The sequence below is a fragment of the Salmo salar genome, chromosome 01 (genome assembly GCF_965601325.2).
Source record: "Salmo salar chromosome 01, fSalSal1, whole genome shotgun sequence".
NCBI classification, from domain to species: Eukaryota; Metazoa; Chordata; class Actinopteri; order Salmoniformes; family Salmonidae; genus Salmo; species Salmo salar.
In genome coordinates this window covers 154,578,335-154,650,423 of record NC_138291.1, presented here as the reverse complement: position 1 = coordinate 154,650,423, position 72,089 = coordinate 154,578,335, and the positions used below count along the sequence as shown (strand labels likewise).

The 72,089-nt window shown below is 42.9% G+C and overlaps 3 protein-coding genes across 3 annotated transcripts; 2 read left to right on the top strand and 1 right to left on the bottom strand.

Moving 5' to 3' along the window:
* Positions 1-4,754: 4,754 nt before the first annotated feature.
* On the bottom strand, positions 4,755-10,101 carry LOC106598524 (uncharacterized). The gene is made up of 3 exons (XM_082955384.1): positions 8,940-10,101; positions 7,830-7,954; positions 4,755-7,652 (listed from the first exon to the last, which is right to left on the bottom strand). Exons 1-3 carry the CDS (start codon positions 9,981-9,983, stop codon positions 5,633-5,635), a joined length of 3,189 nt encoding a protein of 1,062 aa, XP_082811510.1. The 5' UTR covers positions 9,984-10,101; the 3' UTR covers positions 4,755-5,632.
* A 33,757-nt stretch (positions 10,102-43,858) lies between these two features.
* On the top strand, positions 43,859-54,158 carry LOC106566467 (tRNA (cytidine(32)/guanosine(34)-2'-O)-methyltransferase). The gene is made up of 11 exons (XM_082955383.1): positions 43,859-44,066; positions 44,395-44,521; positions 44,724-44,793; positions 45,117-45,219; positions 46,679-46,757; positions 46,928-46,980; positions 47,085-47,138; positions 48,926-49,028; positions 49,178-49,261; positions 49,362-49,465; positions 53,466-54,158. Exons 1-11 carry the CDS (start codon positions 44,007-44,009, stop codon positions 53,643-53,645), a joined length of 1,017 nt encoding a protein of 338 aa, XP_082811509.1. The 5' UTR covers positions 43,859-44,006; the 3' UTR covers positions 53,646-54,158.
* A 5,342-nt stretch (positions 54,159-59,500) lies between these two features.
* On the top strand, positions 59,501-61,977 carry LOC106567175 (uncharacterized). The gene is made up of 9 exons (XM_045692523.2): positions 59,501-59,681; positions 59,813-59,848; positions 59,961-60,248; positions 60,326-60,622; positions 60,715-60,789; positions 60,943-61,044; positions 61,174-61,201; positions 61,305-61,336; positions 61,433-61,977. The coding sequence occupies exons 1-9, from the start codon at positions 59,654-59,656 to the stop codon at positions 61,480-61,482; spliced, it is 936 nt and encodes a 311-aa protein (XP_045548479.1). The 5' UTR covers positions 59,501-59,653; the 3' UTR covers positions 61,483-61,977.
* Positions 61,978-72,089: the final 10,112 nt, after the last annotated feature.

Below are 72,089 nucleotides of genomic sequence, written 5' to 3'. Positions count from 1 at the left end.
ACAGAATGATTGATCATTAAATTAATTGAATTAATAATGTATATTTGCCAATGAACATGTGCAAAGCCGAACCAATTTCCTATATTGATGTTTTGCTTGTGCTAAGTCTTCAATAATAGGTGATTGATTACTTCTTGACAGGAAACCTCCCAAGATCAAAGGGATTACCATCAGTGACCTACCGATGACGTATAAAGTGAGACTACCATGAGGGGGTTGGTTCAATCAATATCATGCATTTATGTGACCACTTATAACTTTCAGGAAATGTTGAAGCATTAATCATAGTTGTAGTTATTGACAGCTATTGGAATAGATTACAGTTATGATCAGCCTGTGCTTATATGCAAGCAATTTACCCCATTCAATAGTATATATTACCTTCATAATGCATATCATAATATGTTATGGACAAATTTGCCCTTTTATTTTGAGCCACTTCAAACCAAAGCATTTCAGTAGTGATGAATAGGCATCCAAACTGCAACACTGTTTTTTTCTATAATTACATTCCTCAGAATGACTTTGTAACTCTATCTGTCCAACTCTAACAATGATGGGAAACACTTTGATTAATATGGTTTCACAAACAGATACAGAATACAATGCATAAGTTACAGTCTTTGGGTTGCGGATGAGAGCACATTGGATAGAGAGGCTGCTATCTCCTCCCTGCATTGAGATGATTTCTCTAAGGAGTGAAGCTGCAGTGTTGGTTGACAGATCTGATTGGCTGCAGTGTGTTGTCAGTCTTATTGATTCCCATTCAGTCCTGCTCTACCCATTTCAGAGGTAACTAAGGTCATTGCAAACCCTGAAACTGAAGCAGGTAATGCAACAAAATGGCTGCCTCTGGTTTTGGCCAATTGACTGCCTTTAATGACAATATTTCATCCTATGAAAACCAGTGATTAAAAATTCAAAAGGCACTTGCACATCTGAGCTATCTTTGTTGCAGGCACATGGTAAGAATTGAATAACATGAGAAAAAATAAGAAACCTGCACACTGCTCTTGCTAGTATCCCTTAATAAAGAGCAGTGAAACTAGCAAGAGCAGTGTGCGAGTTTCTTCTTTATTCTCATACTATGAAAACCAGCAAGACTATTTTTGACAAACGGCAAGGCTATTTTTGCCTCCCAGAACATTATTACCCACAATAAGATTTATATTGTTTGTCAGGATTGATTCAGATTCTCCAGTCGCCTTTAAAAACCCTTGTTTTATACCACAGTTAAGAGGGAAGAATAAGTTATTCCCATCTCTGAGACTTAATTAGACACTTGTCACTTATCACCCATTTGTATTCTGTTATCTCACTCATTGTTTTTCCATTGCAACAGTTAGCTCTGTGGAGTGAGCCCTAACGCATTTGAGAGCTCAGACAATTTCAGATTGTGTTTGTCCCAGAGAGAGAGAGAGGGAGAGAGAGAGGGAGAGATAGTTACCATGCCTCACTACATAAAAGTGATTCTCTCATCCTTACTGAATGTGTGTGAATGTGTGTTGTTGTGGCTGAGTTAACATGAGCGATGTATATGGCCCTATACTCACTTTCTCCTGGCTGATCCTTGTGACCTAGAGGTAGACACCTGGCCTCTGTTGCCTCTTTCTCTCTCTGCTCTCCTGCTGGCCTCAGCCTTTTAAACATGTACATCACCACCAGTGGCGATTTTAGCATGTAAATCTTGGTGGAGTAAAACACAACACAACACTAAACAATACATTAATTGCACTATAACGGTGACAAACGGTGCCCACAAACTGTTAGGGCCTATATAAAGCTGTCCCAACAGCAGAGTCCCAACAGCAGTCCCAACATCTTACCACTGCTACACCTGGCTATCAGCGGAGCCTTGTCTGGCAGCAAAACAGTTCATTCAGCCTCATTTACAGCTTTAAAAAAAAAACATAGTTGATATGGCTGACTTGCTTAAAACAAATATGGTTTCTAATGACAATTTAGATGTATAAACTATGGCTTACGGGGATGACAAGCGGATAAGAAGCAATCTGTAATTTCGATTAAGACATGAGCGAGCTAGGACGGACGTGGTCGATATACCTATTTGTTTCGCACTTTGAAATGTACAACGACACAATTCAGAACATGTGCCGTTCTTACAGTGTTCTCCCTGTACACCAAGTCAGAACAATAGGCTAAATAAAGGGGCCATATAAGCAGACAATGAAAGCTCTTACAATATTCAATGATTACATTTCTCTAAAACAGGTTATAGGCTACATGTGCACCACCAAGTCAGATCAGTAGGCGAAATTAAGAGAGGAAAATAGACCAAATTATTAGGGTGAGGCATGTTGACTACTAACAGCTTACTACACAACATACACTTAGTATTACTTTCTTAGATACAGTATGCATATCTCCCTGGCATATTACATCATTTATGCAGCAGCATACAAGACATTTTTGTACTCGCCTTGTTGTGCTGTGATCACTTGAACAGGAAGGTGGCGGGGCGGTCCTTCGTGGGCAAATTTTGTTATCAAAGTCTGGCATTCTCTGGATTTATGGGGCTTTCAAGACAACTGGGAACTCAGAAAAACAAGGTTGAATCATGATCTTCAGATCGTAGCTCTAGAAAGACACCCGAGTTCCAGATTTACAATTCCGAGTTGGATGACCGTTCAAAACATATTTTCACAGTCAGGGCTCATGCTTCATTGACAGCATGACCAATGCTGAATGTTTATAATTTTAGACTTGGAAAAGAGACCCTTAATCCCAGATTTGGGACCACACAGCCACTCCACTGAATAGCAGGCTAGTGATTGCTTTTCAATGCTTGCAGTTAGCCACTGGTTCCTTCCAAACTGTAACGTCTGCGTCCAACTCATACTTCTAAACACATAGATCCCCGGAACACAGCCCACTTTCCAGCTCACTCTCCAGATCCCAATCACCGGAATTCTAATCACCTGTTCACACACCTGCATGTCATCATCCCACACTATTTAGTTCAGTTCCTTGCACCCAATCACTGTGAGGTATTGTTTGTTTTGAGACACACTTCTTTCGGAGCTCTGTTTTTTCTTGTCCTTCATGCCTCCCATGTATGATCGTTTTTGCCTGCCTCCCTCACGACACCTTTTGCCTATTACCTGCCTGTACTGTTGCCATTTTGGACCTACCGTGTAGGACCTTCTGCCTGCCCCTGGACCCAGCTACCTGCCTCCTCCTATGGTCCTTTCCAATAAACACCTGCTGCGCTCTGCGCTTGAAACCAGCTCTCTGTCTCATATCGTGTTCATTACAGAATACCTCACCAAACACGACAGATGGATTCAGCGGAGCTGCAGCTACATCTAGCCCGACAGGAGGAATGGCTCGATGAACTCTGCGACCTCTTCACCAGTCCATTCCTTCTTCACCCATATCAGGTGCCACAGCCTCCTCTCGTTTATCCTCCTCTATATCCATGCCTAATAAATATGATGCTCCCCAGGGAAATGTCAAGGATTTTTCATGCAGTGTAACCTGTACATAGACCATCACCCCGCTGACTTCACCTCTGACAAAGAAAGGGTGGACTTTGTCATCTCCCTACTCACAGGCAAAGCTCTGGATTGGGTCACAGCCCTGTGGGCCGCTCAAAGATCTGATCTGTCCTCTAATTTATTTAATATTGTTTTACTTTCCTAATTTATTTAATATTGTTTAACTATCCTATTTTTTTCATATTGTTTTACTATCCTAATTTATTTAATATGGTTTTACTATCCTAATTTATCTATCTTAATTTTACATTTGTCTATCTTAATTTTATATTTGTCTAGAAATGTATTGTTGTCACGCCCTGGCCAGTATAAGGGTTAATTGTCATTGTAGTTTGGTCAGGACGTGGCAGAGGGTATTCGTTTTATGTGGTTCGGGGTGGTGTGTTTGTTGAAGGGGCATTTGATTTAAGTATTCCGGGGTGTTTGGGCACTGTTTGATATTCATGTTTTTCTATGTTTAGTCTAGTGAGTCTGTTTCTATGTTTGGTTAATTGGGGTTGGGACTCTCAGTTGAAGGCAGGTGTTGTCTATTTGCCTTTGATTGAGAGTCCCATGTATTAGGGTGTGTTTGTCATTTGTGGGAGATTGTTCTGTGTTTAGCCTTGTGCCTTGCCAGACTGTTTTGTTGATCGTTCGTTCTTTTGTTATTTTGGTGTTCATTTTGAATTTATTAAACGTCAAGATGAGCATACACATACATACCTGCTGCATTTTGGTCCTCCTTTACCAACGACAACCGTGACAATTGTTTTTATCTTTCTCACTTTTTTATTATTTTATTTATGTAAGTGAAGTACTTTGAATTGCACTGTTTTTGGTAAGAAATGTGCTATGTAAATTAAGTTTGATTTGATAAATCAAGTGCTATAATAAAATGCTATTTGCATGAAAATGCCATGGGGTGCATCGTTTATGTTATGGTTGGTGGCTCATTCTTTGATGGTATGCACATATTACAGTGTAGCTTTAAATATCTGTAGAGGACAGCCTCTGTAGAGGACAGCCTCTGTAGAGGACAGCCTCTGTAGAGGACAGCCTCTGTAGAGGACAGCCTCTGGATGGTGATGTGGTTTTGTATCATTTCTAGGCTACAAAAGATCATGAGGCATGCAATCCCACCCCCAGGAAAGCAGATGAAGAAATAGAATAGTGTGCATGTTGAGGTGAGACAGCTACTGTAAATGAACAAGTGAAAGGACATGACAGGACAATTGCATAAAGGAACGAGAGACCATATTTGTATTTCAGTATGACATTTATTGAGCAAATGCTGCTGGGAAATAGTTCATGATGAGTAAAGACATGGGATTGCAAACTGTAGCACCTCATTTATGTTCGCTATTTAAAGTCAAGTCCATCCTATGCATACAAGAATGGATGTGTGTGCATTTACATATTTATTTTCAATTGCACTCATTAGGTAAACATAATAGATACTGATAAAAAGCATGTTTAAGGCTCAGAGTTTCTTCAAGGTTCTTTATGCATTAGTTGCTTCGGGTACTGTATGTTTATGATCATCAGTACATCGCACCATCGTCTTTCTCATTCTTCACTATATTGTGTTGTCGACGATTGTATTTTTGGCTCAGTTGGTATCTTCACATAAAAAGGCTAGTCCTTTTGAACATGTGTCTCTAAAGTGGATCCTCCAACCCAGGCACCACTTCTTGAATTAACATTTGAATTAACATACATTTCTATCACTCTCCCACCCACATACAGTATGCATCTAAACTGTAACCCTTCCATCCATACATACAGGTTAGAGCGGAGGGGACTCCCTCCCTGAGCTAGCATGCAGACGCCCCCACCCGTGAGCCCTCCCGTGAACTGCAGGGAAAAATAAAGACAATTAATAATCTGTCCCACTACCACATTTCCCTGATATAATCCGCAGCAAAACCCTTTTAAAGCTTTCTCTCAACATGCATTTTTTAAACTTTAGCTTTGTCACATCATATGGCTTCTCTCGTTGCTTTTCTGTATGTTTGAGAGTGGTTATCTTTATTACATCGCTCTAGCTCTATGATTTCTTTGTTATGTTAGTTCTGGGTTGATTGCTTGTCGTCGTGTCATCTTTGTTCCTCCTGAGTGGGTTGGATGGAGCGCAGTTACTCAGTTTCAGTCACCACCTTGACGGACTGGGAAGAGTGTTTCTCCATCTTCTTGCTGGAGACTGTCTTCTCCTGCATCAAATCCTCAGACTCCTTCACAGTCTCGGTGACAGTGACTGATTTGGTGACATGCTTGGCCCCGTCCTCTCCAGTGGTGATGGTCTCCACTGTTTGGGTGATGACCACCTTCTGGTCCTTTGGATCATCTTTCTGGTCGGGGTCATCTTTAGTGGGGCTCTCGTCCACTCCATTTGAGATAACATCCTTCTCCTCTGCCTCTTTCCCACCCTCATCCTTCTTGTCCTTGTCCTCTGGGGAAGTCTTCTCCACATCTCCGTTCATGGCTGCGTCTTTCTTTTCTACCTTCTTCTCTTCCTCTGAATCACTCTTTTTGTCTACTTTCTCTTCTGCAGCCTTGGGGGCCTCTGACTTTGGAGCTTCTGGTTTGGGGGCCTCACCCTTAGGGGACTCTGCCTTGGGGGATCCTAATTTGGGAGATTCAGATTTGGGGGATCCTGTAGGTTTTGGGGATTCAGATTTTGGGGATCCTGTAAGTTTTGGGGATTCAGATTTGGGGGAGCCAGCAGGTTTGGGGGATTCAGATTTGGGGGAGCCAGCAGGTTTTGGGGATTCAGATTTAGGGGATCCAGCAGGTTTTGGGGATTCAGAAGTAGGGGATCCAGCAGGTTTTGGGGATTCAGATTTAGGGGATCCAGAAGGTTTTGGGGATTCAGAAGTAGGGGATCCAGCAGGTTTTGGGGATTCAGATTTAGGGGATCCAGCAGGTTTTGGGGATTCAGAAGTAGGGGATCCAGCAGGTTTTGGGGATTCAGATTTAGGGGATCCAGCAGGTTTTGGGGATTCAGAAGTAGGGGATCCAGCAGGTTTTGGGGATTCAGATTTAGGGGATCCAGCAGGTTTTGGGGATTCAGATTTAGGGGATCCAGCAGGTTTTGGGGATTCAGTTTTAGGGGATCCAGAAGGTTTTGGGGATTCAGATTTGGGGGATCCAGCAGGTTTTGGGGATTCAGATTTGGGGGATCCAGCAGGTTTTGGGGATTCAGATTTGGGGGAGCCAGGTTTTGGAGATTCAGATTTGGGGGTTACAGCTTTGGGGGATTCATGTTTGGGGGATCCAGCTTTTGGTGACTCAGACTTGGGGGACCCAGCCTTTGGGGATTCAGCTTTTAGGGAGTCTGGCTTGGAGGGCTTTGGGGCCTCAGATTTCTGGACCTCAACTTTTGGGGCCTCACTCTTGGGGGCTTCTGTTTTGGGAGCCTCTGTCTTGGCTACAGCTGCCTTCTCATCTGTTTTGTCTTCTTTCTCATCCTTTCCTTTCTTCTCATCTTCCTCATCCTTATCATCTCCATCTTTGGATCCTTTGTCACTACCTGCATCTTCATCTTGATCATCTCCCTCCTCTTCTCCCTCTCCTGTCTCCTCTTCTCCTCCGCTTCCCTTCTCTTTGTCAGGAGAGGCCTTTGATTCTGGGGCTTTAGAGCACAGGACTGTCTCCTCTAATTCCCCCTCTCCTTCTCCCTCATCACCACCTTCTGTATCATCTTCCTTGTCACCCTCACCCTCTTCTCCTTTCTCATCCTCTTCTTCTTTTTTGCCCTCTTCCTCTTCATCACCACCTTCTTTGACCTCCTCTTCCTCCTCAGCAGGTGTGCTGGAGCTAACTTGGGCATCAGTGGAGGCTACAACCTCTTCTGATTCACCCTCTCCCCCTTCTCCCTCTTCTCCCTCTGCTTCTTCTCCTCCCTCTTCTCCCTCATCCTCTCCTTCATCTGTGGCCTCTGTCTCCAGAGCGGCAGAAAGCTCCTGGGCGATCTCAGCCAGGTCTTGGTCCATCTCATCCTTCTCATCCTCTACCCTGGTCTCCTCGATGATCTCCTCGACAAACTTATGCTGGACTTTCAGTTTGGGAGGCTCATACTTGGACTTCTTAGAGGAGGTAACGGTGTGGCGGTAAGGGAAAGTGCTAAAGTGGGTCTCTTCACCTTCTAGGAGTTTCCTGCAAGAACAGTAGAACATGAGATATAGTTTAGTGTAGGCCTAATATAAAAATGTAGTTTCTATATATAAATGAGATCTTTATACACTATTTTGTTTTGTAAATTAGTAAACATATATTTAAAAAAAAAGTTTTTTCAATGTTAGGCCTAATTAGCGCTCTGTCGTCGCATTGTACCTGTATGCAGCTATCTCAATGTCCAGGGCCATCTTGACATTGAGCAGGTCCTGGTACTCGCGCAGATGACGCGCCATCTCCCACTTCGTGCCCTTGAGCTCATTATCCAGCTGGTGGATGGTCTCCTGCAGAGAACAAGACCGAGAGACACAAGCTGGTTAAGAGCTATTATTTCTTATGCCTATATGGAACCCTGAAATAATACTTGGTTATTTCTTTTTGGTGTAGGGATGACACATTTCTCCATAAGGACACTGCTTTCTAAACATCATAAGAAAACTATCAAAAATACAATGTCATATTTTGTGATCCTGGTAATTACTTCACAAGCACATTTAAACTTGTATAGGCCTACATTTGAAACAGCACTTTGAGATTCCAATAAAATATTGCAATAACAATTGAAATTGTGAACTCCTCCTGTCTCATTTATGAAAAGTGAAAGTGCAAATAATTGGATAGGTTGGACTGTTGTTGTGTTAAATAATGTATTCTGACGCAGTGAACAGCACTGTGTTTCAAGGGCCCCGAGTCTCTGGCTCAGCAACGAAAAAATAACAAAAAAAAACAGTCTGCTGCATTATGTCTTCCCAACCCTATAATGTCCTGACGTGCACCAAGTGTCGCAGCTTATGCGTAGCCTAATGCTCCAACATTTGGAGATGTTACATCTGTGTCCATAAGATGTCAGCATTGTGCCATTTAGGCTGTCTAAAGCAAAAGCGCAGACACCACCATTGCGCAGAGTTTATAGCCTAGTTAAAACGCATGCATTTAGGGCCCACATAATAAAACAATTTAGTTCGTTCAAAATCAAACTAATACAATATGTGGGGACACAATGCAAGTGTGTGTCTTTCTCTCTATAAATGTAGGGGACTCTCCTTATAAGTAGACCTACATTTAAAATAAGAATAAAAACCTCAAAGGTGTCGTGATAATATTCTCAATTTGAAATCAACGAAAAACATATCTTATTATATAATTTATTCTCTCCACTACATTGCTTCTCTTTACACAAAGAACACAACTTTATAGAATACTTCACCATTAAGCCTGTGGCTGGGGGTTTATGTATGAAAATAATGCCTACAGCGGGTCTCATCATACCTGCAGGCTGGACAGGTCGCTGTTGTGTCGGTCCTCGATGTCATTCAACTGCCTCTCCAGTGACTCCCTGGTTCCACGGACGGACTCTAACTCCACGGTCTTGGACTGGAGCTGGCGGCGGTAGTCTGCTATCTCATCACGGGCGGACTTGATTGCATCTTTGTTTTGTTCCGCAGCATCAGTGAGCTTGGAATAGCGGCACATGAACCAGTCCTCCACCTGCTGCAGGTTCTGGTTGGAGTGGCCCTCGAGCTGGGTGCGGATCTCCCGGAGCGCCTCGGTGATGTCCGTCTTCTGGATGTCTTTCCTCTCCATGGTCACCTGCGACGCCTGCACCTGGGCGAACAGGTCGCTCACCTCTTCCTCGTGGTTGTTGCGGATAAAGGCAATCTCGTCATGCAGTGACTGAACTTTCTTCTCCAACTCTGACTTCACCAAATCAGAGTCGGTCATATCTTTTTTCAACGCCCGGATGATGCCTTCCGTCTCATCCCTGATGCGGGCTTCCTCGTCGAAACGGTCCCTAATTCTCTGGATGTCATCCTCGACGTGGTCCGTGTCGAGCTGGATCTGCGCTTTATCGTGGTGAATCTGCTCCAGCATGGAGCGCAGCTCCTGGAGTTCCTGGTCGTATAAATCGCCTAGCTGGGATTGCGACACCTGCTTCTGCCGCAGCGTCTGGATCTCCTCTTCGATTTGGCTGTTCTGCTGCTCCAGGTAGTGCACCTTGTCGATGTAACCGGCGAAGCGGTCGTTGAGCCCCTGGAGCTGCTCTTTCTCGTTGGAGCGCTTGTAGTCTCCGTTCGTTTGATTGAAATCAACGCTGTCGGCGGAGCTGAGGAGTGTGGAGCTGTACGCTCGGGCTACCGGCATATTGACGCTCCTCTTGTAGGAGGAGGTCATCGTGGAGCCTGGGCTTGCCCGGGACCAGGACTGAGAACGGAACCCGCTGGAGGGGGTGCCAGTGGAGCGGCCGTAGGTGGTCCTACTATCCATACTTCTCCTGAATGGACTCCCTATCGTGTCCACCGGGTGGTAACTCATCCGGCCAGACCAGGGGTTGCGTGTGCAGATGGAAGGGAAGGTGTGCGAGGTGGAGGAGTGGTGTGTGTGTGTGTGTTTGCAGGTGCGGGGTGGATGGCGCTCACAGCATTCTTAGTCTCACCGGCTGTCCTTTATATAGGAGAAGCTTTATCGCTAACAAGGCAGCGACTGTTTTTACTGGCCCATTGACCGAACGGAGGGGGAGGGCCATGTCTCAACCCTTCATACTCTATGTAAGTGAAACACTACTTGCTTGTGTGAGGGTTCGTGGGTGGCCGTTTGAAAAACAGAGGAATGATCACACATAGGGAGAAAAAAGGAAATGGGGTGATTATCATTAGGATTTTTTGGATAGCTCATGTGTCCTTGACGTACATGTGTTTATCATTTGTCTCTTGTCACAGAGGGAATATAGAGTTTCCTCCAAACATTGAACATTAGAATAAGAGAGAAAATTATACATGCATCTCTGCATTTGCTAATTCAACCAGCCAACGTGCAGCATTACTATGCATGGAAATATAACTTATGGAGCAGTTCAATGACCCATGTTAATTATTATTTCCCCTATTATTAGTTAGCAAAAAAGGTTATACCAGAAATGATCAATTTACCGATGCAATTTAGAGCGATAACAATATCGACACCATGGACAGCGACTTAATGCAGCAAAACACCATTACCGTCCTTTACAAGTGTTTGAAAAGTGTTGAAAATGTTTCTCTCAAATTGAACAGAATGATTGATCATTAAATTAATTGAATTAATAATGTATATTTGCCAATGAACATGTGCAAAGCCGAACCAATTTCCTATATTGATGTTTTGCTTGTGCTAAGTCTTCAATAATAGGTGATTGATTACTTCTTGACAGGAAACCTCCCAAGATCAAAGGGATTACCATCAGTGACCTACCGATGACGTATAAAGTGAGACTACCATGAGGGGGTTGGTTCAATCAATATCATGCATTTATGTGACCACTTATAACTTTCAGGAAATGTTGAAGCATTAATCATAGTTGTAGTTATTGACAGCTATTGGAATAGATTACAGTTATGATCAGCCTGTGCTTATATGCAAGCAATTTACCCCATTCAATAGTATATATTACCTTCATAATGCATATCATAATATGTTATGGACAAATTTGCCCTTTTATTTTGAGCCACTTCAAACCAAAGCATTTCATGTAGTGATGAATAGGCATCCAAACTGCAACACTGTTTTTTTCTATAATTACATTCCTCAGAATGACTTTGTAACTCTATCTGTCCAACTCTAACAATGATGGGAAACACTTTGATTAATATGGTTTCACAAACAGATACAGAATACAATGCATAAGTTACAGTCTTTGGGTTGCGGATGAGAGCACATGGGATAGAGAGGCTGCTATCTCCTCCCTGCATTGAGATGATTTCTCTAAGGAGTGAAGCTGCAGTGTTGGTTGACAGATCTGATTGGCTGCAGTGTGTTGTCAGTCTTATTGATTCCCATTCAGTCCTGCTCTACCCATTTCAGAGGTAACTAAGGTCATTGCAAACCCTGCAACTGAAGCAGGTAATGCAACAAAATGGCTGCCTCTGGTTTTGGCCAATTGACTGCCTTTAATGACAATATTTCATCCTATGAAAACCAGTGATTAAAAATTCAAAAGGCACTTGCACATCTGAGCTATCTTTGTTGCAGGCACATGGTAAGAATTGAATAACATGAGAAAAAATAAGAAACCTGCACACTGCTCTTGCTAGTATCCCTTAATAAAGAGCAGTGAAACTAGCAAGAGCAGTGTGCGGGTTTCTTCTTTATTCTCATCCTATGAAAACCAGCAAGACTATTTTTGACAAACGGCAAGGCTATTTTTGCCTCCCAGAACATTATTACCCACAATAAGATTTAAATAGTTTGTCAGGTTGATTCAGATTCTCCAGTCGCCTTTAAAAACCCTTGTTTTATACCACAGTTAAGAGGGAAGAATAAGTTATTCCCATCTCTGAGACTTAATTAGACACTTGTCACTTATCACCCATTTGTATTCTGTTATCTCACTCATTGTTTTTCCATTGCAACAGTTAGCTCTGTGGAGTGAGCCCTAACGCATTTGAGAGCTCAGACAATTTCAGATTGTGTTTGTCCCAGAGAGAGAGAGAGAGAGGGAGAGAGAAAGAGAGGGAGAGATAGTTACCATGCCTCACTACATAAAAGTGATTCTCTCATCCTAACTGAATGTGTGTGAATGTGTGTTGTTGTGGCTGAGTTAACTTGAGCGATGTATATGGCCCTATACTCACTTTCTCCTGGCTGATCCTTGTGACCTAGAGCTAGACACCTGGCCTCTGTTGCCTCTTTCTCTCTCTGCTCTCCTGCTGGCCTCAGCCTTTTAAACATGTACATCACCACCAGTGGCGATTTTAGCATGTAAATCTTGGTGGAGTAAAACACAACACTAAACAATACATTAATTGCACTATAACGGTGACAAACGGTGCCCACAAACTGTTAGGGCCTATATAAAGCTGTCCCAACAGCAGAGTCCCAACAGCAGTCCCAACATCTTACCACTGCTACACCTGGCTATCAGCGGAGCCTTGTCTGGCAGCAAAACAGTTCATTCAGCCTCATTTACTGCTTAAAAAAAAAAAACATAGTTGATATGGCTGACTTGCTTAAACAAATATGGTTTCTAATGACAATTTAGATGTATAAACTATGGCTTACGGGGATGACAAGCGGATAAGAAGCAATCTGTAATTTCGATTAAGACATGAGCGAGCTAGGACGGACGTGGTCGATATACCTATTTGTTTCGCACTTTGAAATGTACAACGATACAATTCAGAACATGGGCCATTCTTACAGTGTTCTCCCTGCACACCAAGTCAGAACAATAGGCTAAATAAAGGGGCCATATAAGCAGACAATGAAAGCTCTTACAATATTCAATGATTACATTTCTCTAAAACAGGTTATAGGCTACATGTGCACCACCAAGTCAGATCAGTAGGCGAAATTAAGAGAGGAAAATAGACCAAATTATTAGGGTGAGGCATGTTGACTACTAACAGCTTACTACACAACATACACTTAGTATTACTTTCTTAGATACAGTATGCATATCTCCCTGGCATATTACATCATTTATGCAGCAGCATACAAGACATTTTTGTACTCGCCTTGTTGTGCTGTGATCACTTGAACAGGAAGGTGGCGGGGCGGTCCTTCGTGGGCAAATTTTGTTATCAAAGTCTGGCATTCTCTGGATTTATGGTGCTTTCAAGACAACTGGGAACTCAGAAAAACAAGGTTGAATCATGATCTTCAGATCGTAGCTCTAGAAAGACACCCGAGTTCCAGATTTACAATTCCGAGTTGGATGACCGTTCAAAACATATTTTCACAGTCAGGGCTCATGCTTCATTGACAGCATGACCAATGCTGAATGTTTATAATTTTAGACTTGGAAAAGAGACCCTTAATCCCAGATTTGGGACCACACCGCCACTCCACTGAATAGCAGGCTAGTGATTGCTTTTCAATGCTTGCAGTTAGCCACTGGTTCCTTCCAAACTGTAACGTCTGCGTCCAACTCATACTTCTAAACACATAGATCCCCGGAACACAGCCCACTTTCCAGCTCACTCTCCAGATCCCAATCACCGGAATTCTAATCACCTGTTCACACACCTGCATGTCATCATCCCACACTATTTAGTTCAGTTCCTTGCACCCAATCACTGTGAGGTATTGTTTGTTTTGAGACACACTTCTTTCGGATCTCTGTTTTTTCTTGTCCTTCATGCCTCCCATGTATGATCGTTTTTGCCTGCCTCCCTCACGACACCTTTTGCCTATTCCCTGCCTGTACTGTTGCCATTTTGGACCTACCGTGTAGGACCTTCTGCCTGCCCCTGGACCCAGCTACCTGCCTCCTCCTATGGTCCTTTCCAATAAACACCTGCTGCGCTCTGCGCTTGAAACCAGCTCTCTGTCTCATATCGTGTTCATTACAGAATACCTCACCAAACACGACAGATGGATTCAGCGGAGCTGCAGCTACATCTAGCCCGACAGGAGGAATGGCTCGATGAACTCTGCGACCTCTTCACCAGTCCATTCCTTCTTCACCCATATCAGGTGCCACAGCCTCCTCTCGTTTATCCTCCTCTATATCCATGCCTAATAAATATGACGCTCCCCAGGGAAATGTCAAGGATTTTTCATGCAGCGTAACCTGTACATAGACCATCACCCCGCTGACTTCACCTCTGACAAAGACAGGGTGGACTTCGTCATCTCCCTACTCACAGGCAAAGCTCTGGATTGGGTCACAGCCCTGTGGGCCACTCAAAGATCTGATCTGTCCTCTGAATCATGTTTCCACACCCTCTTCAAGGAGGTGTTTGACCATTCAGTTTCAGGTTGTCACACCGGGGACCTGTTATGTGAGCTGCGACAGGGCCATCGCGCCACCACAGAGTATGCTCTTGAGTTCAGCACCATGGCTGCCGGCAGTGGATGGAGTGAACCAGCTCTCCTTACAGTCTACAGGAGGGGTCTTAATCGGGAGTTATAGACCAAACTGGCCTGCAGAGGAGATTTAACTGACGTAAACCAATACATCCGGATGTTCATATCCATTGGCAACCTACTGGTGGACCGCAGATCTACACAGTCGCCAATGGCCTGCGAGTCTTCCACGCCTTTCTGTCGTCCACCACTGTCCAATAGCCCCGAACCCATGCAACCCGGCCGCGTCCCTCTCCTGCCAAGAGACAACGGAAGGTACGTGAAAACCTGTGCCTCTATTGTGGCGAGAGTAACCCCGTACTCACTAGCTGTCCGATTCGCCCTCCACAAAGGGGTGACCACAACCCCTCCACTTCCACCCGGGTAAGCACCTCTACGTTTTTGAATATTACCAAAAGGCAGTTTGGTATCCCAGCTCTTCTTTCTGCTAATGGGTCACTCAGTTTGTGGAGGGACTAGTGGACTCGGGGGGCCGCAGGAAATTTCATTGACGAACAATTGGCACAACAGTTAAGAGTCAAACTAATCCCTGTTAATCCTCCCCTGAGGATTAATGCGCTGGACGGACAACCTCTCGGAACTGGTCTTGTGACTCGCATGACCGAAAGTATCAACCTTCTGATTGGCCTCTTTCACGCTGAGGTCATTCAGTTAATGGTGTTGTCTTCACCTAAAGAACCCCTCATCATCGGTCACCCCTGGCTAAGCCTTCACAACCCTGCCATCTCCTGGCGACAAGGGGAACTGCTGTCATGGTCTCCCACCTGTTTTAAGAACTGCTTCAGTCTACCCTGTCGAGCCACCTCTATAGAAGGATTGGAGTCTGCCATTCCAACCCACATCCCACCTGTATATGCCCAGTTTCTGAGTGTCTTCAGCAAGAAAAAGGCATCCATTCTGCCCCCTCATCGCCCGGAGCACTGTGCGATGGACCTCCTTCCTGGCGCTTCCCTCTTCCCCTGATTCTGGCCGCACTAGAACAAGTTGGACAGGCTACCATCTACTCCAAACTGGACCTACGTAGTGCTTACAACCTTGTCCGTATCCGAAGTGGGGATGAGTGGAAGATGGTGTTCATCACTGCTAGGGGTCACTACAAATACCTGGTTATGCCCTACGGTCTCACCAATGCTCCCGCAGTCTTCCAGTCCTTCATGAATGAAGTTTTCCAGGACATGATCAACCAGTTCATCATCGTGTACATTGACGATATCTTGATCTACTCTCAATCCCTTGCAGAACACGTACAGCATGTGCAACAGGTCCTCAAATGACTACAGGACCACCATCTTTATGTCAAGGCTGAGAAGAGTGCCTTTCACGTTACTGCGGTAACCTTCCTAGGGTTCGTGCTGACACCAGGAGGGGTCAACATGGACAAAGGGAAAGTTACGGCCGGGCTCAACTGGCCCAAACCTACCACCATAAAGGAGCTACAACGGTTCCTAGGGTTCTCCAACTACTTCCGCCGGTTCATCCAAAACTGCAGCAGCACAATCGCTCCTCTCTCAGCTCTCACAAACCGGTACCCTCCAATGGACCGACACTGCCCTTACTGCATTTGAGACCTTGAAATGCCTCTTCACCTCTGCACCCATCCTTAGGCAGCCAGATCCTACCCTTCCTTTTGTTCTGGAGGTGGATGCTGCCGAGGTCCGCATAGGAGCGGTTCTCTCTCAGCGGGTCGAGACACCTCCCAAATTACATACATGTGGCTTTTTTCCAAAGAAACTGTCACCCGTTGAGAGGAACTATGATGTCAGGAACCGAGAGCTTCTCGCCATGAAACTGGGAGCTCATCACCCATTACTTGTCCTTACCTACCACCGCAATTTGGAGTACTTAAGAAGTGCTAAGAGGCTCAACCCCAGATACGCTCGCTGGGCACTCTTCTTCACCTGCTTCAACTTCACCGTCACCTATCTGCCCGGCAAGAAAAATGTGAGGCTGATTCCTTATCCCGTCTATTTGACTCCCCTTCCTCTAACCCAGCTCCCGAGCCCATCCTGCCTCCGTCTTGCGTCATGTGAACTATACAGTGGGAAATCCAATCAGCCGTCCAAGAGGCCCTACGCCACGACCCAGCACCTCCCAACACCCCTGCAGGCAAGACCTACGTTCTGGCGTCCATCAGACCAAAACTAATGCAGTGGTGCCATACCTCACTGAGTTCTGGCCATCCCGGAATGTGGCGCACCTTGGCACACCCCCTCGTTTGACATCGACAGTGCACCGCCTTATTCCATCCAAGCCCTCCTTAATTCCAAGTGCCTGGGTGGTCGCATCCACTACTACAACTCCAAATTGTTGTGCAATGTTTATGTCCAATGGCCGATGATCACCGATATGTTTTATTTATCATTTCTATTCATTATTTCTCTTCATATGACAAGGATTAAAAAGGATTTGCCAGTAGATTGACGACTTGATTCATGATGATGACTGCTAGCTAAGATTTTGAAAGTATGATCAGTCCAATCAAAGCTACTGTAGATATAACGTGATTTGACATAATTTTATCTGTGGCCAATGACCTTGAGCCTTCTTGGATGGACACTAATGTAACTCTATGGCAGCAACCAAGGGGCTTGAATTTTCGAGTTTTACCCTTAGACTCAGCAGTGACATAGTGTCCTCATGAGTGACAGAACACTGAGCCAATCACAGCGCAACTAGAGAATATTACCAACACCTACAGTACGCTCCGTATTTTCCGCTGGCTGCCCCAAAACCACCAGAAAGCACTGTGAATACCTGCATTTTGGAGCTGCCTTACTCAACAAAGCAAAAAAGAGACCATGTTTGTATGCGGCTTTATTAAATCAAATATACAGTATATATATTTTTTTTACATTGTTTGCAAACTGATATGTGACATGTATTAGTCGTGAAGAGGGCATGACAAAGCCTATTCCCCCTCAGGAAACTAAAAAGATTTGGCTTGGGTCCTGAGATCCTCAAAAGGTTCTACAGCTGCAACATCGAGAGCATCCTGACTGGTTGCATCACTGTCTGGTACGGCAATTGCTCGGCCTCTGACCGCAAGGCACTACAGAGGGTAATGCGTACATCACTGGGGCTACGCTGCCTGCCATTCAGGACCTCTACACCAGGCGGTGTCAGAGGAAGGCCCTAAAAATTGTCAAAGACCCCAGCCACCCCAGTCATAGACTGTTCTCTCTACTACCGCATGGAAAGCGGTACCGGAGTGCCAAGTCTAGGACAAAAAGGCTTCTCAACAGTTTTTACCCCCAAGCCATAAGACTCCTGAACAGGTATTCAAATAGCTACCCGGACTATGTGCATTGTGTGCCCCCGCCAACCCCTCTTTTACGCTACTGCTACTCTCTGTTCATCATATATGCATAGTCACTTTAACCATATCTACATGTACATACTACCTCAATCAGCCTGACTAACCGGTGTCTGTATGTAACCTCGCTACTTTTATAGCCTCACTACTGTATATAGCCTGTCTTTTTACTGTTGTTTTATTTCTTTACTTACCTATTGTTCACCTAATACCTATTTTGCACTATTGGTTAGAGCCTGTAAGTAAGCATTTCACTGTAAGGTCTACACCTGTTGTATTCGGCGCACGTGACAAATAAACTTTGATTGAATTTATTATTAATGCCAAAATAACATGCAAAACAGGCAAGCCATTAGCTAAAAATGTAGGGCTCAAAACAGGTGGGGCTCTGCCCCATCTGCTCTGAATGATGGGTTGCCACTGATCACCACACAGGCACAATTGGCCAGCCACTCAGCCTTCAAGGTGCTTTTGTCTGGCACAGCTAGGGGTGGTGTGATGTGATGCATGGAGGGGCTAGAGAAAGGGTTGTTGTTTAAATTCAGTCTGGGGCTCACACGCACTGCAGAAGGCTTGGAGCACTTTTAAGTGGCATTGCAGCAGAAGCAGGCTGTGAACAGAGTGCAAGCTGCCCAGCCCAGCCTGCAAAGCTCTCCTCTCCTCTTCGCATCCCCCTACTTTCCGCTGGCCACCATCCCTGCAGACTCAGCTTCAAACAGGGAGGAGACTTGATATAGATCCACTTAGATTAAAGTCTTATCTGCTATCATCACTTATCGTATGAATGAATCTGTTCCTATCAATAAAGGTATGTTACGAAGCATCTTGTAGCCGAACAAGATCTCACAAACTCAGTGCACCCTCATATTTCATTATGCATGTCTCTGCACAGTCCTTTATCATATTTGATGCATGAGTGACTACATTCATTTAAATATAGCACAGGAAAAGCACTATGAGAGTATCTGAATCCCTCTGGTTAGGAGGGGAAAGGTAGGCAGAAGAGAGGGCATTGGATATATAGGTAATCAATAGAAGTATTGGGGTGATCTGCGTTTCAAAACGGAGAAACCCCTGAAGAGCTAATAGGGCGTGGCAGAGGGACAGAGATCTACATAACTCCCAGGATGGGAGTTACTCTACACTTAATGTTTTATTCATGTACACAGAGAGACTATGGCAGATGCAGAGAGGTGAGGGAGAGATAGGCTGCGTTTACACAGCCAGCCCAATTATTGTTAAAAGACCAATAAGTTGAAAGAGATCCAAATTGGGATGCCTGTGTAAACATAGCCTATGAGAGACAGAGCGGAAGGGAGGGAGAGACCGAAGGGGAAGGGAGGGAGAGAGCAAGGAGGAAGAGAGACCGAAGGGGAAGGGAGGGAGAGAGCGAAGGGGAAGGGAGGGAGAGAGAGAGAAGGAGGAAGAGAGAGAGAGAAGGAGGAAGAGAGAGAGGAGGGAGAGAGAGAGAGAGAGAGAGAGGAGGGAGAGAGATACTTATAGAGATGTACAGCAGTGATGCGTAGCCTATACCTCTCCAAAGCCCAGCAGGCTGTGTGTGTGTATGAAGTCAACAACATACCAACAGGGTACCGATATGAGGACAGAGAATGAATGATCCATGTGATGGAGCAGGTCCAAGTTCTAATCACATCCATCTCTGGTCCCGCATGGAATGTACACACAATTGATGGGTTTAAATGTGGAAAAGGGCAGTTTATTTTGCCTTGGCTTCTAATGTACATGTAGCTGTCTATATCTTTAATTAACCTATTTTTATCCATTTCAGACTTTTTCTTTAAAGAGCCTGTCAATTTTATAAATGAAACAAGGTACTGTATTAGCATAAAGAGAAAAATGACTTCCTTTGTCAGTGCTCCCATATAGAGACAGATGTTTTATGAACAGGGAGTTAGCGATCAATCAATCAATGTTTGTGTGTTGGTACGGTGTAAGGAATGTTCATAGGTGAATAGGGAAGTGAGTCTACGTGTAATTTAAAATGATATTGAGGGTGTGTGTGTTATGTGTATGTGTACGTGCGCTGCAGGGGTGGACTGAGTTAAGAGGACAGACACGGTCTGATAGGTGGACAGACCATCACAGCCAGCCATACAGGTTGTTCAAAAATACCAGCTGGAGCATTGCCCCCTTTGTCCTCTCTCTCTCTGTGTGTCTGTGTCTCTTTCTCAGTCTGTCTCTGTCTCTGTCTCCATCTCCACATCTCTCTCTCTAATTTATATCCCTTTCTCCTTCTCCACCAAACCCCACCTTTATCTCCCTCTATCTCTGTCACGCTTACCAGCTTGCTCTCAGTCGCCATCCTTTGTCCTCTGTTGTTCACAATGATAACAGAGTTGCTTGTCTGTCAACTCAGACATGTGTATCCATCTGTTTGCCTGGGCATATTTACCCTTAGTGAGCAGCTTTGTTGCCATAAAGGTTTCCTTCAATGGATTTGGTATATAAACTCCATCAATATTACCCCAGTGGGTTGGTATGTCCTGTTGCACTTCAGGACTGGATGGTCATGTTCTGAGATAAACCTCAAATATCATCCCAATTCTAATATCCCAACCACCCAGTTTTGTGACAACAGTATGCTGATGCAGGTATTGGCATCATTGTAAAGGTAAATGTCCTAGTTTTATAAATCAGTGAGATAACTGCCTGGTAAATCAACATAAATATGTTGTATATCTCTGAGGAACGTATCCAACTTAAATAATTGATCTGAGTTGTGAGCAAATCTCTGAGCAGAGCTGTGAGCTGAATGTCATAGTGAATATCATAGATAGGCGTGGCTGGTTAGTGCTTACTAGTATGGGGAGAGAGGGACGTAACCTGGGATAAGGCGTGAGGCAGCACCATACTGTACTGGAATGGGGTGTGTGTGTTGGGGAGGAGGGGGGGCGGGGGTGGTTGGAGAGTCAGAAGCTCTGGGGAGCTGAGCTGTATGCAGGGTGAGGGTGGGGAGGCAGTGATGATGTCATATTGAGCATTTGGGCGGAAGGGTCCATGGGAAATGAGAGGGGAGGGGTTATCCAGGATCTGCAGTTTATCTGCAATGCATCAGCAGCTCTCTCTCTCTCCCTCCCTCTCTGAATGTGTGAGTAGCATAAGGCCGATGCAGCACGTTGACGTTCTACTCTAGATGGTCCTCTAAGGACTTAACCACACAAATTAAACCGTTGCCTAGTTCCCCTCCCAGGGGAGGACTTTTCAAAACGGAGAAACTCCTGAAGTGTTGCTTCACTTAGCTAGCCGTAAAAAATAGTATGTTGTATTTAGACTGCAATAACCACTTATAGGCACATCCATCCAGCAACTACAACCTTGTGTCATTGTGAACGTTTCCATCCCAATAACATCTTTATCCCTGCATGTGATAGAGATAGAGCCCTTCAGCCAACCACCCATATCATATCCACAGAGATTATTATGACCCTAAATAATATCTTTATGACACACTCAGCATGGAAGCCATATTGAAGCAGCCTCATTGACCCCCTTTGAAGGAGCTGTGTTATGGTTCTTTGTCCTGGGAACAGAGATGGCATGGAAGCCTCCAACACCCATAAGGACATGGGAATGACACTCCAGGTCATTACGCCCAGCCATTCTACAGACTATTTATCCAACTCGCCTTAGATGTATGTGTCTGTACAGCACTACAGTAACGCCCCATTCATCTATGGAACCCTGGCATTGAGACCCCTTGTTTGTAGTCGTAGCCCACCATGTGAAGTGCCCAAAGGGGCTTTATGGGGTCTTTGATGGGGCTATCCTTTTAGCTGGCTATGCTGCAAGGAGTCTGTATCAACCTGAAAGTCATGGTTACTGAGGAAACAGAGAAACATATTGAGCTACAAGCACGCGCGTGCTCTAACACACACACACACACACACACACATACACACACACACACACACACACACACACACACACACACACACACACACACACACACACACACACACACACACACACACACACACACACACACACACACACACACACACACACACACACACACTTTCAAACTGACAAGGTCTTGCCCTGATGCTGAGGCTAAAAGCATTGTGTGCTGATGTCAGCTGTATTTTTCATCAGGGAGGATGTAAATGGCTGCCCAACCACCAGCAAAGTGAATTGATTAACCCTACAGTGTGTGTGACTGGAATAGAATATGGCTCTAATGCATTCACATATCATCATTTACATGTCCCCAACTCTTGCATATGTTTTCCATTTAATCTTAATCTTTAATCTGTCTCCCTCACTCATACTCTATGTGGGTGTCGCTTCTCCTCTCCCTCCCTCTCTATACATCTTCCACTCCTCATCTTCCAGCCTCTCCATTCTCCTCCATTTCTCCTCTTCTTCATGTCACTCTTTCCTCTACTTCTATATTGCTCTGTTATTTCTGGCAATTTGCTGGAGATCAGTAAACTGACACACAGATTGTTCTGCAGAGTCACCCATCCCCCGACTCTCCTCTGCATTCCCCCTCCCCTGCACCTCTTTCCCTCTCCCCCTCTCCTGCCAGGTTTGTGTCTGTACTCTACATTCTAGATCTACAGGACAGAGACAACTTTCATTTAAGGCCCAGCAATTGATGATCAAAAGCGATTTGACTTTGTCATAACCTTCTTACAGTCTGGTGTCAGACACACTGGGTCAATACTAGCATGAGACAAACCCATATGCTCTATCTGTCCATATTGCCTCTAGTTGTGCTGACTCCGCTAAACCAGACTCTGAATGAGTCAATAGTAGCACACAAAGATACAGTTCTTTAGGAGTTCATTACATCTGAGTGTCTGTCTGTCTGTATGTGTGTGCATCTCTCTTTCTGTATTTATGTGACTATTCTGTGGACATGCATCTGTCTGTGTCAGCATGTGCTTCGTCTGTGTTTTTATTTTCTGCTGGAAAAGCTGTGTGATGTGTGCTGTCATTGCTCAGTGTGAGTATATTTTGGTGGGTAATGATCTCTTCCAGATGTAACACGCCCTTGTGTGTGTATGTGTGTGTGTGTGTGTGTGTGTGTGTGAGCCAGCCTGGGACACTGTAAAACTGCAGGTAGCTAAGGGTGTGGTTTTTTTCCCTTATTGTGTGTGTGTGTCTTTTGTGTGTGAGGGTGTGCGCGCAAGCCATGAAGCCCAACTCTGGAGGGAGGGGACTTGTTAACAAGAGATAAAAGAGAGGGAAGGAGATTTAAAGCGTAACTCTCAACCCCAATTTCAGCCTTTGCCCAACCCCTTCAAATTCTCCAAAAATTTATTCAGGTGAGAAGTTGTGGTTAGGGTGAATTGCTCATCAATATTACATTTGTTACGATGGATGTAGCTACGAATGTAAAAGTATAATCCTCAATTGGCGACTGGTTTTCATGTGGAGTTCATCATAATTTATTTAATCTGAAGCCCAATAAACTGCATACTTTCCCGACAAGTCATAGAGGGAGTACCACACAAAATATCATCAGTTGACTCCATGATTACTTCGATTTGATGGTTATTATATCAATATATGCGCATAAAAACGTTTCCACCAACATTTCTCGCATTATTAATTTTACAGACACAAAAAGATACCGCCTTGACTAGCATATTTTGTTTTGTCAACATTTACAAACTTCAAAGTGTTTTCTATCCAATTCTGCCAATTATATGCATATCCTGGCTTCTGGGCCTGAGTAACAGGCAGTTTACTTTGGGCACGTCAGTCAGGCAGAAATTCAGGAAAATAGACCCTAGCTCTAAGAAGTTAAGAAAAGTGTATGCTATTTATCTTTGTGTAGCATACAAATAATCAACCAATGTCACACCCTGATCTGTTTCACCTGTCTTGTGCTTGCCTCCACCCCCCTCCAGGTGTCTCCCATTTCCCCCCATTATCCCCTGTGTACTTATACCTCTGTTTTCTGTTGGTCTGTTGCCAGTTAGTCTTGTCTTGTCAAGTCTTACCAGCGTGTTTTCCCATTTTCCAGTAGCTGTGTTCTAGTCCTCCCGGTTCTGACCATTCAGCCTGCCCTGAGCCTGCCTGCTGTTCTGTTTCTTTTTAACGCTGTTTCGATTACCGACCTCTGCTGACCCTGAGCCTGCCCGCCATTCTGTCCCTGTTTGATGCTGTCTTGGATTACCGACCCCTGCCTGCCGTTTGCCTGCCCCCTGTTTTGTAATAAACTAGTCAGGATTGAGGGAAAGATGTACGGAGCAAAGTACAGAGAGATCCTTGATGAAAACCTGCTCCAGAGCACTCAGGACCTCAGACTGGGGTGAAGGTTCACCTTCCAACAGGACAACAACACTAAGCACACAGCCAAGCCAATGCAGGAGTGGCTTCTGGACAAATCTCTGAATGTCCTTGAGTGGCCCAGCCAGAGACCGAACTTGAACCCAATCTAACATCTCTGGAGAGACCAGAAAATAGCTGTGCAGCGACGCTCCCTATCCAACCTGACAGAGCTTGAATGGATCTACAGAGAAGAATGGGAGAAACTCTCCAAATACAGCTGTACCAAACTTATAGCACCAGCTTATATCCAAGAACACTTGAGGCTGTAATCATTGCCAAAGGTGCATCAACAAAGAACTGAGTAAAAGGTCTGAATACTTACGTAAATATGATATTTCCGTTTTTTTACTTAATTCTGTCCATATGTAGCTTGTTTCTGGTCACAGGTTCCGGAATGGCTGAAGAATTGCAACCTTTACTTGGAGCTATCTCTGCAAATAGCACTGCTGGATGATTTGAAAAGCCCTAGTCAATCGATCAATAATATAATAATACTCTGAGCAAAAAAAAAGTATCTTTAATTTACAATCTTTAGAAACTATGACAATAGAAAGGTGCAGAACTTTTGTGAAACATCACAGCACAGTTGAAATAAACACTGCTCAAAAAAATAAAGGGAACACTAAAATAACACATCCTAGATCTGAATGAATGAAATAATCTTATTAAATACTTTTTTCTTTACATAGTTGAATGTGCTGACAACAAAATCACACAAAAATAATCAATGGAAATCCAATTTATCAACCCATGGAGGTCTGGATTTGGAGTCACACTCAAAATTAAAGTGGAAAACCACACTACAGGCTGATCCAACTTTGATGTAATGTCCTTAAAACAAGTCAAAATGAGGCTCAGTAGTGTGTGTGGCCTCCACGTGCCTGTATGACCTCCTTACAACGCCTGGGCATGCTCCTGATGAGGTGGCGGATGGTCTCCTGAGGGATCTCCTCCCAGACCTGGACTAAAGCATCCGCCAACTCCTGGACAGTCTGTGGTGCAACGTGGCATTGGTGGATGGAGCGAGACATGATGTCCCAGATGTGCTCAATTGGATTCAGGTCTGGGGAACGGGCGGGCCAGTCCATAGCATCAATGCCTTCCTCTTGCACGAACTGCTGACACACTCCAGCCACATGAGGTCTAGCATTGTCTTGCATTAGGAGGAACCCAGGGCCAACCGCACCAGCATATGGTCTCACAAGGGGTCTGAGGATCTCATCTCGGTACCTAATGGCAGTCAGGCTACCTCTGGCGAGCACATGGAGGGCTGTGCGGCCCCCCAAAGAAATGCCACCTCACACCATGACTGACCCACCGCCAAACCGGTCATGCTGGAGGATGTTGCAGGCAGCAGAACGTTCTCCACGGCGTCTCCAGACTCTGTCACGTCTGTCACATGTGCTCAGTGTGAACCTGCTTTCATCTGTGAAGAGCACAGGGCGCCAGTGGCGAATTTGCCAATCTTGGTGTTCTCTGGCAAATGCCAAATGTCCTGCACGGTGTTGGGCTGTAAGCACAACCATGGGGGTTGTGCTTACAGCCCTCCACACCTGTGGACGTCGGGCCCTCATACCACCCTCATGGAGTCTGTTTCTGACCGTTTGAGCAGACTCATGCACATTTGTGGCCTGCTGGAGGTCATTTTGCAGGGCTCTGGCAGTGCTCCTCCTGCTCCTCCTTGCACAAAGGCGGAGGTAGCGGTCCTGCTGCTGGGTTGTTGCCCTCCTACGGCCTCCTCCACGTCTCCTGATGTACTGGCCTGTCTCCTGGTAGCGCCTCCATGCTCTGGACACTACGCTGACAAACACAGCAAACCTTCTTGCCACAGCTCGCATTGATGTGCCATCCTGGATGAGCTGCACTACCTGAGCCACTTGTGTGGGTTGTAGACTCCGTCTCATGCTACCACTAGAGTGAAAGCACCGCCAGCATTCAAAAGTGACCAAAACATCAGCCAGGAAGCATAGGAACTGAGAAGTGGTCTGTGGTCACCACCTGCAGAACCACTCCTTTATTGGGGGTGTCTTGCTAATTGCCTATAATTTCCACCTGTTGTCTACTCCATTTGCACAACAGCATATGAAATTTATTGTCAATCAGTGTTGCTTCCTAAGTGGACAGTTTGATTTCACAGAAGTGTGATTGACTTGGAGTTACATTGTGTTGTTTAAGTGTTCCCTTTATTTTTTTTAGCAGTATATATGACAAATATAAATCAAAACGGGATGGTCTTCAGAGATAGATGGGAGGGGTTGAGGGTAGCTGAAGGATGGGATTAAAACAAAACAAAACAAATCAAATCAAATTCTATTTGTCACATATTTAGCAGATGTTACTGTGGGTGTAGCGAAATGCTTGTGTTCCTAGCTCCAACAGTGCAGTAATATCTAACAATTCACAACAATACACATACATCTAAAAGTAAAAGAATGGAATTAAGAAATATATAATTATTAGGATGAGCAATGTCGGAGTGGCGTTGACTAAAATACAGCAAAATACAGCATATACATATGAAATGAGTAAAACAGTATGTTAACATTATTAAAGTGACTGGTGTTCCACTATTAAAGTGACCAGTGATTCCATGTCTATGTGCATAGGGCAGCAGCCTCTAAAGTGCAGGATTAAGTAACCGGGTGGTAACCGGCTAGTGATGGCTATTTAACAGTCTGATGACCTTGAGATAGAAGCTGTTTTTCACTCTCTCGGTCTCAGCTTTGATGCACCTGTACTGACCTCGCCTTCTGGATGATAGCGGGGTGAACAGGCCTTGGCTCGGGTGGTTGATGTCCTTGATTATCTTTTTGGCCTTCCTGTGACATCGTGTGCTGTAGATGTCCTGGAGGGAAAGCAGTGTTCCCTGGTGATGCGTTGGGTAGACTGCACCACCCTCTGGAGAGCCCTGCGGTTTCAGGCGGTGCAGTTGCCGTACCAGATGGACATACAGCCAGACAGGATGCTCTCAATTGCTTATAGGTACAATTTTGTGAGGGTCTTAGGGGCCAAGCTGAATTTCTTCAGCCTACTGAGGTTGAAGAGGCGCTGTTGCGCCTTCTTCACCACACTGTCTGTGTGAGTGGACCATTTCAGATTGTCAGTGATGTGTACGTAGAGGAACTTGAGGCTCGATGTGGATAGGGGCATGCTCCCTCTGCAATCTCCTGAAGTCCACGATCAGTTCCTTCATTTTGTTAATGTTGAGGGAGAGAATATTTTCCTGGCACCACACCGCCAGGGCCCTCACCTCCTCCCTGTAGGATGTCTCGTCATTGCTGGTAATCAGGCCTACTACTGTTGTGTTGTCTGCAAACGTGATGATTGAGTTGGAGGTGTGCATGGCCATGCAGTCATGGGTGAACAGGGAGTACAGGAAGGGTTTGAGCGCGCACCCTTGTGCGGCCCCTGTGTTGAGGATCAGTGTAGTGGAGGTGTTGTTTCCTGCCTTCACCACCTGGGGGCGGCCCGTCAGGGAGTCCAGTACCCAGTTGCAGAGGGCGGGGTTCAGACCCAGGGCACTTAATAATAAGCTTGGAGGGTACTATGGTGTTGAAGGCTGAGCTATAGTCAATGAACAGCATTCTTACATAGGTATTCCTCTTGTCCAGATGGGATAGGGCAGTGTGCAGTGCGATGGCGATGGCATTGTCTGTGGATCTATTGGTGTGGTATGCAAATGTAGTCACCTGGAATACATTTCAATTAACACGTGTGCCTTGTTAAAAGTTATTTTGTGGAATTTCTTTCCTTCTTAATGCATTTGAGCCAATCAGTTGTGTTGTGACAAGGTAGGGTTGGTATATAGAAGACCAAAGAGCAAATAAGCAAAGAGAATGAATACCAAGAGTGTGCAAAGCTGTCATCAAGGCAAAGGGTGGCTACTTTGTAGAATATAAAATATGTTTTGATTTGTTAAACACTTTTTTGGTTACTACATGTTTCCATATGTGTTATTTCATTGTTTTGATGTCTTCACTATTATTCTACAATGTAGAAAATAGTAACAATATTAGGAAAACCCTGGAATGAGTAGATGTCTCCAAATGTTTGACTGGTACTGAATGTATGTATGTACACTACCGTTCAAACGTTTTGGGTCACTTAGAAATGTCCTTGTTTTTGAAAGAAAAGCATATTTTATGTCCATAAAAATAACATCAAATTGATCAGAAATACAGTGGAGACATTGTTAATGTTGTAAATGACTATGGTAGCTGGAAAGGGATGATTTTTTTGTGGAATATCTACAGGCGTACAGAGGCCCATTATCAGCATCCATCACTCTTGTGTTCCAATGGCACGCTGTGTTAGCTAACCCAAGTTTATCATTTTAAAAGTCTAATTGATCATCAGAAAACCTTTTCACAATTATGTTAGCACAGCTGAAAACGGTTGTTCTGATTATAGAAGCAATAAAACTTTGCAGAGTTGCAAAGAAAAAGACATATCTCAGACTGGCCAATAAAAATGAAAGATTAAGATGGGCAAAAGAACAGACACTGGACAGAGGAACTTTGCCTAGAAGGCCAGCATCCCATCCCAACACTGTTGATGTTGAGACTGGTGTTTTGCAGGTACTATTTAATGAAGCTGCCAGTTGAGGACTTGTGAGGCTTCTGTTTCTCAAACTAGACACTCTAATGTACTTATCCTTTTGCTCCGTTGTGCACCGGGGCCTCCCACTCCTCTTTCTATTCTGGTTAGTGCCAGTTTGCGCTGTTCTGTGAAGGGAGTAGTACACAGCGTTGTACCAGATCTTTAGTTTCTTGGCAATTTCTCGCATGGTATAGCCTTCATTTCTCAGAACAAGAATAGACTGACGAGTTTCAGAAGAAAGTTATTTGTTTCTGGCCATTTTGAGCATGTAATCGAACCCACAAATGCTGATGCTCCAGATACACAACTAGTCTAAAGAAGGACAGTTTTACTGCTTCTTTAATCAGGACAACAGTTTTCAGCTGTGCTAACATAATTGCACAAGGGTTTTCTATTGATCAATTAGCCTTTTGAAATAAGAAACTTGGATTAGCTTACACAATGTGCCATTGGAACACAGGAGTGACGGTTGCTGATAATGAGCCTCTGTACGCCTATGTAGATATTCCATAGAAAAATCTGCCGTTTCCAGCTACAATAGTCATTTACAACATTAACAATGTCTACACTGTATTTCTGATCAATTTGATGTTTTTTTTAATGGACAATTTTTTTCTTCTTTTCTTTCAAAAACAAGGACATTTCTATGTGACCCCAAACTTTTGAACGGTAGTGTATGTATGGAGCATAATGTATTTACATGTTTTATTCACATGTTTTCAAGTACTTATGACAAATAATGCATTCAGATTATTGCATAGATTGTAATGGACACCTATGATGTGTGTAAAATACTTTTTTGGTATTTTGTTGTATTGATTACAATGAGCTAATGCTAAGCTATTTGCCAGCTATGTGTGGTTCCATGTTTGTTGACATTATACAATGCATTCTGGGTGTCACGTAAATGTCTGTCAGACCAAAGATGTTATAATGAAGTGAAGGAATGGTTCACATATCTTTCGAGTAAACTTCCAGAAGTGAATGAAGGGAAGTGAATGATCGTTGACGACACCCCCCCCTTCAACATGCACACTGCAAACAGACCAAACTCATCTTGTCTTTTATTATCTTTGGTTGACGCGAAGAAAAAAAACATGGCGGCACGCACAAACTCCCCATCATCGGATTACTTTTGATTTCTAGAAAGTGTTTTACTAAATTATTTTGATCAATGTTGAGCTCAAATGTGATGTGATGATTTATACATAGTAACTGCTATCGGCTAATTGATATTGTGATTTCTGTCTGCTGAGAGTTCTCTAAATATGACAGCTTGTGTTATGTCAATCTTTTATCAGTTAGCGCTAGGACTAATGTAGCCTACATTTTCTGGTCACAATCAAGACATAACTTTGTAAGGACTGTGTTTGTGCAAAATGTTTCTGTGAAAGAAACAGTGTGGCTAGCTCAAATGCTGACTGTTGCATCTATGGAAACTAAATAAGCATTCTAATCTCACCGGTTTGAGCGTACGCTGCAGGGACCACTGTAGAATGATCACACCGGTTTGAGCGTACGCTGCAGGGATCACTGTAGAATGATCACACCGGTCTGAGCGTACGCTGCAGGGACCACTGTAGAATGATCACACCGGTTTGAGCGTACGCTGCAGGGACCACTGTAGAATGATCACACCTGTTTGTTGGGTATCCTAAAAGGAACCGGCCAGTATCATGTGAGTATCTCTCTGTACCTCTGAAGGTTCCTTGTGTACCTTTGACCTTTTATGTACCCTAAATGTACCCTAATTTTGAGAGTGTGTGGATATATATTTTTGGTAATAAAGATGTAACTAGTGGCACTCCTGAAACATTAATGCACTTCCACCCAAAAACGTTCAAGTTCAAATCACCAAAGCATTTATGCAAACTTTACATGAAATGTCCCTGAGCACTGCTATTTGTATGTCGGTGTTGTTAGATAATCGGGCAATAATTATTATTGACTTGATTCTGGTAAAAGTTTTGCAAACTGCTGATACTATTCTTTCCATTTTATCTGTAGCCAATCTCTGTCATTCGCACGGACCTGGTGGTGTAACAGGAAATTCAGGTCTTTAGCAACCAATAAAGTAGTAGTAAATTCAAATCCCAACTGAGGTGTAGTCTCAAGTACTTTCCATTACAGCAATAACACCTTAATTCAGCTGTTAAAATACATTAACTGGTTGTTGTTTACCATACTTTCACTGCAACCGGTAGCCCGTTGTGTACCGTAACAGTTACTTTTTAACAGTAGCATTTCATGGCATAAAAGGAAAAAATGTTGGAAAGGGAAAGAACAGGATGGTTCTTCACAACCATCACAGCAGTAAAGAACCCTTCCTCAAAGCCCCCCACCACCCAAAAAAATACAATGATTTGATACACATATTAACCTTAACCCTGACAAAGAACCCCTTAAGAACCTTTTTTCTGTTAAGAGTGTATGCTGGTCCAGCATGGTCTAGCTAAGGGTTAGCCAACCCTGTTCCTGGAGAGCCGTGGGTATTTTTCCCCAACTAGGCACCCCACCTGACCAACTGAGCTAATTGAGCAGTTCAGTAAATTGCATAAATTCAACATACCTGGGCTTCCAGGTTGGTTAAATCAAAAATATGAAGTGCCTGCGGCTCTCCAGGATCAGGGATGCCTACTCCTGAGCTAGCTGGTCAGGCTGGTCTGCAAAACCACACCCATCATTATCAGATTTTCTCTTTTGCGGTTAGATTTTTAGAATTGTTTGTTTCAATATCTATGTTCTTGCATGATTAATTAATCAATTAATTTATCTTAAGCTACACAAAGATAAATAACAAACATTTTCTAAACTAATCCAATCTGGTAGTTGAACTTATTGCACCCGTTACTGAAATGATTGTTCCAGTTTAAATGATTTAGGTAGTCTCATTCATAAAACATTCTGAATGCAGATTATGGGTGAATATAAATTCAAATTGTTGGATATACCCACTTAGGCTGGAGTCCGATAGGAAACTGAGGCTTTCTGAAGGCATTGGAGGGTTCACCAAATTGTGCCCGGAAAACGGTTCATTACTCAGAGTTTCATTATCGGTTCACAATGTATATTAGTGACATCTGCCGGTCAGCAATAAGTATCAACGTTTGATGGTGTTACTGTATGTTTTTTCCACTGTTTTCCTCAAAACTCCATGGCGCAGCATTTAGTTTGTTGGCTTTAGTAGCCTACAATCAGTTAGAATACCAGGTTTGCATAATCCTTCCCTTTTTTCCCTTTTTCAAAAACTGTGAATCTATGGCATTATTTAGGATGATTAAGACAGAAACGTATACTATACTAAATTCAATTAATTATTTGAACATCAATGCGCATAATGTGTGGTTTCTCATAAAACAATTTTCAAAATAGTGTGCCTTTACCAGGATTCAACCCCATACCCTCACTGTTCCAATGTTCCCTACTCTACCTGCTAAGTTACTGGTCATGGCGAAATCAGTGGGATATTGCATTTTTCAACACACGGTTAGAAAAAGCACATGATCAAACGAAGCTTCGGACATCTTTAATAACGTGCATCTGATAAAGTGATACAGGCATCGACCCACTGCTTTTAAGTAAACCGATTTGCGATTTCCACACATTCCCCAGAGCTCTGGTATCAAACGTAACATCACTTATAGGAATTAGACATCACTTTGCAAGCCAGAATAATGTGACTTGATGCTGGTTTTGCGGGTGACCAGCATATGCTGGTACGCAGGTGTGTCCAAAAGACAGTGAAGGCTGGCCACCAGCAAAAACACATCGAAGGCTGGTCACCAGAGAAAACACAATGAAGGCTGGTCACCAGCAAAAACACAGTGAAAGCTGGTCACCAGCGAAAACACAATGAAGGTTGGTCACTAGTGAAAACACAACGAAGGCTGGTTATCAGTGAAAATACAATGAATGCTGGTCACCAGCCTATGCTGGTCTAAGCTGTTTTTTTTTTCAGCAGGGACACGCCTGCCTTAGCAATGTCCCAGACACAGAAAACAATCCCTCATCCCGACATCACACTTGTGGGGAGAGGATTTGAATTAACCTGCCTCTGTGTAAACGAGACAATAAAGCTTTGTTTCGAAGGATTTGGTGTAATGTGTACCTCTATCACCTGTGACTCAGTGGATACATTAAACAGGCTGTTTAATACTGTAAGCACTTTGGTGTTGGCTACTCCCTCTCTTCCAGAGAAATGTGCTGCGTATGCAGGGAGGTTGCCTGATGTTTGGTGCAGGAGTCGGGGAGTAATTGATTATGGTGCAGCTTCTTTTGCTACACTGGAGAGCTATCTTCGCTTTAAGAAGGTGTGTGTGTGTGTGTTTCCACACTGCCCTCTGCTGCTGGATCGGTCGCACACAGTGCAGGTTTCTCTACTCCAGTGTATAATACACAGCAGTAGAGAAAGTACTTCTGAAAATGCAGAGTTAAATCTAGCTGAATGTATAACTCAATGGGTAGATGATTTCTTAAAGACTTCTGAAGGTTGAATCCTGTGCATTACCCTTACCGTATATCTGTATACAGTGTTATTGTTTAAAAATGTTGATGTATCGCCCGTTTCCTGCATATAGCTATCACAGCATTGCAAAATCAGTTTGAAATCTGCTTGTCTGTTGGATCCTTTGTGACAAAGCTATTAATGAATGTAACTGGGTACTACACTGTCTCTCAGTGGACAGCATACTGCCGTTTCCTCCCTGTAAGGGAAGCATCACTGACAGACTGCAACAACACTGATTCACCACTGACTATGTGACGGAAATATTGATGATATCTTTCTGTGGCCCCTTATTTAAATTATGTAATATGAAATGCAAACTCATAAGGCGCACAAGCACATTTACAAGCTAAGAAGTCACAGGGTAAGGAAAGAGTCAACCATCACGGTAGTGTGTTTGTGTGCGCATTTTCTGTTTGCATGTTTAATGTTATTTGAAGCAGGGGCATCATAACAACATTCTGGCCCTGTATGTGTGATGATGAAACGAAAGTGGAATAAATAATAAAGAGTAAAAAATGTTGATTATATGGTTGTGTGGGTGGGACAAAAACAAACGTAAGCCCAAACTTGAGTAACAAGAAGACATACATTTTGGTATTTCTACCTTCATATCCTTTGGAGAAAGGGCTAGTTTTTCATTCTATTCTCAGCGGAAGGTTTGGCACATTCACACCCTCTCCCTTCTGACTAAGATATGCTGATAAGGCCTAGAATATTCCCTGGTATCCAGAGATGGAGCATTACAACACGGTTCTGTTTTGGGCATCAAAGTAAATGCGGCAACCAATGGGGTGTAGCTACCAAACAGCTTTATGCTTTAATTCACAGACTACCAGAAACAACGGGCTGTGGTTACTAGAATCCGTCTGTGTGTCTTTATCTCTATCTAAGTAATTTCACAAAGGTAATAGTAAAGATTATGTATCTGGTCCAGCTGGCTTTGATGAGCCGGGCTTTCCTGAAGATTTGAAGATCTCACACACACTGCTAGCAGCCATTTAGCCAGTCCCTTACGTTTCTGTCTCATTTCATCAAATATGTATGACGATAAGTCACCAGTCACTTACATCTGCATGATTTCCTGTCCCTAACACTGATGCCGCTCTGATATTTGGGCCACTGACTGACTGAGCTATAGTACTTTCTACTGACATGCCAGTAAACTAATATGAAAGATCCTTCTGTCCTGTTCTGAATGTTTTAAGAGCTACAGTATGGTTGGTTTACTGTATGGTATTTCTGAACTAATAAATGTCCACCCGCCTGTTATGAATTGACATTCTCCCAGAGTGGGGCAATGTAAAAGTTTGATGAGATTCTGCTGATGTTACTGTATATGGTGTATCTGAATAAATGTGAATCCGTAAGTCATGAGTTTGTCCTTATTTCATCATATGGGTTTTACAGGATGAATAAATCAGATGTTTTTACCTGGGGGTGGGGACGACAGTGGGGGTATAGATGGGGCGGAGACAGGGTTAGGGTGTGGGTGGGAGGTATGACTGGTGCCAGGGCGCTGCATCTCAACCTCTCCAACTGTGGTGAGTCATCTCTATCTGGGCACAATGCCTCCCTCCCTCCTTCCTTCCCTCCCTCTGCTCCTATGCCCATTCTACAATGCATTTGGGAAAGTATTCAGACCCCTTGACTTTTTCCACATTTTGTTATGTTACAGCATTATTCTAAAATTGATTAAATTGTTTTTTCCCCCCCCCCTCATCAATTTATACACAACAGCCCATAGTGACAAAGCATAAACAGGTTTTTAGATTTTTGGGCCCCCAAAAAATATATACATTTACATACAGTACGAGTCAAAGGTTTGGACACACCTACTCAATCAAGGGTTTTTCTTTATTTTTACTATTTTCTACATTGTAGAATAATAGTGAAGACATCAAAACTATGAAATAACACATATTTTACCAAATAGGGCTATCTTCTGTATACCACCCCTATCTTGTCACAACACAACTGATTGGCTCAAACGCATTAAGAAGGAAATAAATTCCACAAATTAACTTTTAACAAGGCACACGTGTTAAATTAAATGCATTCCAGGTGACTACCTCATGAAGCTGGTTGAGAGAATTCCAAGAGTGTGCAAAGCTTTCATCCAGGCAAAGGGTGGCTACTTTGAAGAATCTGAAACATAAAATATATTTTGATTTGTTTGTCACTTTTTTGGTTACTACATGATTTCATGTGTGTTATTAGTTTGATGTCTTCACTATTATTCTACAAAGTAGAAAATATAAAAAATAAAGAAAAACCCTTGAATGAGTAGGTGTGTTCAAATTTTTGACTGGTACTGTAAGTAGTGGCGAGTGACGTAGCGGTCTAAGGGACTGCATCTCAGTGCTAGAGACACCCTGGTTCGAATCTAGGCTGTATCACAACCGGTTGTGATTGGGAGTCCCATAGGGTGGTGCACAATTGGCCCAGCGTCGCCTGGTTTTGGCCGGTGTATGCCGTCATTGTAAATAAGAATTTGTTCTTAACTGACTTGCCTACTTAAATGAAGGTTACATTTCAAAAATCAAAAGTATTCAGACCCTTTACTCAGTACTTCGTTGAAGCACCTTTGGCAGTGATTACAGCCTCGTGTCATCTTGGTTATGACGCTACAAGCTTGGCACACCTGTACTTGGGGAGTTTCTCCCATTCTTCTCTGCAGATCCTCTCAAGCTCTGTCAGGTTGGATGGGGAGCGTCGTTGCACAGCGATTTTTAGGTCTCTCCAGAGATGGTCGATCGGGTTCAAGTCTGGGCTCTGGCTGGGCCACTCAAGGACATTCAGAGACTAGTCCTGAAGCCACTCCTGCATTGTCCTGGCTGTGTGCTTAGGGTTGTTGTCCTGTTAGAAGTTGAACCTTCACCCCAATCTGAGGTCATGGGTGCTCTGGAGCAGGTTTTCATCAAGAATCTCTCTGTACTTTGCTCTGTTCATCTTTGCCTCGATCCTGACTAGTCTCTCAGTCCCTGCCGCTAAAAACATACCCACAGCATGATGCTGCCACCGCCATGCTTCACCATAGGGATGGTGCCAGGTTTCCTCCAGACGTGACGCTTGGCATTCAGGCCAAAGAGTTCAATCTTGGTTTCATCAGACCAGAAAATCTTATTTCTCATGGTCTGAGAGTCCTTTAGGTGCCTTTTGGCAAATGCCAAGAGGGCTGTCATGTGCCTTTTACTGAGGAGTGGCTTCCGTCTGGCCACTCTACCATAAATGCCTGATTGGTGGGGTGCTGCAGAGATGGTTGTCCTTCTGGAAGGTTCTCCTATCTCCACAGAGGAACTCTGGAACTCTGTCAGAGTGACCATCGGGTTCTTGGTCACCTCCCTGACTAACGCCCTTCTTCCCCAATTGCTCAGTTTGGCCAGGCGGCCAGCTCTAGGAAGAGTCTTGGTGGTTTCAAAGTTCTTCTATTTATGAATGATGGAGGCCACCATGTTCTTGGGGACCTTCGATTCTGCAGAATGTTTTTGGTACCCTTCCCCATATCTGTGCCTTGACAGAATCCTGTCTCGGAGCTCTAATTTGTAGGTGATCGAATAAACCCCCACTTCCTTCCATTCCGTTAGCAAACATGCAATCTGTGGAAAATAAAATCGATGACCTACGCGAAAGATTAAACGACCAACGGGACATTCAAAACTGTAATATCTCATGCATCACAGAGTCTTGGCTGAACGAGGACATTATCAACATACAGCTGGCTGGTTATACGCTGTATCGGCAGGATAGAACAGCGCCGTCTGGTAACACAAGAGGCGGCGGACTAGGTATATTTGTAAATAACAGCTGGTACACAATATCTAAGTATGTCTCGAGGTTTTGCCCGCCTGAGGTAGAGTATCTCATGATAAGCTGTAGGCTACACTATCTACCTAGAGAGTTTTCATCTGTATTTTTCGTAGCTGTCTACATACCACCACAGACTGATGCTGGCACTAAGACCACAATGAATGAGATGTATTCCGTCATAAGCAAACGCTCACCCAGAGGCGGCGCTTCTAGTAGCCGGGACTTTAATGCAGGGAAACTTAAATCCGTCTTACCAAATTTCTATCAGCATGTTAAATGTGCAACCAGAGGGAAAAAACTCTGGACCACCTTTACTCCACACACAGAGACGCATACAAAGCTCTCCCTTGCCCTCCATTTGGCAAATCTGATAATTCTATCCTGATTCCTGCTTACAAACTAAAATTAATGCAGAAAGCACCAATGACTCGATCAATAAAAAAGTGGTCAGATGAAGCAGATGCTACGCTACATGACTGTTTTGCCAGCACAGACTGGAATATGCTCCGGGATTCCTCTGATGGCATTGAGGAGTACACCACATCAGTCATTGGCTTCATCAATAAGTGCATCGATGACATCGTCCCGACAGTGACTGTACGTACATACCCCAACCAGAAGCCATGGATTACATGCAACATCTGCACTGAGCTAAAGGCTAGAGCTGGCGCTTTCAAGGAGCGGGACTCTAACCTGTAAGCTTATAAGAAATCCGCTATGCCCTCCGACGAATCATCAAACAGGCAAAGCGCCAATACAGGACTAAGATCGAATCGTACTACACCGGCTCTGATGCTTGTCGGATGTGGCAGGGCTGGCAAATCATTACAGACTACAAAGCAAACCACAGCCGAGAGCTGCCCAGTGACACATGCCTACCAGACGAGCTAAACTACTTCAATGCTCGCTTCGCGGCAAATAACACTGAAACATGCATGAGTGCACCAGCTGTTCCGGAAGACTGTGTGATCACGCTCTCCACAGCCGATGTGAGTAAGACCTTAAAACAGGTGAACATTCACAAGGCCGCAGGGCCAGACGGATTACCAGGACATGTACTACGAGCATGCGCTGACCAACTGGCAAGTGTCTTCACTGACATTTTCAACCTCTCCCTGTCCGAGTCTCTAATACCAACATGTTTTAAGCACACCACAATAGTGCCTGTGCCCAAGAACACTAAGGTAACCTGCCTAAATGACTACCGACCCGTAGCACTCACGTCTGTAGCCATGAAGTACTTTGAAAGGCTGGTTATGGCTCACATCAACACCATTATCCCAGAAACCCAAGACCTACTCCAATTTGCATACCGCCCCAACAGGTTCACTGATGATGCAATCTCTATTGCATTCAACACTGCCCTTTCCCACCTGGATGAAAGGAACACCTACAGCTCAGCGTTCAACACCACAGTGCCCTCAAAGCTCATCAATAAGCTAAGGACTGTTAGGTTCTAATTTTGAGTAAATAACTCATGGACACTAGAGAAGCTTAACCAAGTTAAATTCTTCCCAAAGGGTCGATACAGCTGTAATTCAGACAAAAAAACATTTCACACAAGCACTGATATTTAACCCTTTCTCCAAGGCTGAGTCTCCTTCTCCACAACTGAACAACCAATGCATCTCTGTTGCTAGACAGAACCTTACTGATATCTGTTCTTCCTCACTTCATCTATCCTGACCTCTACCCCAAAGTGCTCACTTCTCCCCAACTCAAGGCTGTCATGGTTATTGATATCAGACTGTCTCTTCTCCTCCTAGAGAATCCCTGATGGCTAACAATAACATATCCTGACATAATGTAAACGTTATACATTACCCTCTGTCCCTCAGTGACATTGTTAGTTTCTAAGATCTCCACACGTCTCACAATATCAATGCCTGTCACATGTAATCGTTTCCCTGCACTCAACACGTTCCAAGCTTAGTTGCACAGTCTATATACCTTCCTAGCTATAACCCTTAACTTAACTAACTCTAAATCTTAGCACTCCATCAGTGACATGAATAGGTATATTTTCATATTCTCAGAACCCAACAGGACCCTGGAACTAAACACCTCCCTCTGTAACAGGACCCTGGACTCCTGACGGGCCGCCCCCAGGTGGTAAGGATAGGTAACAACACATCCACCACGCTGATCCTCAACACAGGGGCCCCTCAGGGGTGCGTGCTCAGTCCCCTCATGTACTCCCTGTTCACTCATGACTGCACGGCCAGGCACGACTCCAACACCATCATTAAGTTTGCCGATGACACAACAGTGGTAGGCCTGATCATCAACGATGAGACAGCCTATAGGGAGAAGGTCAGAGACCTGGCCGTGTGGTGCCAGGACAACAACCTCTCCCTCAACGTGATCAAGACAAAGGAGATGATTGTAGACGACAGGAAAAGAGGACTGAGCACACCCCCATTCTCATTGACGGGGCTGTAGTGGAGCAGGTTGAGAGCTTCAAGATCCTTGGTGTCCACATCACCAACAAACTAACATGGTCCAAGCACACCAAGACAGTCGTGAAGAGGGCACGACAAAACCTATTCCCCCTCAGGAGACTGAAAAGATTTGGAATGGGTCCTCAGATCCTCAAAAGGTTCTACAGCTGCACCATCAAGAGCATCCTGACTGGTTGCATCACTGCCTGGTATGGCAACTGCTCGGCCTCCGACCGCAAGGCACTACAGAGGATAGTGCATACGGCCCAGTACATCACTGGGGCCAAGCTTCCTGCCGACCAGGACCTCTACACCAGGCGGTGTCAGAGGAAGGCCCTAAAAATTGTCAAAGACTCCATCCACCCTAATCATAGATTGTTCTCTCTGCTACCGCATGGCAGGTGGTACTGGAGCGCCAAGTCTAGGTCCAAGAGGCTTCTAAACAGCTTCTACCCCAAGCCATAAGACTCCTGAACATCTATCAAATGGTTACCCCCAAAAAATGTACAAATATATTATTAACGCAACTCATGAAATGGTCATTATTTACTTTGAGCTGAAAAGCAGCAATATATTTTGCTAACAAAAAAGTCAACACAGAATAACGTAATACTCATTCATACAAACGTTGACACATTTGCACCATTTGATTTTCTTTCCTGGTTAGCAATGTTTTTAACGTTTAACCAACATTCGTGCAATAACCTGTTGGTAAAACCTCCCTATCCTCTCCTATTTAGTTTCACTTTCCCTCTATCCATTATTTCAATTCCAACCAGACAGACAGACACTCCCTCTCTTCTGCCTGTCCTCTAAGCCTTCTCAAAATAACATACAGTATATTATGTTCCTGCACCTCACGCTTGTTTCGTTCTTTCTCTCTACCTCGTTTCTATTTTTCATCGCTCCTAATGTGCAGCCAACGCCCAGTTTCTGCAGTGCTGCGCAATCTCTCTCCTTCCAAAAACTCTCTGCACCCCTCCCTTTCCCAAACTCTCTAACAACACCCCTCCTTTCCCCTCTGTCTGTCTGCAATGATGGGGAGGATGGAAGAGAGGAGACAAGAGTTTCACTGTGTCCTTCAGTAGCTCAATGCTGCGGTGCACTTAAGTTATACAAAAATATATACATAGTAAGTCTACCTTGCAGATTTTGGGTTATTCAAAACCTTTGTTAGTCACTTGCCTATACCCTCAGTCAGTAACTCACAATTACTTACCTAAAGACTAACAACTCACAAACTCACTCACTCATCTGAACATTCGCTAACTGATCTAACCACTTGCTCTCTCACTAATCCACTCCTTCACCTATAGACTTAACAACCCCAGCCCTCCCACACAATGTCTGTGGCCAGCCATCATTCTTAGCTCTTTAATGTGATGTAATATCAAACTAGTCTGGAAAGGGTAGAATAATAAGCCTGGGAAGAGGCCATGCTTAAATTGCCTCAGCGAGGAGGATGGAGCCATCAAGAGAGGAGGAACAGATTTGGAGTTATTACAGGAGCAATGATAAAAAGGTATCCACTCCACGCCTTCAAAGCCAGCAGACTTCAGAGGCCTTGGTCCGTGACTGAGAGCTCTGTAGAGTAGATCTATCCCAGGATGCACGTCTGTGTGTCTGCACATCTAACTAATGGCAGAGAGCAGCAGCAGAGACTCTTCAGAACAAGGGAAATAGGAGATTTACAGAGGTATACCATTATGTTGAATTTAATGTCATACTCATCTGGGATTACAGATCATATTTTTGGGCACATATGCACCAGAGAAGTCAGCAAGGGGTTAGGTTTGATATCCCATCATGCCCTATTTGTTCTATCCTTAAGTGTCAATCAGGTCCAATTGATAAAAGATACCTCAGATACATTCCGGCTTAATCTATGGAACAATGTAGTCCCCGATTGCAGAATCACTGCAAAGTAAACACATTTACGGTAATGTACCTCTTGTAAAAAGGCAACTCGATGCGTATTGATCTGCAGGCAACGATGTGGGCCTTGTACTCAAGTGCTCTGGAGCTGTTCTGGGGAGGCAGGGTAATCTAACCCTCAGAGGTCAGCACATTTCCTGGCAGGACCAGGGAGAAGCCACTCGATAACAGGCACTGCCACTCTGCAACGCGGGCCCATACTGGGTCCAAGAAAATCTTATTTAACCCTGCAAGCCCCTGACACTTTGGATGGATGGTTTTCTCATAAACTGTGGGGGTGATGACGGTGTACCAGACTCATACATATGGATAACAGCCCTCACTAAAAATGCTTTAACAATGAAAAAGGAAACAGGATTGCAGAATCCCAGCGCATGGCGATAGTTCTCTCATCAGCATTTCAAACAGAAAGAGAGAAAGCTTGCATTATTCTTCTCCTTGACAGGAAGCAGCACTGCAGTATTGAGATCTTGGCTTCGACAGGGGTGACTCAGATAAATTCTGAGCGTCTGCCAAGGGCTTTTTGCCCCCAAGCACTTTGACACTCACAGTGGCAACACCACGGCCAGACTGTAATGATTAATGGCTCCTAAAGGACAAGTGGTCAAGAGCGGCACCAGAGTTAAAGGAACACTGAGATTATTTCTTTGAGTTAGGGGAAAGGGGATACCTAATTGTTGTTGGGGGTTTACCGCCTTGCTCAAGGAAAGAACAGCATACTTTTCCACCTTGCCGGCTCAGGGATTCAAACAGTGACCTTTCGGTTACTGGCCCAACGCTCTGCTGCCTCAGTTAAAACACTAATTTCCCAGATGGCAATGCAAATGAACCTAACATCAATTCAGTAATTTATGAATTTCCATCAATTCTGCAGATAAACTGAACCAAGCTTAAACAATATGTTGGAAAGCAATGGATGATGGCAGCAAGAACCCATAGAGCTGAACTAATGGCCAAAATATTTGTGTTGGCTCATTCCTATGCTGGTGGATTCTCCCATCACTTGGCACATTCATTTTCAAATTTGGCAATATTTTGTAGGCCTATATGTTGTATTTGTATGTTTTGTTGGATGTTGTATATGGCGGCATTTGTTACAGCAAATGTTATTTAATTGTTTTGTAATAGGCGATGTGTCCTACCTCTGACAGACTGTTTGTAGCCTACTCTTCATGATGTTAGTGCCACCTAGAGCTATAGTGTTGAATAACCTGAAAAATAAACACTAATGTTGGACTATTCAGGGATGGGCAAAAATGACAAAATACAACACAAAATACAATTACAAAATACCATAAAGATCAATGTATGAAAATAAACAACAAAAAATACAGAAATACATTTGCAAGTATCTGGCCAGAACAGCAACAACATTCTCAGGAACGGTTACAGAAACGTTTTACTTGCTGTGATATGTTTAAGCAATAATGCACAAGGGGGTGTGGTATTTGGCCAATATACCACGGCTAAGGGCTGTTCTTTTGCACGACGCATCACGGAGTGCCAGGACACAACCCTTAGCCGTGGTAAATTGGCCATATACCACAAACCCCCGAGGCACCTTATTGCGATTATAAACTGGTTACCAACGTAATTAGAGCAGTAAAAAGAAATGTTTTGTCATACCCATGGTATACGGTGTGATATACCACGGCTGTCAGCCAATCAGCATTCAGGGCTCAAACCACCTAGTTTATAATGTTGTTTATCTACCTTAGTTGAAGTAAGTCACTCTGGGTAAGAGTGTCTGCTAAATGACCATAATGTTACTGTATATGTGAAAATTAACATACCAAAATGAACTGCAAAGCATACTGGGTATTATTACTGGCATTGCTTCGGGGCAGAGCTCATTAGAATAATACTCAGATTGCGTTGCAATTGTTCATTTTTGCATATAGATCAGGGGAGGCTGGTGGGAAGAGCTATAGGAGACATGCTCATTGTAATGGCTGGAATGGAATACATGGAATTGAGTCAAACATGTGGTTTCCATATGTTTGATACGTTTAATGTATTTAATTCCAGCCATTACAATGAGCCCGTCCTTCTATAGCTCCCCCACCAGCCTCCTCTGATATACATGTATATTTAGTTCATTTAGCAGACGTTCTTATCACACCATAGTGCCATCAGACTTCTGATACCAATGCAGGGTGAAAGGGGTCACAAAATGGTTAAAATATATATATTTTTAAATACAAATTACAGCTCTCGAAAGTATCTTGTTACAAAATACATTGGAGTTCAGCCCAGTGTAATATAAATGACAAAATACTCAGAAGTAACTGAAATACCTAATTCAAATACATGTAACAGACATACTGCCCATCTCTGACTATGTGAGCAGTACTCCTCATAACAGTATCCAATGGTTAAATAAAATCCATAACTTTTTTGGTGCAGACATTTTGCTCACCTTTTCTCGTGGTGGCAGTAGCATAAATCGAACACATAGCAAGTTACAGTATACATGGGAAATATCACTTTTTAGTCGATGGTGTACAGTAATTAGAAAAAAGTAGCTACTTTGACCATCGATTGAAGATTAATGCTTAGAATTTTGTACAGGCGTTAACGAGGCAACTATGTTGGGTCCTCACAGCGTCAACGTTTACGTGAGTAAAGCACAGCGAGGAAGTAAAAGTGTGAGTATGCACACAATAAACATATGTCCCTTCCACATTAGTCCTGAATTTCTATATTTGTTTGTCTGAAAGTGAATGCGAGCACATCTAGCACGTTTTCAGTTTGCTAGCTTGTCAGGAAGCTAAGCAAACGGTTCCATAAATATACTTTTAGCTTGGGATTGCTAGACTTTTAGCTAACGGCTAACTTAGCTAAGTCAACTTTACCTGAAAGGAATAGGACTTATCATGTTGCAATAAAGGGCTCTGGCCTAGTCATATGTTACTGACATCTAAACTGCTCTGGCCTAACTAACCTAATGTGACTGAAATCTGTTTTGTTGTGCAGGTGAAGATGGGCCGCTCCTCCAAAGACAAACGGGATATCTACTACCGTCTTGCCAAGGAGGAGGGCTGGAGGGCCAGGAGCGCCTTCAAACTACTGCAGCTGGATGAGGAGTTTGGCCTGTTCAAAGGCAAGAAGGCCCCCTGGGTTAATTTTTCTGGCCATGGTTGTTTTACCCTAGGTCAACATCAGACATCAATGGCTTATGTTATTCAGTATGGCCGTTGTAAAATATAACATTATGTCAAAGGAAAGGAAAAAGGGAGATGAGTTTGATCATCCATTTCTGATGTTACTTGTCTATGACATTGACATCCATTTCTCCCTCCCAGGTGTAAAAAGGGCAGTCGACCTCTGTGCTGCCCCAGGCAGCTGGAGCCAGGTCCTGAGCCGTAAACTCAGGTTGGTTTCAATCTCTTTCCTTTCCTTGGCTCCCTAGTGGCGCAGTGGTCTAAGGCACTGCATCTCAGTGCCAAGAGGTGTCACTACAGTCCCTGGTTCGAATCCGGGCTGTATCACATCTGTCCATGATTGGGAGTCGCATAGAGCGGCGCACAATTGGCCCAGTGTCGTCCGGGGTAGGCCGTCATTGTAAATAAGAACTTGTTCTTAACTGACTTGCCTAGTTAAATAAATTCTACTCGAAGCATAGTTGGAATATTGTGCATAACACTAATATAGTGTGCATAACACTAATCTTGTAAATTTATCTGACGGTTTGACAGAGGAAAGGAGGAGAAGAGTGAAGAGGTAAAGATAGTGGCAGTGGACCTGCAGGCCATGGCTCCTCTCCCTGGGGTGACACAGATCCAGGGGGACATCACCAAGGTAACTGGGACATGTCTGTCCTGTCCCACATGGACTAATAGAGAAACTATTATACCAACACTATTCTGGAACACTGAATTCGTTGCAGTATTGGCCTGATTTCTTTCAGAGAAGGAAGTGCAAGTCATCAAGGGCAGAGGAAAGGGGATCAAATCAAATCAAATGTATTTGTCACATACACATGGTTAGCAGGTGTTAAAGCAAGTGTAGCGAAATGCTTGTGCTTCTAGTTCCGACCATGCAGTAATATCTAACAAGTTATCTACCAATTCCACAACAACTACCTTGTACACACAAGTGTAAAGGAATGAATACGAATATGTACATAAAAATATATAAATGAGTGATGGCTGAACGGCATAGGCAAGATTTAATAGATGGTATGGAGTACAGTATATACATATGAGATGAGTATTGTAGGGTATGAAAACATATAAAGCAGCATTGTTAAAGGTGGCTAGTGATACGTTACATCAGGATGGCAAGATGCAGTAGATGGTATAGAGTACAGTATATACATATAAGATGAATAATGTAGGTTATGTAAACATTATCTAATATAAATAATATAAAGTGGCAAGTGATAAATTGACTACATCAATTTTCCCATTTTTAAAGTGGCTTGAGTTGAGTCAGTATGTTGGCAGCAGCCACTCAATGTTAGTGATGGCTGTTTAACAGTCTGATGGCCTTGAGATAGAAGCTGTTTTTCAGTCTCTCGGTTCCAGCTTTGATGCACCTGTACTGACCTCGCCTTCTGGATGTTAGCGGGGTGAACAGACAGTGGCTCGGGTGGTTGCTGTCCTTGATGATCTTTTTGGCCTTCCTGTGACATCGGGTGGTGTAGGTGTCCTGGAGGGCAGGTAGTTTGCACCCGGTGATGCGTTGTGCAGACCTCACTACCCTCTGGAGAGCCTTCCGGTTATGGGCGGAGCAGCTGCCGTACCAGGCGGTGATACAGCCCGACAGGATGCTCTCGATTGTGCATCTAAAAGTTTGTGTGTTTTTGGTGACAAGCCGAATTTCTTCAGCCTCCTGAGGTTGAAGAGGCGCTGCTGCATCTTCTTCACCACGCTGTCTGTGTAGGTGGACCATTTCAGTTTGTCCGTGATGTGTACGCCGAGGAACTTAAAACTCTCCACCCTCTCCACTACTGTCCCGTCAATGTAGATAGGGGGCTGCTCTCTCTGCTGTTTCCTGAAGTCCACGATCATCTCTTTTGTTTTGTTGACATTGAGTGCGAGGTTATTTTCCTGACACCACACTCCGAGGGCCCTCACCTCCCTGTAGGCCGTCTCGTCGTTGTTGGTAATCAAGCCTACCACTGTAGTGTCGTCTGCAAACTTGATGATTGAGTTGGATAGTAAGTGTTTGGTTTGGAATGTAGACATTGTATGGATCAGGTTCTCAAACTGTATTTCAACAATGCTGGCGGGTCAAATATATCTATTGCTTTTAGATCTCCACTGCCCTGGAGATAATCAGGCATTTTGAAGGACAGCCTGCAGACCTGGTAGTGTGTGATGGAGCCCCAGACGGTGAGTGTGAGAGTGTTCTCTTCCCTCTGGTTTCAGTTTTGTTTGTGTCCTCTTGCATTTAGTTCCATACTCTTCTCTTAGTTGCCACTGTGGGGTTTGTTGTCTTTTCTTCATTGCACTATATGCGTATGGCTCTTCCTTATTGGTCATTTTCTGGCTTGTCTACATAGTGACAGGACTCCATGATGTGGATGAGTACATCCAAGCTCAGCTCCTATTGGCTGTGAGTATCACACTGCAACACTGTAATATTGAGTTGAATCCCAAATGGCTGATCAGTTATCTTTGTTTATCCTTTATAATCAATTTCTAAATATCCCGTCTCAGGCCCTAAACATTACAACACACGTCCTGAAACCTGGAGGAACATTTGTTGCAAAGGTAGGTTGTATGTTGGATGAGGACTTGTTTGTATTTATTAGGGATCCCCATTAATTACTGCCAAGGCAGCAGTTTCTCTTCCTGGGGTCCAAACACATTAAGGCACTTACATCAGACATAAAACAAAAGATAAAACAGTACATCATATAACATTATTACACCACTACATATTAGAGGTCGACCGATTAATCGCCATGATTGATTAATTAGGGCCGATTTCAAGTTTTCATAACAATCGGCAATCGACATTTTTGGATGCCGATTACTTGCGCTCCACGAGGAGACTGCGTGGCAGGCTGACCACCTGTTACACGAGTGCAGCAAGGAGCCACGGTAAGGTGCTAGCTAGCATTAAACTTATCTTGTAAAAAACAATCAATCTTCACATAATCACTAGTTAACTACACATGGTTGATTATATTACTAGGTTAACTAGCTCGTCCTGCGTTGCATATAATCAATGCGGTGCCTGTTAATTTATCATTGAATCACAGCCTACTTCGCCAAACGGGTGATGATTTAACAAAAGCGCAGTCGAGCAAAAAGCACATTCGTTGCACGAATGTACCTAACCATAAACATCAATGCCTTTCTTAAAATCAATACACAGAAGTATATTTTTTAAAACCTGTATATTTAGTTTTAAAAAATCATGTTAGCAGGCAATATTAACTAGGGAAATTGTGTCACTTCTCTTGCGTTCATTGCACGCAGAGTCAGGGTATATGCCACGGTTTGGGCCGACCTGGCTCGTTGCGAACTAATTTGCCAGAATTTTACATAATTATGACATAACATTGAAGGTTGTGCAATGTAACAGCAATATTTAGACTTAGGGTTGCCACCCGTTCGATAAAATACGGAACGGTTCCGTATTTCACTGAAAGAATAAACGTTTTGTTTTCGAAATTATAGTTTCTGTATTTCACCATGTTAATGAACAAAGGCTCGTATTTCTGTGTTTGTTATATTATAATTAAGTCTCTGATTTGATATTTGATAGAGCAGTCTGACTGAGCGGTGGTAGGCAGCAGCAGGCTCGTAAGCATTCATTCAAACTTTACTGCATTTGCCAGCAGCTCTTAGCAATGCTTGAATCACAGCGGTGTTTATGACTTCAAGCCTATCAACTCCTGAGATTAGGCTGGCAATTCTAAAGTGCCTATTAGAACATCCAATAGTCAAAGGTATATGAAATACAAATGGTATAGAGAGAAATAGTCGACACGTCATAATTCCTATAAGAACTACAACCTAAAACTTCTTAACTGGGAATATTGAAGAACTGGGAATATTGAACCACCAGCTTTCATATGTTCTGAGCAAGGAACTTAAACGTTAGCTTTTTAACGTGGCACATATTGCACTTTTACTTTCTTCTCCATCACTCTTTTTGCATTATTTAAACCAAATTGAGCATGTTTCATTATTTATTTGAGACTAAATATATTTTATTTATATTTTATATTAAGTTAAAATAAGTGTTCATTCAGTATTGTTGCAATTGTCATTATTACAAATATATATTAATATATATACAAACCGGCCGATTAATCGGTATCGGAATTTTTTTGGTCATCCAATAATCAGTATCGGTGTTGAATAATCATAATCGGTCGACCTCTACTACATATCTACAATACAAAATGAATAATACCAACACTATTACAATGTATGTGTGTGTTGATGTAACAAGTTCTGCACTTATTTTTTTTAAATTGTGGAGGGAAATGAGCTAAGAAGCCTATGTCATGTGGAAGTTATCTTATGCTGTGGTTACTGTGTAGATATTCCGGGGGAAGGACGTGACCCTCCTGTACTCCCAGCTTAAGATATTCTTCAGTAGTGTGACCTGTGCCAAGCCCCGGAGCAGCAGGAATTCCAGCATAGGTGAGCTGGAGACCACAGCTGACACTGGTCACACACCGGATCATAGATGGTTTCCATTCAAATGCCTGGTTTTGACCGAAGGGTTGAAGGATTAAGTAGGCGATGGGCTGCTTGAGACTAATATTAGTTTGTTTCTCTCACTTCTACAGAGGCATTTGTGATGTGTCAGAATTACTCTCCTCCAGTAGGATATGTGCCCAACATGTCCAATCCTCTACTGGATCACTCATATGGTAACAACACAGTAATGCTTTCTATGTTCCTCATGTTTCAACTCCATATAATACTGTCATGTTATACACTGGTACTCAAGTTGGTTTCTGTCTGTTTCAGATGTAGATTTTAACCAGCTGGAGGGACCGAACAGAATCATAGTTCCTTTCTTGGCCTGTGGAGACCTGAGTGCCTTTGACTCGGACCAGACCTACCCTCTCCAGGTATTTATATTCAGATACATGTCTCTGCTGATACATGTATTGTAGACCAATGTTTTTCTTTACTAGTCTCAAAGCTGTTACTCCATAGATAAGATACTTCATATTATGTCTGATCCCAATTAGTCGACTGGTCGATTGTTTGGTCGTTAGGCTGTTGGTCGACAGAGATTGTTTTAGTCGAGCAGTAACAAATATATACATACACACACTACCTTTCAAATGTTTGGGGTCACCTAGAAATGTCCTTGTTTTTTAAATAATATATATATTTGGTCCTTTAAAATAACATCAAATTTATGTTATTTTTTATTTTAACCCGCAAAACACCAGTCTCAACGTCAACAGTGAAGAGGCAACTCTGGGATGCTGGCCTTCTAGGCAGAGTTGCAAAGAAAAAGCCATATCTCAGACTGGCAAGTAATAAGAAAAGATTAAGATGGGCAAAAGAACACAGACATTGGACAGAGGAACTCTGCCTAGAAGGCCAGCATCCCGGAGTCGCCTCTTCTCGGTTCCCTCTAATGTACTTGTCCTCTTGCTCAGTTTTGCACCGGGGCCTCCCACTCCTCTTTCTATTCTGGTTAGTGCCAGTTTGCTCTGTTCTGTGAAGGGAGTAGTACACAGCGTTGTATGAGATCTTCAGTTTCTTGGCAGTTTCTTGGCAATTTCTTGCATGGAATAGCCTTCATTTCTCAGAACAAGAATAGACTGACGAGTTTCAGAAGAAAATGATTTGTTTCTGGCCATTTTGAGCCTGTAATCGAACCCACAAATGCTGATGCTCCAGATACACAACTAGTCTAAAGAAGGCCAGTTTTATTGCTTCTTTAATCATAACAGTTTTCAGCTGTGCTAACATAATTGCAAAATAGTTTTCGATTGGTCAATTAGCCTTTTAAAATGATAAACTTGGATTAGCTAACACAACGTGCCATTGGAACACAGGAGTGATGGTTGCTGATAATGAGCCTCTGTACGCCTATGTAGATATTGCATTAAAAATCTGCTGTTTCCAGCTACAATGTCTACACTGTATTTCTGATCAATTTGATGCTATTTTAATGTACAGAAAATGTGCCTTTCTTACAAAAACAAGGACATTTCTAAGTGACCCCAAACGTTTGAACGGTAGTGTACATACATACATACAGTGGGGGAAAAAAGTATTTGATTCCCCTGCTGATTTTGTGCGTTTGCCCACTTACAAAGAAATGATCAGTCTATAATTTTAATGGTAGGTTTATTTGAACAGTGAGAGACAGAATAACAACAAAAAAATCCAGAAAAATGCATGTCAAATGTTATAAATTGATTTGCATTTTAATGAGGGAAATAAGTATTTGACCCCTCTGCAAAACATGACTTAGTACTTGGTGGCAAAACCCTTGTTGCCAATCACAGAGGTCAGATGTTTCTTGTAGTTGGCTACCAGGTTTGCACACATCTCAGGAGGGATTTTGTCCCACTCCTCTTTGCAGATCTTCTCCAAGTCATTAAGGTTTCAAGGCTGACGTTTGGCAACTCGAACCTTCAGCTCCCTCCACAGATTTTCTATGGGATTAAGGTCTGGAGACTAGCTAGGCCACTCCAGGACCTTAATGTGCTTCTTCTTGAGCCACTCCTTTGTTGCCTTGGCCGTGTGTTTTGGGTCATTGTCATGCTGGAATACCCATCCACGACCCATTTTCAATGCCCTGGCTGAGGGAAGGAGGTTCTCACCCAAGATTTGACAGTACATGGCCCCATCCATCGTCCCTTTGATGCGGTGAAGTTGTCCTGTCCCCTTAGCAGAAAAACACCCCCAAAGCATAATGTTTCCACCTCCATGTTTGATGGTGGGGATGGTGTTCTTGGGGTCATAGGCAGCATTCCTCCTCCTCCAAACACGGCGAGTTGAGTTGATGCCAAAGAGCTCCATTTTGGTCTCATCTGACAACACTTTCATCCAGTTGTCCTCTGAATCATTCAGATGTTCATTGGCAAACTTCAGACGGGCATGTATATGTGCTTTCTTGAGCAGGGGGACCTTGCGGGCACTGCAGGATTTCAGTCCTTCACGGTGTAGTGTGTTACCAATTGTTTTCTTGGTGACTATGGTCCAGCTGCCTTGAGATCATTGACAAGATCCTCCCGTGTAGTTCTGGGCTGATTCCTCACCGTTCTCATGATCATTACAACTCCATGAGGTGAGATCTTGCATGGAGCCCCAGGCCGAGGGAGATTGACAGTTCTTTTGTGTTTCTTCCATTTGCAAATAATTGCACCAAATGTTGTCACCTTCTCACCAAGCTGCTTGGCGATGGTCTTGTAGCCCATTCCAGCCTTGTGTAGGTCTACATTCTTGTCCCTGACATCCTTGGAGAGCTCTTTGGTCTTGGCCATGGTGGAGAGTTTGGAATCTGATTGATTAATTGCTTCTGTGGACAGGTGTCTTTTATACAGGTAACAAGCTGAGATTAGGAGCACTCCCTTTAAGAGTGTGCTCCTAATCTCAGCTCGTTACCTGTATAAAAGACACCTGGGAGCCAGAAATCTTTCTGATTGAGAGGGTGTCAAATACTTTTTTCCCTCATTAAAATGCAAATCAATTTATAACATTTTTGACATGTGTTTTTCTGGATTTTTTTATTGTTATTCTGTCTTTCACTGTTCAAATAAACCTACCATTAAAATTATAGACTGATCATTTCTTTGTCAGTGGGCAAACGTACAAAATCAGCAGGGGATCAAATACTTTTTTCCCTCACTGTATCACCAGTAGTACATTTACTGTTAATTCCTATAATTTCTAATCTACAATGTTTGTTACTTTGGTTACGTACATTTCTTTTAATGAAGGACGAGCACGCATAGAAGTAGGCCTATAGCCTACCTGTGTCCATTTGGGGATCTGATAGTATTTCTGCTTATTGCACCACCCTTAATGACCTGTGGAGCTTCTCAAAGTAATGTTTTATTCACCTCAAACAGCAAGCAAACAATGTCTGTTTTTACATCCATTGAGAATTACAATAGTTCCTCAATGTATTTGAAAAAATCTTTCTCGCTCTCTCCCTTTCGATAACCACTCAGCGTGAAATTGAAAAATGCCATGCTCTGATCCAGTGGAAACGTCATAAAATAGGCTTCTTATCATTGTTGGACTTGGACTGAAATAGGTTCCGGTACTCATTTTGGGTGCTGGTACAGTTTATATTTAGGTGCAAGAGCTCCACAAAACTTTTGAGCTAATATTCTATAAGAGGAACAGGAGCTCAAGCAGTATACAATTTGAGGTGCTGTACTCAGCTCTGGTGAGTTCCTGCCCAAGTCAAGCACGGCTTCTTATCCCTTGTGCAAATCGCCTACAGCTGTGTCAGTCCCGAGCTCACTGACGCGGGAAACTGAGAGCCCAGAATATTTTCAGCCGGACCCAAGTTAATAGTTGATACAATGTTGCAGACAGGCCATGTGTAGCCAATGTGATTTATACGATTTTTTTTTTTTTCTGGATATTTTCTAGCTGCTATGTTTTTATTTGTTGGCTTTATTTAGGCTATTTTTAGATAGTTTGCAATAGAAGTAACTTTTTAGGGTATTTCACGAAAATGTGCATATGAACCATAACTCGCACGCAGATCGGTAGAAATTGTAAGATAAATTAGCATTCCACATGAGAAAGGTTGCAGACTCCCCGTGTAGCCTATTACCGGCAACTTCAGGAGAGTAATAGCAGAATCTTCGAAAGCCAGCAGGAGTTGGAGGTGAATAGTTGGTTCAGGTTAAGGTTTTTGTCTTCTGGTTATCTAGATCTCTGGCGCCCTCTTGGGGCATCAAACTAATCTTAAAGCATCAGACAAGCTCAATGAATCTAGTTGATTTTATTACAGGGTAGCAATCGATTGGTCGAAAGAACAGGTGACTTTCAGTCAACCAACATTTGTTTTTGTCAGAGACAGCCTTACTTCATATTAAACTTTTGTGCTGTGCACATTAAACTTAATATAATTTTTCTTCATAGTTGGATGCCAGTAAGGAATACAAGTACACACCCCCCACCCAGCCCCCCATTCGCCCACCCTACCAGCAGGCCTGTCAACTACGCAAGAACAACCTATTGGCCAAGGAGGACTCCCCCTCTCTTCCATTGGATGAAGCCCTTTCAAATATGGACATTTCAACCAGTCAGGAAGAGTCATAGTGTGTTCAGTTTATTTAACGTTTTGCTACGTTGTGTGGCGGTTTGTACTGAACGACACGTTTACCCACAACGGAGCGCACAGTGCTTCAACGGTCTTTGTGGTATGTTTTCTCCCATTTGGTGGGAGGGTTGTGGCCTGATTAATATGGTTATGACCATTTGTAATTTCAAAACTTGTGCAGCACACCATACACAATCACCCTCTGGGCCACCATAATCACAACATTCTTCATCTGGTCGTTCAGAACAGCACCATGTCCATGGAACACTGAGCCCTGCTGAATGCGGCAATAGTTGTCTTCCCTAACAGAGAGAACTGGAATTTCATAGAGCAGAAAGAGAAAGAAAGAGGATATTTGGTTCAGAAAAGCCTTGAATGCAGAAAGACTGTGTATAGATTATTTTTGCCACATGTTTTACCAATCAATTTCAATTGTCATGTTATACTGTTATCGTGTTTTTATTCTGTATTTTCTGGTTTTACTTCTAAAATAAATAACATTTACTCCGGCACTCCCATGTGTTTCTGTTCTGTGATCTGCTTTCCAATGGCAAGTCACATAACCTGGTTCAAAAAGCACTTTCTGCTCCCTAGTCTTTGGCTAGACATTGAGATATGAATGAAGAAATAGGGACAACACATGGGTTCATGGTATTGCAGAGTAACAAAGTAAATCTCAAGAATCTGTGATTGGTAGTCCTACTGTACCAGTAATGTTTCCTCTAAACTGCGCCCCTCCTCCATGACTCCCTCGCAGAGGAAATGCCATGCAGCGCAGAGACGCAAGAGATTGAACTTCACTGAGTTCTCCCCATTAGTTTGCAATGTAGGCCTGCATTGAACACCGCATATATGCTACTGTAGTCTATATCATAGAAATCACAAGCTATTTCCATGTGAAAATGTTATGGGATTTGCTCCCTTGGTGTTGTTGGTAGGCCTACATTATGCTCAAATAGTCACAATAGCCTATTGGCTACTGTCTAAAACTGTAAGGGTGCAGCCTCAGTGTTCACTGTAAACGTGCTGGAAGTTGCACAAAATTCTCACAATGTTCAAGTTTCCGCTCACAAAACCAAAAATGTGCTCAGTGCCTGAAAAAATTCAAGGGAACATTGCCTAACAGTGGACCTGGTAGATGGGGCAAAACACATGGTTTGGAGAGACAAACAAGAGGATGGTAAATCAGATATTCTGTAACCATTTAGTTGGCAATTACTTTTCGTTCTCCGTTTGCGCTACATTAACATTATTTAGCAGACACTTATCCAGAGTGGCATAGAGTAGTGAGTGCATACATTTTCAAATGTTCTTTGTCCATACTGGTCCCCGTGGAAATTCAAATCCTCCCCCCTGGTGTTGCAAGCGCCATGCTCTACCAACTAAGCCACACAGGACACTTGTAGCTGAGCATCAACCAGCTTGTATTTCCTGTTGCTATTCAGGTCAGCACATAAGGGACCACACTAGGGTTACTGATCATTCACACACATGCCTAATTCCAGAGACGAGAACACAAGTCAAGACCAACCACAACCGAAGGGCTTTGAATATATATAGAGGTGGAAGGTTAAAGTATGGAACTGCGGTCATAAGCTAGGGCTAGATGAGCCACAAGTGTCATAAGGCAGACTGATGGGTCCCCCACACATTAACCTTACACATCAGTCTCTCAAAATAATTGCATTAGAGCCATACATGATAATGATAACATACAGTGCCTTGCAAAAGTATTCACCCCCTTGGCATTTTTCCTATTTTGTTGCATTACAACTTGTAATTTAAATGGATTTTTATTTGGATTTCATGTAATGGACATACACAAAATAGTCCAAATTGGTGAAGTGAAATGAAAAAAATTACTTGATTTAAAAACATTCTAAGAAATAAAAAAACGGAAAAATGGTGCGTGCATATGTATTCACCCCCTTTGCTATGAAGCCCCTAAATAAGATCTGGTGCAACCATTTACCTTCAGAAGTCACATAATTAATTACATAAAGTCCACCTGTGTGCAATCTAAGTGTCACATGATCTGTCACATGATCTAAGTATACATACACCTGTTCTGAAAGGCCCCAGAGTCTGTAACACCACTAAGCAAGCGGCACCACCAAGCAAGCGGCACCATGAAGACCAAGGAGCTCGCCGAACAGGTCAGGGACAAAGTTGTGGAGAAGTACAGATCATGGTTGGGTTATAAAAAAATATCCGAAACATCCCGAAACATTGTTAATTACATTGTTTCTTATTCAGGAGTGGTGTTTAAAAAAAAAAGTGGAAAACCCGTAAATTATCACATGATGAAATGTGATCCTGTATCCATTAAATCCGATTAGAAAAAATGGAAAGAATATGGCACCACAAGAAATTGTTAATTAATTGTTAATTACATTGTTTCTTATTCAGGAGTGGTGTTTAAAAAAAAAAAGTGGAAAACCCCTAAATTATCACATGATGAAATGTGATCCTGTATCCATTAAATCCGATTATAAAAAATTGAAAGAATATGGCACCACAAGAAACCTGCCAAGAGAGGGCTGCCCACCAAAACTCATGGACCAGGCAAGGAGGGCATTAATCAGAGAGGCAACAAAGAGACCAAAGATAACCCTGAAGGAGCTGCAAAGCTCCACAGAGGAGATTGGAGTGTCTATCCATAGGACCACTTTAAGCCGTACTTTTACTTTCACCTTTATTGTACACTCCACAGAGCTGGGCTTTACGGAAGAGTGGCCAGAAAAAAGCCATTGCTTAAAGAAAAAAATAAGCAAACACGTTTGGTGTTCACCAAAAGGCATGTGGGAGACTCCCCAAACATATGGAAGAAGGTACTCTGGTCAGATGAGACAAAAATTTAGCTTTTTGGCCATCAAGGAAAACACCATGTCTGGCACAAACCCAACACCTCTCATCACCCCGAGAATATCATCCTGCCACCACCATGCTGTGGGGATGTTTTTTATCGGCAGGGACTGGGAAACTGGTCAGAATTGAAGGAATGATGAATGGCGCTAAATACAGGGAAATTCTTGAGGGAAACCTGTTTGTCTTCAGGAGATTTGAGAGTGGGTCGGAGGTTCACTTTCCAGCAGGACAATGACCCTAAGCATACTGCTAAAGCAACACTCGAGTGGTTTAAGGGGAAACATTTAAAAGTCTTGGAATGGCCTAGTCAAAGCCCAGACGTCAATCCAATTGAGAATCTGTGGTATGACTTAAAGATTGCTGTACACCAGCAGGAACCCATCCAACTTGAAGGAGCTGGAGCAGTTTTGCCCTGAAAAATAGGCAAAAATCCCAGTGGCCGGATGTGCCAAGCTTATAGAGACATATCCCAAGAGACTTGCAGCTGTAGTTGCTGCAAAAGGTGGCTCTACAAAGTATTGACTTTGGGGGGGAGGGGGGGGGGGGTGAATAGTTATGCACGCTCAAGTTCAGTTTTTGTTGTCTTATTTCTTGTTTGTTTCGCAATAAAACATATTTTGCATCTTCAAAGTGTTAGGCATGTTGTGTAAATCAAATGATACAAACCCCCCAAAAATCTATTTTAATTCCAGGTTGTAAGGCAACAAAATAGGAAAAATGCCAAGGGGGGTGAATACTTTTGCAAGGCACTGTACATGTGAATTTTCTGGTCATGGAAGTGTGCTACTACCTTTGTTCAATAAAGTAAGACTGAAAGCAGACGATTACCTAAACAGTAGGTTTTCCTGTAGTTTAAAATGTTTGCCAAACATGCCAAACAACGTATACCTTAAAGACCCGCCCCAGTCTCATTTTCACCTTATTTACTTCACAAAAGGCACATCTCAATAGGTGGTCCAGGTATGACATGACATGGCACATGTGGGGGGTGGACCTTTCCTCTTTTGTCCTCTATTGCTCCTCTATTGTTTTTCAACAGGAACAGTTAAAAAATTGCTGGAGTGTGTCTTTAAACTGTCCAATGAGTTGGCAATACATTGTTTAAAACCTGTTAGGGCTAGGGGGTAGTATTGACACGGCTGGATAAAAAACGTACCCGATTTAATCTGGTTACTACTCCTGCCCAGTAACTAGAATATGCATATAATTATTGGCTTTGGATAGAAAACACCCTAAAGTTTCTAAAACTGTTTGAATGGTGTCTGTGAGTATAACAGAACTCATATGGCAGGCCAAAACCTGAGAAGATTCCATGCAGGAAGTGGCCTGTCTGACAATTTCTTGCCCTTCTTGATTATCTCTATCCATTACAGAGGATCTCTGCTGTTACGTGACACTTCCTACGGCTCCCATGGGCTCTCAGAAGGCGGCAAAAAGCTGAATCGTGGCTTTGCAGGCTCTGGTTGAAAAAAATGTGCGCGTTTGGGTAGTGGCTAGTTACAGTACTGTGAGACTCAGGCGCGTGCTCGCGTCGACAGAATGCTTTGTTTTCTTTTGTCTGTTTACCTAAACGCAGATTCCCGGTCGGAATATTATCGCTTTTTTACGAGAAAAATGGCATAAAAATGGATTTTAAACAGCGGTTGACATGCTTCGAAGTACGGTAATGGAATATTTAGAATTTTTTTGTCACGAATTGCGCCATGCTCGTGACCCTTATTTACACTTCGGATAGTGTCTTGAACGCACGAACAAAACGCCGCTATTTGGATATAACGATGGATTATTTTGGACCAAACCAACATTTGTTATTGAAGTAGCAGTCCTGGGAGTGCATTCTGACGAAGAACATCAAAGGTAATCAAACTTTTGTAATAGTAAATCGGAGTTTGGTCAGGGCTAAACTTGGTGGGTGTCTAAATAGCTAGCCGTGATGGCTGGGCTATGTACTCAGAATATTGCAAAATGTGCTTTCACCGAAAAGCTATTTTAAAATTGGACACCTCGATTGCACAAAGGAGTTCTGTATCTATAATTCTTAAAATAATTGTTATGTTTTTTGTGAACGTTTATCGTGAGTAATTTAGTAAATTCACCGGAGGTTTGCGGGGGGTATGCTAGTTCTGAACGTCACATGCTAATGTAAAAAGCTGGTTTTTGATATAAATAAAGCCCAAATAAATAAATAAATAAATATGAAATTGAACAAAACATGCATGTATTGTATAACATAATGTCCTAGGTGTGTCATCTGATGAAGATCATCAAAGGTTAGTGCTGCATTTAGCTGTCTTCTGGGTTTTTGTGACATTATATGCTAGCTTGAAAAATGGGTGTCTGATTATTTCTGGCTGGGTACTCTGCTGACATAATCTAATGTTTTGCTTTCGTTGTAAAGCCTTTTTGAAATCGGACAGTGTGGTTAGATTAACGAGAGTCTTGTCTTTAAAATGGTGTAAAATAGTCATATGTTTGAGAAATTGAAGTAATAGCATTTCTAAGGTATTTGAAAATCGCGCCGCGGGATTACACTGGCTGTTGCGTAGCTGGGACGATTTCGTCCCGCCTAGCCCAGAGAGGTTATTAAGGGATATTAGCCGATGACAAATTGTTGAATCTTCACAGAAACTGTAAACAGCTCTCTGGTTTCTCATAATTGGCTATATTTACAGAAAGGGTGCAGTAGCCTTTTCATATTGTCTATAGCGTAATTTGTAACCTGGCCAGTTTCCATATCTGCCTCTAGGTTGTTCTGCCTCCTAAACATAGGCTGCCCGTTTCCATATTTAATTAAAAAAATGTACCTTTATATAACTAGGCAAGTCAGTTAAGAACAAATTCTTATGTACAATGATGGCCTACCCTGGCCAAACCCGGACAACGCTGGGCCAATTGTACACCGCCCTATGGGACTCCCAATCATGGCCAGATGTGACACAGCCTGGATTTGAACCAGGGACTGTAATGATGCCTCTTGCACTGAGATGCAGTGCCTTAGACCGCTGCGTCACTCGGGAGCCCTGTTTGTAAATGATCGGCGCCTCTAAGTTGTTGTGCCTCCTAAGCATAGGCTGCCAGTTTTTTTCACTTCATTATCTAAGTGTGTTCACTCCTTCATGAACATCAACAAGTTGAAAGGATGTCTCCATCTTATTTTCTCTTCATTTGTGAGTATTCAATGATCTATTATTTTAATAATATTAATTAATTGTAACAAAGTAATTCATTTAGATGATGTAGGTTTAATATGTAGGACTTCACATAAAAGCCTTTTTTTAATGTTTTGCCATGTTTAAAGGTATGGCTGCTGTTGCAGTTAAAGAAGATTGTGCAGGTATGTAATGTATTACTGTAATGTATTACCACATAAGAATATTTCCTCAATCATTCTATTTCTAACAATTAAAATGTGTGTTCTCATAGTTTCTCTCTTTAACTCTAAACAGATTCTGTCCCTACTCCCACCATTGTGTTAGACCCTGGGTACATCAATGTAGCTATGCCTGTCGTAGTTCGCTGTGAGTCAACAGGAGGCACAAAGTGCCAATTCTACAAAGACCACGACCCCAACCCAATAAGAGAAGTAAATTCCGGTGTTTGCCAATTCATATTGTTCTGGAATGAGTTCAAAAAGTGGAACAAGACTGAAGTAGATCTCAGCTGTGCTATTCTACAGAAGGGAGAAGGAAAAATAATCCCAAAATTTAGTGACGCTCGAAGACTTCATGTAAGTGGTAAGTGACCATTTTATTACCAGGCAGTATCACATTTGCTTGATTGACTACATAATTTGTTTCTAATTTACAAACAGATTCCATTGGAATACCCAGGATTTTTGTGGAAAATACAGGAACTTACTTAAGTCTTCGATGTGAGGCCAAGCATGCTGGTACCTCATGCTACTATTACCTGAACAACAGTGACTCCCCCTTTAAAAGTCAGCCCTACAAAGACAATGTCTGTGTGGGGAAAGTGGCGGAAAAGGAACTGCTGAGGAAGAGGAGCAGTGCCGGAGAGCTCTTCATCACCTGTGCTGTGGAGCTGGTAATGGAGGGTGAAAATACTGTGAAATCACAGCATAGTGAACCGTTCAAGATTGCCATAGATGGTGAGACCATCATTTAAATTATTGTGCAATCTAACATGACAATCATCTGTCTGTATTGCAATACTGATGCATATGTCATATTCTTCCTCCAGTTATAGACTCTCCTGGGCCCACCACTTCCTTATCAACATTCAGTACCAACAAAACCAGGGTAACTAAAGAAGAAGGTGAGTAACCTTAAAATGTTTTTAAACTTACTGTTGATAGACCCACCCACTTAAGAGCATTTCAAGATAACATTGACTGATTCTGTTGCTGTTCTGTTTAATCTAATTCAACAAACGATTTCAACTTGATCTGAAAGTCATCTCCCCCTTTAGAGTCCTCCTCAGAGTTCCCCCTCTACATCAGTCTGAGTGTTGGGGCCTTTAGCCTTATTCTGCTGGTTGTATGTGTCCTGTGTTTTCTCCGGTACAAGCGAGGTACATGCATTCAAATACTGATACTTCAAGGCTTAATTTGTTCCAATGTCCATTTTGAGTTATTTGTGTATTATACATGTAAAATCGGGGCTGGTTTAATCTATTATCATTTCATATTTATTTCTGCAGGTGATCAACAAGACTGGTCTGCCGATAGGTAAGTGAGTGGTTTATTTGTATTATAATTACATTATATTTGTCTTCATACACATCATTATACAGTGTCATATCTAAATGTACTGGGTAAATTGTCTCAACAGATTCCAATGGAACCAGAACAAAGAAGGTATCTGTAAGTATGAAAGGAAACCTACTACAACATATTCATTTCTCAGAAAAGTGGTAATATTCAGTGCTCTACATTTCACCTTTCTCTTATTTGAAACAGATGCAAATGCTTCATTATTTCAACAAGGCGGTCTGAATGTGGGGATGTGACCATGCTGCGTAGTACTAGTTCAAGTGTACTTCCACCTGTTGATGAACTTCCTCCACATCCTTTCTCTGCTTTCTGACGCCATCTGTTCCTCTCAGATGAATGGTGTAATATCTTACTGGGCAAGAAATACATGTGCATAGGGTTTTAAGACATGATCCATTTGAAGTTTCACATTGTTTGTATATAAGGGTAAATTCCTGTGTTCTTTTATTACCTTGTCTTTTTTTTTACGCTTTTGTTATTACTATTTTTATCTACTTTGTATATTGATAGTTTTGCTACTTTACATTTATTCTGCACAGTTGAGGAAGAGCTGAAAGTAAGCATTTCACTGTGCCATTCCACCTTCTGTACTCTGTGCATGTGACAAATAAACATTGATTTAATGTGAAGATTGTGTAGATTAGTTTTAACATACTGGTATGCAATTTTCCTATTCTGTACAGTTTTTAATATGTAATTCTGTTTTGAATAAATTAAATACATGTATTGTATTACAGCATTCCCATTTTATGCTGCTATTTGTGGTTCTGTTTTCCTAAGGAAATACAGGTTAGATCATTTCAGTTTTCAGGCAGTTCAGGGGCTTTTTCTCCCCATCCTGGATTATGTTGATATGGAGGAAGAAATCAGAAGGGATCATCACTGTATTAGTCCTTGGATGGTTGGTACCATTTTTGCCCAGTAGAAGGGGCTGAAAGATTGTGTGAGTTAGAGAAATAACAGAGGTTAGAAATGGAGGAGGGGGATCGTAGAGATCGGGGTAAACTCTAACAACTAGTTTGTGGTGACACAGTGTGATAAACACAGTAACTAAACTGGCTGATGTCTTTTGATGCCTGATTGTTTGTGCTTCTGTTTGTCAAGTAGAAGTGACCACATGTGGGGTGTACTGATCGTTCACTCACACTCGTGTATTTCCAGAGACGAGACGCAAACAAAGCAGCATAAACTGTTTTTGACTTAACCACAATTAAGCTCAAAAGGCTTTCAACACATCTCATATGAAGCTCAGGTAGTTATCAATAGAAATGACTTCTCAGAAAACATTGTGTGCATGATAATTTCTTACAGAGGTGTACAGTGACTTCAGAAAGTATTCATACCTCTTGACTTATTCCACATTTTGTTGTGTTACAGCCTGAAATCAACATTGATTAATTACATTTCCCTCACCCATCTACACACAATGCCCCATAATGACAAAGTGAAAACATGTTTTTAGAAATGTTAGCATATTTATTGAAAATGAAATACAGAAATATCTAATTTACATACAGTGAGGGAAAAAAGTATTTGATCCCCTGCTGATTTTGTACCTTTTCCCACTTACGAAGAAATGATCAGTCTATAATTTTAATGGTAGGTTTATTTGAACAGTGAGAGACAGAATAACAACAAAAAATCCAGAAAAACGCATGTCAAAAATGTTATAAAATGATTTACATTTTAATGAGAGAAATAAGTATTTGACCCCTCTGCAAAACATGACTTAGTACTTGGTGGCAAAACCCTTGTTGGCAATCACAGAGGTCAGACGTTTCTTGTAGTTGGCCACCAGGTTTGCACACATCTCAGGAGGGATTTTGTCCCACTCCTCTGCAGATCTTCTCCAAGTCATTAAGGTTTCGAGGCTGATGTTTGGCAACTCGAATCTTCAGCTCTCTCCACAGATTTTCTATGGGATTAAGGTCTGGAGACTGGCTAGGCCACTCCAGGACCTTAATGTGCTTCTTCTTGAGCAACTCCTTTGTTGCCTTGGCCGTGTGTTTTGGGTCATTGTCATGCTGGAATACCCATCCACGACCCATTTTCAATGCCCTGGCTCAGGGAAGGAGGTTCTCACCCAAGATTTGACAGTACATGGCCCTGTCCATCGTCCCTTTGATGCAGTGAAGTTGTCCTGTCCCCTTAGCAGAAAAACACCCCCAAAGCATAATGTTTCCACCTCCATGTTTGACGGTGGAGATGGTGTTCTTGGGGTCATAGGCAGCATTCCTCCTCCTCCAAACACGGCGAGTTGAGTTGATGTCAAATAGCTCCATTTTGGTCTCATCTGACCACAACACATTCACCAGTTGTCCTCTGAGTCATTCAGATGTTCATTGGCAAACTTCAGACGGGCATGTATATGTATTCTTGAGCAGGAGGACCTTGCGGGCGCTGCAGGATTTCAGTCCTTCACGGCGTAGTGTGTTACCAATTGTTTTCTTGTTGACTATGGTCCCAGCTGCCTTGAGATCATTGACAAGATCCTCCCGTGTAGTTCTGGGCTGATTCCTCACCGTTCTCATGATCATTGCAACTCCACGAGGTGAGATCTTGCATGGAGCCCCAGGCCGAGGGATATTGACAGTTCTTTTGTGTTTCTTCCATTTGCGAATAATCGCACCAAATGTTGTCACCTTCTCACCAAGCTGCTTGGCGATGGTCTTGTAGCCCATTCCAGCCTTGTGTAGGTCTACAATCTTGTCCCTGACATCCTTGGAGAGCTCTTTGGTCTTGGCCATGGTGGAGAGTTTGGAATCTGATTGATTAATTGCTTCTGTGGACAGGTGTCTTTTTTACAGGTAACAAGGTGCGGTTAGGAGCACTCCCTATAAGAGTGTGCTCCTAATCTCAGCTCGTTATCTGTATAAAAGACACCTGGAAGCCAGAAATCTTTCTGATTGAGAGGGGGTCAAATACTTATTTCCCTCATTAAAATGCAAATCAATTTTTAACATTTCTGACATGCGTTTTTCTGGATATTTTTGTTGTTATTCTGTCTCTCACTGTTCAAATAAACCTACCATTAAAATTATAGACTGATCATTTCTTTGTCAGTGGGCAAACGTACAAAATCAGCAGGGGATCAAATACTTTTTCCCCCCACTGTAAGTATTCACAACCCTGTCAATACTTTGTAGAAGCACCTTTGGCGGCAATTACAGCTTTTAGACATCTTGGGTATGTCTGTAACAGCTTTGTACATCTGGATTTGGGGATTTTCTCCCAATATTCCTTGCAGATTTTGTCAAACTCTGTTAACTTAGATGGGTAGTGGCTGTATCGATATCGTATCCTTCCGTGCAGCAGGATGCATTCCGAGTAAGGATTTCAGATTAGTCCCGTGTACTGGGTAGTGCTGTGGCTGACCCCCTTAAATAGCTACCGTCACACTACTTCCACCTCTTGTCTTTTTTGAGGCACAAGGATTGGAGTGATCCAATTGCTCACATAACCGTGGTTACATATGTAACCTTCGTTATGTAGCACTATATTGGATCCCTCCAATATGGTATCACAATTCCAGATTAATTGATGAAGTAGTCATGGCCAAGCAAAGAGCGAAGTCCCATAGGACTGAGCTCGGGCAGTCATGATTGCTGTGTCCCTCCGTCCCCATCCAGGGAAGTGGAGACAACACCCAACATGGCCGTCCCGACCTCATTGGCTGCGGCAATATTGACTCGATAGTACCTAGCAAAGGTGCTAGACGATGCCCAACTGGCCGAGGCACAAATGTCATCAAGGGGAACTCCTTGGAGAAGGGCCCACGATGGAGTTACTCCTCTAGTAGAATGCGCCACTACAGCAGATGGCAGAGGCCACCCGGCCAGCTGAGATGCTGTAGGTATAGTGTCCACAATCCAATTTGAGAATCTCTGTTTCGATAGGCTCTTCCCCAGAACTCTCTGACCATAGCAAACGCACAGCTGATCAGACTGTCGTATTGTCTTTGTCTGTGTAACTCAAGTGTCCAATGTGCTGTGCCCGGTGCATCAAGCACGGTTCACATGCCTGTCAGACAGGACTTTCGGCAAGAAAGATGGGTTAGGCCAGTGGATAGCACTCACCGAAAGAGCATGACATTCACTGGCCCTCTTAGTGGAGGTAATAGGCAACAGGAATTCCACCTTTATGGATAGGTGCTTCAAAGACATTAACCCCAGGGGCTCGAAGGGTGGCTTAGTAAGTGCTAACAGCACCATGTCAAGGTCCCAGCTTAGCACCGAACGGGCCTTTGCTGGATGCAGATGTCGAACTCCATTAACTTGGAGAGCAATAGATGGCCACCCATGGGTCCCTCTAGGCCATCATCATGGCATGAAGTGATTGCGGCTAAATACACTCAAAGTGGACTCCGCTCAGGCTGCATCAAGCAGTGATTGTAAAACATTTTTTAACTGTTTGTCCATCACCCGACTTGGGGGCAACATTATGACCCTCAAACCAAGTACATAATATGTCCCACAGAATCTGATATGACGAGTTGATGGAGGAAGCCCTGACGTTCTGCAGCATGTTCACCACAATGTCCTGAATGCCTAGACTGGCCCATTTACACCTCTTAGAGGCCAAGCCCAAAGCTGGAGGGGGTGCAGGTCCGGATGCCACAGTGTCTTCTGAGCCTGAGAGAGCAGGTCGGTCCTCTGCGGTAGCTGCCATGGGGTCCCTGACAGGAGGGACAACAGGAGGCTGAACCATGGTCGTCTCGGCCAGTATGGGGCTATAAGGAGCAGCAGGTGGCCCGTCAAGCTGACCCTATCTAGCATAGATGTGATCAGGGGAAATGGTGGGAACACATAAAGTGTCGTAGTCGGCCAATCGTGAGCGAGGGCATCCAGACTCAGAGGGCCTGGAAGGTCTGACACCGAGAACCAGCTGGGGCAACGAGTGTTCTTCTGAGATGCGAACAGGTCCACCTGTGCTCTCCAAATCAAATCAAATTTGATTGGTCACATACAGATGTGTAGCAGATAATATTGCAGGTGTAGCAAAATGCTTGTGTTTCTAGCTCCAACAGGGCAGTAATATCTAGCAAGTAATATCTAACAATTTCACAACAATACACACACATTTAAAGTAAAGGAATGGAGTTAAGAATATATCAATATTTGGACGTGCAATGCTGGACTGGTATAGTCTAAAATACAGTAGAATAGAATAGAATATGAGATGAGTAGTGCAAAATATGTAAACATTAAAATGACTAGTGTTCTAATTATTAAAGTGAAGAAAAAAAAGATGTTTGGCTTATCCGGAAGCAAGATGTTGGTGTCCGCGACGTGGCTGGTTTTCCCTTTGTAGTCCATGATGGTCTGTCGACCCTGCCACATATGTCTTGTGTCTGAGCCGTTGAATTGAGACTCCACTTTGTCTCTGTACTGACGTTTTTCTTGTTTGATTGCTTTACGGAGGGAATAACTACGCTGTTTGTATTCGGCCATATTCCCAATCACCTTGCCATGGTTAAATGCGGTGGTTTGCGCTTTCAGTATTGCCCGAATGCTGCCATCTATCCACAGTTTCTGGTTTGGGTAGGTTTTAATAGTCACAGTGGGTACAACATCTCCTATACATTTCCTGATTAACTCAGTATTCGTCAATATTATTGTCAGAGGCTACCCGGAACATATCCCAGTCCTCGTGATCAAAACAATCTTGAAGCATGGATTCCGATTGGTCAGACCAGCTTTGAATAGTCCGTAGCACGGTTACTTTCTGTTTGAGTTTCTGCGTATAGGAAGGGAGGAGAAAAATGGAGTTGTGAACTCCCTCTGACAAGAAGGAGTGAGGGTGCCACTTCAACAGAGTCCTCACCCATGCATTTGTCACTGACAGCTGACGATGTCTGTGTCGTCTCGGGTGTAGATGGTGAGAGTTGAACCATCGCTGGAGTGAAGGTGCAGAAGGCCCAGCGGAATCAACAGAGCAGCCGAAGTGATTAGGCCGAGGAACTTCTGGCACTCAACAGAGCAGCCGAAGTAAGTAGGCTGAGGAACTTCTGGCACACACTTGAGCACACACCAGCCAAGTATTTGAGCACTAGAATGCCCTGGGACGTGATAGATGATGGAACTGTGTCCATGCACTTTGTGAATGTATGCAGCGCCAGGGAGAACTTTGAATTCATAAGCCAGTGATTTTGATTAAAACTTCTTAAGCCTAGGCTTCCCGCTAGCGGGACAACTTCCCGTGAAACTGGAGGGGGCGCAATTCAAATAAATAATCATACAATTATGGATATTAAACATTTGGGTACATATACGTGTCTAATATCGGTTGAAAGCTTAAATTCTTGTTAATCTAACTGCACTGTCCGATTTACAATAGCTATAACAGCGAAAGCATGCCATGCGATTGTTAGAGGACGGCGCCCCACATCAAAATATTTTTCCACCGGCACTAGTTTCATAAATTCACAAATAGCGATTAAATATTCACCTACTTTTTGAAAATCTTCCTCTGATTTGTAATCCAAAGGGTCCCAGCTATAACATGTAGTGTTGTTTAGTTAGATAAAATCCTTCTTTATATCCCAAAAAGTGCCTCCTTTCTCACCCCGTCAGTCACTGAGGTGACCCAGATACCCCTGTAGGGTGGCGGTCGGCCTCGGAACTGGAGTTTGTATCCATTGCTCTGCCTTTTTGACATCTCAGTCAACCAGACAGGTCCTACAGGCTATAGTTGTGTTGCACCTGGACTACTGTCCAGCTGTGTGGGCATGTGTGGCAAAGAGGGACATAGGTAAATTGCAGTTGGTACAGAACAAAGCAGCACGTATCACACTTAGATATACAGTGCATTCGGAAAGTATTCACACCCCTTGACTTTTTCAACATTTTGTTACATTGAAGCCTTATTCTAAAATGAATAAAATTGTTTTTTTTCCCTCATCAATCTACACACAATACCCCATTATGACAAAGCAAAAACAGATTTTTAAAAAACATAAATATCACATTTACATAAGCATTCAGACCCTTTACTCAGTACTTTGTTGAAGCACCTTTGGCAGCGATTACAGCCTGGAGTCTTCTTGTGTATGATGCTACAAGCTTTGCTCCGTTCATCTTTCCCTCTATCCTGATTAGTCTCCCAGTCCCTGCCGCTGAATAACATCCCCACAGCAAAAGGTGGAACCTGGAGTGAGGGGGGAACTCCAAGAATGTTTTCTTAAATAGCGGTGGCAGTTTACACTGCGCCCAAAACGGCCTAAGGGCTGCCAAGGAGGCCAAAGAGTGCATTTTTGTTCTCATTAGACCACAGAATCTTTTGCGGTATGATCTTTCACATGTCTTTTGGCAAACTTTGTGATTTCCCTGTGGCTCAGTTGGTAGAGCATGGTGTTTGCAATGCCAGCATGGTGTGTGCAACACCAGGGTTGTGGGTTTGATTCCCACGGGGGGCCAGTACAAAATAAATGCATGAAATGAAATGTATGCATTCGCTACTGTAAGTTGCTCTGGATAAGAGTGTCTGCTAAATGACTAAAATGTAAAATGTAAAGGCATGTGGTTATGTGCCTTTTTCTCAGGAGTGTCTTCTGTCTGGCCACTCTCCCATAAAGGCCAGATTGGTGAAGTGCTGTAGAGAATGTTATACTTCTGGCATGTTCTCCCATCTCAACCAAGGAACTATGTAGTTCTGTCAAAATGTGGAATAAGTCTAGGGGTATGAATACTTTCTGAAGGCACTGGAAAGCACACACCCAGATACCCACTTCTTAAAATAGCCAACATTTTCAATTACCCATTTCTTTTTACAGACAACCAGAAACTGCATAGCCAATAGGTCTGCCCCTCCACCAGATGTTTTATTAGCTGTTTCTATATCATTTTGTCCAATGAGAAGGGGTATTTTAAGATCTACGAGTCCATGTCATGATTTTGAGATCCTGATTTTCAAATAATGGCTACTCAAAGTTGCTTCTAATTATTTATATTCTGAAACTGGAAATCTGTTCAGGGTCCCTGAAATGTGAAACATGTATGTTAGTTTAAACATCTGGAATTGGTAACTTATCATTTGTTCAACTGTTCAAATGAATCCACAACGGTAAAGGTGGCGTAGAGATATCCTTGGTCCCCCACCGTGGATTATTAAATTCTCTCTGTTGGAGATGCATTAGCCACCTGAATAATGTGTCTAAACAATAGCTTAGATGCAATAAATTACCTTTGACTAGTTAAAATGCGTTCTTTACTCATCACTTTACTGTTCATCTATAGTTTCAGTAAGCAGTATTGAGGGTTCATTACATGGGCAGCAATTTAGTGGACAATGAAAAAAGTCATACATTTCAACATAGAGCTGGGATCATAAACCTAAAATTATCGACACCAACCAAACTGACACTTATCGTGGACATTTAGCTGATATTGTTCATTACGATAAATAATCTATAGGGCCCTACTAGAGAAATCTGAAGTTTAAAATGAAATACGTTTAATTGTTAATAGGACAATTGATAGCTACAACATTCAAAGTAGTAATAGTATTCAGGGTAATATAAAACAATTACTGTGGTGCACATTATGTTCTAAACTTATTGTTCAATTTACCGTTATTGTGATAATTCAGTACATTTATGCTGATAAGGATTGTTGTCCATATCGCCCAGCTCTAATTCAACGTGACTTCAGACCTGCCCAGAGTCTCCATATCCTCTTTGGGCTGTTCTTTGTCCTAAGCACAGATCAGCTCTCACCTCAGAATCTTATTCGTTGACGGCAGAAAGAGGAAAATATGTCTCCATCTTATTTTCTAATGATTTGTGAGTATTCAATTGTCCCTTATTTCAACCCATTTATATTTAGAGTGTATAGTGTGTATCTTATGTTAACTGAAATCCCTTGTTTAAAATGTCTTCCTGTTATCCTTGTTAAAGTTGTGGCCGGTGTTGCAGTTAGAAAATGTTCTGCAGGTATGTATTACATCATGTCATTAGTTGAGGAATGATATTAGAGATAGGCTATTGTCTTTCATATACGATTTGTCACTACAGCAGTTTGGTGATACCGTTTCTACAACTCGTTCTTTAAATGTACATTATTTAGCCACAACAGTTTCAGAAACATACATAGATTTCAGTCTACGATTGACAGCTTTAACAATTTGAATTCTCACTATTTATATATTTAAATCCAAACAGATTCTGTCTCCAGTTCAAGCATTGTATTATCCCCTGGGTACATCAATGCAGCCAGATCTGTCAAAGTACGCTGTGAATCAACAGAAGGTACAGAGTGCTGTTTTTACAGAGACCAGGATCCAACCCCAATAAGAAAAGTGGACTACAACAGTGTTTGACAATTCACATTGTTCTGGGATGAGTTCAAAACCTGGAACAAGAGTGAAGTAGATCTCAGCTGTGCTATTCTACAGAAGAGAGAAGGGAAAACGATATCTTCAGAACGTAGTGACACTCGAAGACTTCATGTGAGTGGTGAGTAACAATTTTACCCTAGGGCCTAAATTAGGTCCTCGGGAACTTGTTCAGTTATTGTTACCCAGAACACACTGGGTTCACTCATATTGTATCTATTATCTTACTTTTTTCAAACAGATCCAATTGGGAAACCCAGTGTTGACGTGGAGCAGAGAGGGAATTACCTCAATCTCAGGTGTGAGGCTCAACATGGCACCTCATATATTACTTTTACCTGAACAATGGTGACTTACACTTCAAAAAGCAACCCTACAAAGATAATGTTTGCGTGGGGAGAGTTGCCCAAGAGGAGCTACTGACGATGATGAAGAGGAGCAGCCCTGGAGAGATTTTCATCACATGTGCTGTGGAGATGGTGATAAAGGGGAATTCTGTGACATCACAGCACAGTGAACCTCTCAGTATCACCGTAGATGGTGAGGATCCCATCCATTTCAGTGAAATCTATCTATTGCTGCAGCTGCAGTGCATGGCTGATGAATAATTGTTCATATTTGAATCATATTTTCAGCTGTAAATCCTACAGGAGCCACAGGTTCCATAGCAGACTTCAGTTCCATCCCACCTGGAGAGGAGAAGGCAGTCAGTGAAGTCATCAGCCTAACTACCCAAGAAGAAGGTATGTACATTTAGGTGGTTTAGACATAGATGCTCACAATTGCAGGACATTATGAACATTGATGTGAAATGAACATGATACATGATGTCCTTTTCCCTTCCAGACCCTTCCTCAATGATCCCCCTCTACATCGGTCTCCGTGCCGGTATCTATGTTCTCATCCTTCTGGTGGAATCTCTTCTGTGTTTTCTCTGGTGTAGACATGGCAAGTTGTATGTTGTTCCAAAGGCTGTTGTCAGCTATACAATCAGGGCCTGTTAGTTACACTCTCATTATACTTTTGTTTCTGAAGGTGATGAACGAGGAAATAACAGTAGGAGGTGAGAGTGATCTATTTATTTAACTGTACATTTTCATATCATCTGTTTGAATGTGCTGGAAACTGCTCTTGACTGGCAAAACCCATATGAGCTGCAAATGGTGTGTGTAGAGTATAACTATACTCTTTACTATCCACTATGGTTAGAGTGTATTATGGTGTAACTGTTCACTGCTTATGGTGCATTATGGTATGTTTTCGCTCTCTTACAGGAAGAGAACTCAAGTCTGCACTATGCTATGAGGATGTGACCTTGCTGGGGAGTTCAAGTTGGATATGGCTGGAGAGTATGATGTGTCAATGTTTTTATAAACCAGAAGTCAATAGGAGTAGAAGTTATTACATTCGAACAAGTTGCAATTTCATGCACCTTGTGAATGAATTTTTATATTATGCACAGTGTTTAATGTGTAATGTGTTTGTATATGTTAAATATAGCAATTTTATTAGC

What these genes read in the sequence shown, in the direction of transcription:
- LOC106598524 (XM_082955384.1), bottom strand. Translation starts at nt 9,983, where the DNA reads ATGAGTTACCACCCGGTGGACACGATAGGGAGTCCATTCAGGAGAAGT. An exon ending in GCGACCTGTCCAGCCTGCAG is followed by an intron (nt 7,955 to 8,939) that starts GTATGATGAGAC and finishes TGTTCTCTGCAG; the next exon opens with GAGACCATCCACCAGCTGGA. An exon ending in ATTGAGATAGCTGCATACAG is followed by an intron (nt 7,653 to 7,829) that starts GTACAATGCGAC and finishes CTGTTCTTGCAG; the next exon opens with GAAACTCCTAGAAGGTGAAG.
- LOC106566467 (XM_082955383.1), top strand. Translation starts at nt 44,007, where the DNA reads ATGTTGGGTCCTCACAGCGTCAACGTTTACGTGAGTAAAGCACAGCGA. An exon ending in GTGTGATGGAGCCCCAGACG is followed by an intron (nt 46,758 to 46,927) that starts GTGAGTGTGAGA and finishes TTGTCTACATAG; the next exon opens with TGACAGGACTCCATGATGTG. An exon ending in GAGGAACATTTGTTGCAAAG is followed by an intron (nt 47,139 to 48,925) that starts GTAGGTTGTATG and finishes GTTACTGTGTAG; the next exon opens with ATATTCCGGGGGAAGGACGT.
- LOC106567175 (XM_045692523.2), top strand. Translation starts at nt 59,654, where the DNA reads ATGTCTCCATCTTATTTTCTCTTCATTT. An exon ending in TCGAAGACTTCATGTAAGTG is followed by an intron (nt 60,249 to 60,325) that starts GTAAGTGACCAT and finishes ATTTACAAACAG; the next exon opens with ATTCCATTGGAATACCCAGG. An exon ending in CAGGGTAACTAAAGAAGAAG is followed by an intron (nt 60,790 to 60,942) that starts GTGAGTAACCTT and finishes CTCCCCCTTTAG; the next exon opens with AGTCCTCCTCAGAGTTCCCC.